Below are 65,620 nucleotides of genomic sequence, written 5' to 3'. Positions count from 1 at the left end.
TCAACAGCTGGGACGACATCAAATTAAAGAGCTTCTGCACAGCAAAAGAGACAATAACAAAAACAAAGAGAAACCCCACCAACTGGGAGAACATTTTTGCACCCAACACTAATGATAAAGGACTGATCACAAAAATCTGCAAAGAGCTGATGAGACTCAGCAACAACAAAGAAAATAATCCAGTCAAAAAATGGGCAGAAGAGCTAAAAAGAAACTTCTCTGAAGAGGAAATGCAAATGGCCAACAGACATATGAAAAAATGTTCAACATCACTTGTAATCAGGGAAATGCAAATCAAAACTACCATGAGATACCATCTCACACCAGTGAGAATAGCACATATTAAAAAAACTAGCAACAACAAATGTTGGCGAGGGTGTGGAGAAAAAGGAACTCTTCGGCACTGTTGGTGGGAGTGCAAACTGGTCCAACCACTATGGAGAGCTGTGTGGAGATTTCTGGACCTACTAAACATAGAGCTTCCATAGGATCCAGCAATTCCACTCCTAGGTATTTACCCAAAGGACACAGAAACATCCATTCCAAAGAGCACCTGCACCCCTATGTTTATAGCAGCACTGTTTACAATAGCTAAGCTTTGGAAACAACCCAAATGCCCAAAAATAGATGACTGGATCAAGAAGATGTGGTACATATATACCATGGAATATTACTCAGCATTCAAAAAACATAAACACATGCAATTTGCAGCAACATGGATGGCGCTGGAAGGGATCATGCTCAGCGAAATAAGCCAAAAAGAAAAAGAAAAATACCGGATGGTCTCACTCATAGCAGGAATCTAGAAAACTTAAATAAGGGACCAGGAAAATGAATATAAGAAAGTGAAAATCAAAATCAACAAAAAACTATGAACCAGAGACACTTTTTGGGGGGTGGGGGGCGGGAGGGGAAGGATTGGGGTCAGAATGGGGCATTTGCAATTGTATGGGGGAATATAAAAATAAAATTTAATATTAAAAAAAATAAAATAAAATAAATTAAGATGGGGAAGTAAAAAAAAGCAATATTGTCTACAGTATTACTGTAGTCTTTAAATAAAGTTGACCTTTGATTTTGAAAAAAAAATAAAATAAAAATAAGTGTTTATATCTCATTCAAAAAAAAAAAAAAAGAAACTTCTCTGAAGAGGAAATGCAAATGGCAAACAGGCATATGAAAAATGTTCAACATCACTTGTCATCAGGGAAATGCAAATCAAAACTACCATGAGATACCATCTCACACCAGCGAGAATGGCGCATATTAAAAAAACAGCAACAACAAATGTTGGCGAGGGTGTGGAGAAAAAGGAACTCTTCGGCACTGTTGGTGGGAGTGCAAACTGGTCCAGCCATTATGGAGAGCTGTGTGGAGATTTCTGGACCTACTAAACATAGAGCTTCCATAGGATCCAGCAATTCCACTCCTAGGTATTTACCCAAAGGACACAGAAACATCCATTCCAAAGAGCACCTGCATCCCTATGTTTATAGCAGCACTGTTTACAATAGCTAAGCTTTGGAAACAGCCCAAATGCCCAAAAATAGATGACTGGATCAAGAAGATGTGGTACATTTATACCATGGAATATTACTCAGCATTCAAAAAAGACAAACACATGCAATTTGCAGCAACATGGATGGCGCTGGAAGGGATCATGCTCAGAGAAATAAGCCAGAAAGAAAAAGAAAAATACCGGATAGTCTCACTCATAGCAGGAATCTAGAAAACTTAAATAAGGGACCAGGAAAATGAATAACTATAAGAAAGTGAAAATCAAAATCAACAAACAACTACGAACCAGAGACTCTCTATGGATGGGGCCGGGGGCGGGGAGGGGAGGGATTGGGGTCAAAATAAGGGGTTTGCAATTGTATGGGGAATATAAAAATAAAATTTATTATAAAAAAAGGATTCTAGGACTTATATTTGAATGGATATTTCTACAAATATATCTGAAAATCTCAAAAAAAAAAATCATCAACCAGTTCAGTAAAGTAGCAGGATATAAAGTCAACACACAAAAATCGGTAGCCATCCTTTACACAATCAATTGGAAGAAGAAGAAATCAAGGACGTCAATCAAGCTTTCAGGAAAGTTTTCAGAATATGACAATGTAAGGTTCCCTGGTACCCAATGTAAATCCACAATGGCGATGGTGTTTGTTTTGAATGGATAGTACAGGTTTTTAGTAGCACCACTCTCTAACCAACTGAGCTAACCAGCCTGCCCTTAGTACAGGTTTTTATATTCTTTTGCAGCCGATGTCACCATCAGTGTAGACGTGGTTATTAATATGACATGGAAAATATACTTTTATTCGTATGTAATTTTTTATATATGGCAATTTTCAAAGAGTATGGTTCAGAGGGAGGAGAGCCATGTCATCTTGAAAATTTTGTCTTTAAAAATTTAGATAGATTCCAAAACTACCGTTGTAAAAATATAATGATTTATTTTAAAACAGATAGATTTTATAAATTTTGAAATTTTCTCTTAAAATAGTATACTCTTAAAAATACTAGCTATAATTCACTGACCTGGAATTTTGAATGAAAATTTATTTCTCTATTAAATATATTAATACCATTTGTAACATTTTGGGTTTTCATACTAATAATTAATATGCAATAATAGTTTGGTTTTCGAGTACAACACAGTGATTTGCCTGTGAACTGCTCATTCACACTTCGTTACCCCACACACCACAGAGGCAACTGTGAGGGTTCATCCTCTTGCCTCACTTCAGACGCCACCCACACCCCACGCCCACTTTCATCTGGTAGCCACCTTTCATTAGTGATCATCTATTCTCTCAACTGTGGGGACACCAGGAGCCTCCCAGTCAAGTGTCAGGTCTGGCCACCAGGGTGCACCTGCCACCGATCACCCACACCCCCACAACAGCCCAGGGGCCGCCCCCCCCTCCCCCGTACCCACCCTTGGATGCTCAGCTCGGCAGTCAGGCTTCTACCATTAGTTTTTAAGTTGGTCTTTCTCTGACTCTCAGTTTGGCATCTCTAGATTCTGCACATTACTGGCCCATCTGGTATCTGCCCTTCCCATCTGATGTATTTCGCGTAGCATCATCCCTCTGCTCTGCGTGTCGTTCACCCTCTCTAGTGGGTGAAGCTTAGTGTTTCTAAACGATGCCTTCAATACAACCTCACGCTCGTTCACATTATGACAAATCGTGAAAACCTAAACTGCTGATAACTTTATAAACCTGACAGACACACTCTGACACCATCACTGGCATGAATTCTACAAGTTTCTTCAGCGAGACTCGTCGGTGTAACTGCCCGTCCTAAAAGTTGTCTTTCATCGCTCCCCACGGCTGCTCCGCCTCCTTCTCCCTAGCGGGGTCTCACTCTTGGACTGTCGTAGACGGAAAAATACGAACATCGTTCAGGGCAAACAGGGAAATGCAGGATCGTGTTTCTTCGGAGAGAATTGAAATCGATGCCCACTTTGTGACTTAAACCCAAGCACTAGGAACTGTCAATCCTGCGCCCATTTCTGGGACTGAAGAGGCACCGCCCGTGCTCTGTGGCATATTGAACGCGTCGCCTTGCTCTGGAAGCACCAACTGTGGAGGCTCCGAAACAGGCCGCTTGTCTCTCACTGTAAACTGCGAGTATTCACCTGAGACACTACCGGCTACGCGCCTCGGGGGCCGCCCCTCTTCGGAGGTGCTTCCCCGCCACGCGCACGCGGGACCCGCCCCCGCCGCCTGCCCCCGCCCGACCTGCACCTCGGCGCACAGGGTTGGTGTCTCCAGCTCCTGGGCCTCCTCCAGTCCCGAGCGTGGCCAGGCGGTGCCCCAGAGACCTCCCCTCCCGGAGGGGCGTCTGCGCACCCCCCGCACACCCCTGGGCCGACTGGGGCCTCGAGTGGGTCTCGCCCCTGGGCTGCTGGGTCGGGTTCCGGCCCTTCCTTCTCTGCCCCCGGGAGCGGGAGGACCCAGCTCCGTCCTCCTCCACTCTGTCCTTCCCCCGGGCCTCCGGCCCGTCCATGTCACCAGCGGCCTCGTCCCTCCTCGCGGGCAGCGCCTCCCGTCGCGGGCGGCCACACCCCGCGGTCCCTCCGGCTGTGCCCGGCTCGGCCGCGCTGACCGCCCCCCGGGAGGGCGCCGGGACGCGACCCTCCGAGCAGGTGCCTGGCCTCTCCCGGCGCCCGCCTCAGAGCACCGCGGCCACGCGGGGCCCGGGGTCCTGGGTGCGCCCCTCTGCGCTGCGCCGCGCCGGGCGCGAAGGGTGGCCGGGACGCCGCCAGGGAGCGAACCTTGGCCCTAAGGAGGCGTCCAGCTCCTCACCAGAGCGCGGTGCTGCCTGCGGGGGGTGTCTGGCCTGTCTCACACTGGGGTGGCCCCTTCCCCCTCGCGCCAAGCATCCTCACCACAGATGCGCCTTGCGTCTCGCCAGAGCCGCCTCTGCGCCCGCCAAGGGGTGAGAAGGTTTCTGTCGCTCCTCTCCGAGGAGGGGTCAGTCCCCTGCGTGATCTGAGCTGTGGCCCGAGCCTGCCCCACAAAAAACCCACCGGAGGGTGGCCACGACCCTTGACGCAGTTTGCCACGGCTTCGTGGAGGGTTTATCACCTCTGTCTCCCCAGGGAAGGCCCAGAGTCCTCCTTGGGACGTCCTTGTCCGCTTCTGGTCTCCGAGTAATGTGGGCCTCACAGAACGGGTCTGGGGGCGCTCGCTCCTCCTCGGTTTTCAAAATGTGTGAGAAACATGTTCAGTGACCTCACAACTGAGAGCCCAGAAATAAACCCACAGGGGAAGGAAAACTAACTGATGACCAGAGAGTCAAAAGCAAACAAGGGAGCGAAGAAGTCTCTTCAAAAACGGTCTGGGAAGGGCCTCCCTGGTGGCGCAACGGTTGAGCGCTGGGCTGTGAAGCTGCCGCAGCCTCTGCAGCATCGGTTCCATCCCCGGCCACTGGGCAAGGGTCCCGCATGGCGCGCAGACCTCTCCTGTCTTGCCCGCTGCTCCCCTCAACAGTGTACCTTGTTCTGTCTGCCTGTTCTGCTCCCCGCTCTGTCTCTGGTGAATTCTCTCACCCTCCCGCACTTCTGACTGTGCCCAGTGCTTGTATAAATAAATAAATAAATCTTAAATAAAAATGGCTCTGGGAAAAGGCACAGCGACATGCAAAATCACGACACGGCCCAGACAGCTACCTAACACACAGACACGAATTCAAAATGGACTAAAGATTGCTGGAAGACGAAAAACCAAAAACTGCCTCGATGATGTCCTCTTTGTCACAGGACTTGGTGATGTGTTTCGGGCTCAAATCCAAATGGCAGGGCATCAAAAGCCAAAATTAAAAAGGGATCACATCTACTAAAGTGCTTCCGGACAGGAGAAGAAAAGAAACTATGGATAAAATGAAAGGCCCCCTACCAAGTGGGAAAAAGGATTTCCACACCACATCTGACAGGGGGCTCACATCCCGCTCTATGAAGAGCTCCCGCAACCACACGAAGAGAAGACAAGTCAATCAAGACAAGAAGAGAGATAAGAGCCTCTCAGGGGAGACGCGCAGGCAGACCACAGGCACAGACAGCAGTGCTGGAATATTCAGCTGTCAGGTGAAGGCTAATCACACATGGAAGTATTACCTCAAGGAAGACACTTTGTCATGAGCTGAGGCTACACTACATAGTTGTGATTGCTCCATTTCATTAGGATTTATCTCTTACTCACTTATAAAGTATTAATTTGTAAAGTGATATTAACAGCCATGCATGTGTACAAGAAAACACAGTCTGTGTAGCTTTGGTGCCATCTGCGTGTCAGGCACCCCCTGGTGTACAACAGTGGATAAGGGGGTACAGATTCAAACAGACGAGAAACACGTGTTGGCAAAATGTGAAGAGAAGGGCCCGGCCCGGCACTGAGACTGGGAATGCAGAGACTACAAAGCCTATGGAGGCCCCTCAACACTGAGGAAACCCACGACGTACCAGCATTTCCACCTTTGGCATTGATCCGGCAGAGAGAAAGCACCCATTCATAAAGCCATGAGGACACCCATCCCCACACACAGAGAAGCACACAGGGCAGGCACGTGGGACAGCCCAGAAGGGCCAGAATCGCCACCCACCTGCCCGGCGTCCCAAAAAGGGAGCCGCCAAAGAGCCCAAAATGACAAAACCTAGGGCAAGAGCAACACACACCCAGCAACAGGGGCCTGTGGGCTAGAGCCGATCAAGGGCAGTGTCCATGAGAGCACGGGCCACCGTGGTTCTCACCTGTGACACGATTCCAAGAGACCTCAGGCTCTGAGAACCATCACCACAGGGTTTCTCTTACAAACTTGGGAACAAAGAACTCGCTGTGTCCACAGTAGCACTTTCTCCCAAAGACAGCACCTTCCAGAAGTACAGGCAGAGTTTCAGGTACATAGAATCAGAGCTGGACCACACTGGTCAACAGGGATGGTCACCGGGGCCAGAACCGCCATCCACCAGCCCGGCGCCCTGACAAGGGAGCCGCCAAAGAGCCCAAAAACAGAAAATGAAGAGCAAGAGCAACACACAGCCAGCAAAGGGCCTGTGGGCTACAGCCGATCAACAGGAAGGATGGGCAGCACTGGCCAGTAGTGAGGTCACTACTGTCCCAGAGGCAGTGTCAGAGACACCCAGTGTCCACAGTTCTCCGTGAGAGCTTGGACGACGCCAACGACAAACAGCTCATTGACACACCAGCCCCGCCAGGGCCTCTGGTGCTCCCTTCAGGCCTTGGAACACAGGCCCGAGGCCCCGTCTCTGCAAAGGTCTTCGGCTTCTCTTCCCTCCTCTGAGGTCCCTGCTGGATTCTTCTCTTTCTCCTCTGCAGCTTCTGGTCCTCCTTTCCTCAGCCTAGAACCATCACACTACAGCCCCCGCCAACTCTGCTTCTCTCCTCTCTCAGGGGGCACCACCCACAAGTCTGATTGGACCATTTTTCGATCCTGTGGCTACTGGACCATTTTGCACCAGTCAGTTCACAGCTCACACCTGACTGGCCCACCCCACAAGCCAGGAAATACCCACAAAAGGGTGATTGCTGGGCCCTGAGGAGCCACGGCCAGGACTGGCTTGTGCTGGAGCAGCAGGAGGAGAGACCAGCCCCACTGCTGTGCTCCTGCCACTGAGGTGGGAATCAATGACACCATCACTACACGGAGACTGACTAAGATTCCAGGGATGCATGAATGGACAGGGGACGGGGTGTGTGTGTGTGTGTGTGTGTGTGTGTGCACGTTTGTGCGCACGCGTGTAGGTAGAACGATGGCAATATAGTGGAAAACCTTCAAACATTTTATTAAAAAAGCTGAGTGTCATCATATGTGACAGCACGGGTGAGCCTGGAAAGAAAAATGCCAAGGAAATGGGTAAGCAGGAGAAGACAAATACCCATGAGTTCATTTAAAGGAAATTGACAAAGAAAACAAAAGTAGACAGAGAGAAAATGGGGGGTGACCAGATGGAAGTGGGGGTTGAAGAGTGTGAAACAGATGAGGTCAAGAGGCTACATCCTAACAGTTAAGTCTGCATGGGTGGGATGGTGACTGCACTGTGGTCGTTTCAACATGTAGTTGAGTGTCTACATGTCACATCCTTAAGTCATTCGATATTTTGTGTCAGTTTATTGCTCGAAGAGTTTAGGTCTGGAAAATAAACATTCCAGACACAGAACAATGTACACCAACACATATAATAGAGCAACAGTTTCACTCTAAATTTCCAAGCCAGGTTTGAGACAAAGCATCGTTTGGGGAAATGTCTATAAATCTAGAAAGAATAAATACTTCGAATATCCATCACTGTGACGATACATCTACACGCAAAGTACAGGCAACTGCTTACAGGCATCACGGTTCATGTTTCTGAACACACGCATTTTGAAAATACAATAAATAAGACAATTACAAAGAAGAAATATATTGTAACTGCCAAAGAGTAATGAAGATTCCAATATATGTCATCATTGACTACAGAAGGTAGACATGATAAATGTTTTTAAATGATATTACATTTTATTCAGTACACAATTACATGATTTTGTCCTCAATTTCTCAACATAATTGTCTTCTACAGCTCAATGTAAATGAGTATAAATACATCTTCGAGTCACATTGAAAGCAAATGGCAACGCTATTATGGGTTTACAGTAGACACAGCAAACTCCAGTTGCTCACACTCTGAAAACCTTCCTAAAAGCTCTAGTGACGTCCTTGTTCTGCAGGCTGTAGATGAGGGGGTTGAGCATGGGTGTTATGATGGTGTAGATCACAGAGACCACTTCTTCTTGCTCGGGGGAGTGGTAGGACTTTGGGACAATATACTTGGTAATAGCAGCCCCATAGAAGAGCAACACCACAGTCATGTGAGAAGAGTAAGTAGCCAAGGTTTTCCTGAGTCCCTGGCCTGATGCAAGACCCAGAACAGTGAACAGTATCCTTCCATAGGAGCCCAGAATGGCTGAGATAGGAAGGATGAAAAAAATTACAGCACTGACATAAATGCCCTTTTCATACTGTGAAGTTTCAGCACAGACCACTTTCAGGAGCGCTGGGATCTCACAGAAGAAATGATGGATTTCCCTGGAGGCACAGAAGGGGAGTGTCAGTGTATAGACCACATGGATCAAGGCATTCACCAGAGCACACAGGCAGGTCACAAGCACGAGGAGCACACAGACCCTGGGGCGCATGAGGATGGGGTAGCGCAAAGGCTGGCATGAAAAATGACACAGCAAAGTGAAACTAGCAAGAGTTAAACAACAACTATGAAAAGAATATTTAATATGCCGGGGCAGGGGTGGGGGTGAGGATGTGAAGCAGGAACTTACAAAAGTATCCCATCATGCTTACATTAGACTTCTCAGCAGAAACCGACTGGCAAGGGGAAAATGGGATGATGTATTCAAACTACTCAATGATTAAAAACTTACAGCCAGGAATATTATACCCTGCAATACTCTCTTTCAGATACATGGGAGAAATAAATACCTCTAAGATAAACAAAAGCTGAAGGAATTTGCAAACAACGGAGTTCCCCTACAAGCAATGTTTCAGGGAGCACGAATATCTAAATCTATGTGATGAAAATACACAAAAACTAAGTAAGGATACAAACGGCAAGAATCAGAAAACCAAACATAAAATGGCAGTAGCAAATGCTCACATACCAACAATCACACTACATGGAGAGACAGAACATGCCAATCAAAAGTTACAGCACAGAAGTTTGGATCAGGAAAAAAAATCTGTTTTCTCCAGTAGATCAATCTGTGCTCCAAAGATAAATATAGATTGAAACAGAATGATTAGAAAACAACCATAGAAGAAAAAGGGACCCAAAAGAAGGCAGTGACAGTTGTAAAAAGTGATCAAAAGATGGGGTGGACATTATGTAATAATCAAAGAATCAATATATAAGGACAACATAAAACACATCTAAATCTCTATGGATGGACACCAAAGAAGGAGTACTGAAGCATATAAGTCAGCTGTTAACAAACTTCAAAACAGAAATTGGTCACAACACAACAGAGGTAGGGGAATTCCACACCCCACTTACAGTAGTGAACAGATAAATCAGACAAAAAACATCAGCAAGGAAATAGTAGCCTAACGTAAGTAATTAGACCAGATGAGCCTATTAGACATATATAGCATCAAAAAAAATCTGAGCATACCTCCTTCAAATGTGCACGTGGAACCTTCCCCAGGACAGAACACATATTGAATCACAAAATAAATGTCAATGAAGTCATGAAGCTTGAAATCATATCAATTGAAATCACACCTTTGATCACAATAGTATCAAACTGTGTGGAGATTCCTCCACCTGCTAAAGATGGAGCTTCCATATGATCCAGCAATTCCACTCCTAGGTATTTACCCAAAGGACACAGAATCATTAACTCCAAAGGGCACCTGCACCCCTGTATTTATAGCAGCACTATTTACAATAGCTAAGCTATGGAAACAACCCAAATGCCCAAAAATAGATGACTGGATGAAGAAGATGTGGTATATATACACAATGGGATATTACTCAGCAATCAAAACAGATAAACACATGCAGTTTCAGCAACATGGATGGAGCTGGAAGGGATCATGCCCAGCGAAATAAGCCAGAAAGAAAAAGAAAAATACTATTTGACACTTAGGTTTTGCCATAATGTGGCTATTGTAAATAGTGCTGCAATGATCATAGAAGTGTATACAGCCCTTCAAATTAGTGTTTGTGTATTCCTTGAGTAGATACCTGAGAATGCAAGTGTGGTGCACTTATGGTGTATGTGTTTTTAATGACTGGAGCAACCTCCATACTTTTTCCATGGGGACTGAGTCAGTCTTCATTCCCACCTACAGTGTATGTAAATTAGGACTGCCACTATTGTGTTGAACAGCAGAGGTGACATGGCCATCCTTGTCATGTACCAGGTCTTACAGGAAAAACTTTTAGTGTCATACCATTGAGTATGGTGCTAACTGTGCATTTGAATACATGGCCCTTATTATAGTGAGGTTGTTCTTTCTATCCCCTTTGTACTAAGAGTTTTTATCATAAAAGTTGTTGGATCTTGCCAAATGCCTCCGCGTCTGATGAAATGATCACATGTATTTTTGTCTTTCCTTTTGTCGATATCTGCTGTTCATTAGAGTAATAGCAAGATATTTCCATTTCATTGTGTTAATATCTCACTGCATCTTATTTATAAGTTAATCTTTAACATAGCTATGTATGTTTAGGAAAATATGGCTTATATAGGTTTGGTACAATCTGAGCTCCAAGCACCAACAGGGCATACTAGGATGACTGTTCTGCAGAGAAGGGGGAGAGCACTAAAATGAAAAAAAAAAAAAAGAAAGAAATATCAAGTGCTGGCAAAAAAAAAAAAATGTGTAGGAAAGGTGACACCCCTGCACTGTTGCTGGAAATGCATAGAAACACTAATGGAGTTCCCACTAAAACTAAAGCTACCATATGACCCAGCAACTCCACTTCTGCATATTTATCCAAAGGAAAAGAAAACACTGATTCTCCTATATTTATCACACCAGCACACACAATGGGAACAAACTAAGGGTCCAACGATAGATGGGTGGACAACAGAGGAGGGGGGTGTGTCTGTCTGTGTGTGTGTGGGTGTGTGTATAATGGAAAACCCTCAAACAATTTTTGACAAGATGGAAGGTCGTCATATGTGAAAAGATGGAAGGTCATCCATATGGATGGATGTGTAGGGAATAATGCCAAGGAAAATAAGCCAAACCGAAAAACACAAATACCCTATCAGTTTACTCACATAGAAATCTGAAAGCAAATGAGACACAGAAAAAGAAAGACAGTCACAGGAGGAGTGGGTGTGGGGTTGTGGTAAGAAACATGAGGGGTCAGGAGGCAACATCCTAAAAGTTAACTTGCTCTGATGCACTGTAATCACTTCACAAGAGATATGAATGTACATCATTAAGTTGTATTCCTGAAATACAAATAATACTTTGTAATTTATTACTTAAACCAGAAATTCAACAACATTAAATACTGTACATTAACACATATCATGTAGAAATAAATTTTCACTCCAAAGTTCTGGGTCAATTTTTACAGCAAGCATTGTTTTGGGAAATATCTTAAAGCTAAGAACAATTAAGTACTTAAATTAAGTACTTTAAAACACACATTATAATCACTTACAATGACAGATTTTAAATACATGTAGTCCTTATGCAGACATTTGCTTAAGGGCATCACAGTTCCTCTTTCTAAAGATGTGCATTTTGAAAATACAGTAAATATGATAATCACTTATGAAAAGTATTTTATCTATTAAATGAATTTTCTAATACCTGGAGTATTTCTGACTGCAATAGTTTACATGATAAATGTAAACGAATAACATGGTATATTTCATCATTAGGTACACAGCTATATGTTTTTGTCCTCTATTTTTCAACATATCTATTTTCTACAGTTAAATGTAAATGAATGTATAAATACATTTCTGTTCTATTCAATTTCAAAGTAAATGGCAACATATTATGGGTTTACATTAGATACAAGAAAACTCCACGTTTCTCACACTCTGAAAACCTTCCTAAACGCTCTAGTGACATCCTTGTTCCGCAGGCTGTAGATGAGGGGGTTGAGCATGGGTGTTATGATGGTGTAGAACACAGAGACCACTTCTTCCTGCTCGGGGGAGTGGTAGGACTTTGGCAGAAGGTACTTAGTGATGGCAGCCCCATAGAAGAGCAACACCACAATCATGTGAGAAGAGCACGTAGCCAAGGTTTTCCTGAGTCCCTGGCCTGATCCCATGCCCAGAACAGTAGACAGTATCCTTCCATAGGAGCACAGAATGGCTGAGAAGGGAGGTAGGAGAAAAATTACAGGACTCACATAAATACCCTTTTCGTATTGGGAAGTGTCAGCACAGACCACTTTCAGGAGTGCTGGGATCTCACAGAAGAAATGATGGATTTCCCTGGAAGCACAGAAGGGGAGTGTCAGAGTATAGACCACATGGATCAAGGCGTTCAGCAGAGAACACAGCCAGCTCACAAGCACCAGGAGCACACAGACCCTGGGGCGCATGAGGATGGGGTAGCGCAGAGGCTGGCAGATGGCCACGTAGCGGTCATAAGCCATGACCGCCAGCAGCAGGCACTCTGCACCAACAAGGGCATAGAAGAGGAACATCTGGAAGCCACACCCAACGAAGGAGATGCGGTGGTCCCCAGACAGAAAGACCAGGGCCATTTTGGGGACAAACGTGCAGCTATAGAGGAGATCCATGAGGGACAGCTGGCTGAGCAGAAAGTACATGGGGGTGTGGAGAACAGGGTCAGCCCAGATGAGAATGATTATTATGGTGTTGCCCAACAGGGCCACCAGGAGATCCAGCACAGTGAGTGTGAACAGGACCCAGGGCAAGCGGGAGCCGTGGAACAGATCCAAGAGGACGAAATCACTGCCTGAGGTCTGATTGCTCAGCCATGCCATGCTCGTGCTCCTATTTGGCAATTTGTGAATTTTTCTCCAAAAACATATTCTTCACAGTCTATAATAAAATTTACCAAATAAAATCATACACTGATTTCTGATAGCTCAAATCCATTTATTTCCAAACTTATCATCTTGTTCTTTCCGGAAAATAATACATGTGTCTTTCACTAACTGTCTTAGAGACCTCACAAGACTCTTCCACACACAAAACAGGTCCTGTGTGCTATTTTTGGATCAGCTGTTTAGTCCTCTGTCTTATCCATCATATGGAGCATGTACCGACAAAGGGGATGAGACTCCAGGGTCAGAATAAAGGCAAACAATTATCTATTACTTCTTTTCCACGAGGACTTCAAATTAAATCTAGATATGTCACATGTTAGAAAAAGGAAATATTTTTTTCTCTGAAGATTCATTTTACAAACATGTAATTAAATAGGACTTTTCCGTGAAGCTGCACAGTTTTATTGAGTCTTACAGATCTCGTCAAAAAGCAACAGGCCTGGGGAGGAGAATATGGAAGACTAAAGCATGCAGACCTGGACACAGTGACCCTGGAGAGGAAGGAGGCCCAATGATCAGCAGTTGGCACAAAGACATGCCTGGTGGGAGCAGACAGCTTGGGAAATGCGCTTCTGCGCAGGAAGCAAAGTAGACTCACTGCCCTACAGATGGGGGAGCAGCAGCAACGAAAGGATAGAAGATCCCCAGGGATTTCCGTTCCCCTTTATTTTCTTTCCTTCATATCTTACTCCAACATGAACTTAAAGCAACTTCTGAAGTGACCAGGACAGGAGAAAGCAGTGTCCTGGGGCCAATTTTGGGCTTCAATTCTGTGCTGAATGAAAATATTCAGGTTGCAATGCTGACTAACTACTTTTTCTCCTAGAAAGATGTAAAATAAAGAACTTTCATGTATTGTAAGTTATAATGAGAACACAAAAAATCTTAACATTAAAAGAACATCATTGTATTAATCAGTGCTGAAAGCAGCTATTACAAGTGGAGTCAGTGCTGTTCAAAAACATCCAAAGCCCCTTGTGAGGTGCCACGTAACTGAATATACAAAACTCTAGCACTCAGGACAGTAATGACACCTGCTGTCCCTGCCCACATACGCAGCGCCCACAGAGAGATGAAATGGAGGTCAGTGAGACCTGGCGTGCAATCATGTGGACTGTGTGGGGGAATCTACACATGAACAATCCACAATCCCCACGCTGAATTTGGTAGATTTAATATTATTATACATACAGCAGCACGTATTTCATTGAAATAAATAAAGGTACGCATGGCATTTTAAAAATAAAATATCTTTTAGAACATCAAATATACCAGACAAAGTGGGGGGTGTTCCAAGGTCCTTCATTACCACACCATATACAAAATTCACCTCTTTCCTCAACCTTTAAATTCCCAGGGAAATGAACAGCATACAGTGAGAATTAAAAGAGAAACGTATAGTCTGCCAACCCACAAAGACATTCATGGAGCCTGAAATTTTCCTTATTTCAAAGAACACAGGGCAGTCACTAGCTTCTCAGCTTCCAGAGAGAGCTAAGGAATGATTCCATTTGATAAATTAATTTTGTACTGATGTATTAAAATGAACTTTATAAGGAACTTAACATGCCGCTTTTTCTAAATACACTTCATTGGCCTCCAAAATAACCAATAAATTATTTCCAAAAGAGGTTCCTGACAGTTCATGCAATGTTTGTATTTTGATGTTTACTTAAATTATGCTCCACATTAAAAAAAAACATACACATGTAGATATAGATGCATCTATATATGTGTGCTTGTGTACAGAGTCCCATGAAATACTACCAATGAGAAAAATTAACTGGGAGTCCACTCAATTACATCTGAAAATGATCTCTTTTAATTCAGGATATGCCTAGCAATGAAACCAACACGTAGCTTCTGTTAAGAGAAAATCACCGGGTAAGCACATATAATTCTATGCAATTACAACATGTTCAGTCCCATGAGTTTTTAAAATGTCTTTCAGGTAAGACTATGAACTTGGAGAGAGACAGCTGGTATTACACATTATGTGTCTTTCTTACATAAAATTGGCCACTCCCTGAAACCTGGAGATAGCAAATTGTGCCATTTGACAATAAAATGAAACAGATTAACAACTCTTCAATCAGAAATTGCCTTCTTATACAATATTAACAAATAATGGTTTTAATTACACTAAACTGCTTATTTTGAGGACATAAAATGTGAATATTTGTTAGATGTGTAAATAATTTTAATAGATAGGATTTTCGAGATTTTCCATGAAGGATAGGCATTATATATTAATCAGCTTGGAAGGGGAACACACCTCTTCACACATTTCCAGAGAAAAACACTCCTACTTACTCACAAGAACAAAATCAATGCTGCTCATGAACTGTTGTTGATACATTTCAAACTTCTTCCAGGATCAGAATCACAAAGCCTGCCCAAACGAGAGGATAAACACCTTGAAGCCAATGCTTCAAAAGTCCAGGGTCAATGTGTTGTTGCACACTCAGCCATCAGATATACCGTCTCCAACTTCACTCGGTCCCTGAGGCAAATGTGTAGCAATTATCGTACGGTCCTTCATGACCCTGAAGTATTGGTTATGGCTACCTCATAACTGTTCAGCCTCTCCCTCGGGGAATACATTTTCCAAAAATGATGTGTGCTCAAAAAATTGAACAAATATCAATTTTAAAACAAACACACATAAACTTGTTGCTATTTCAAAAAGTAAACTATAAAAAATTTTACACTTTTTAACTTGTTATTCTGTAAAAAATACTATTATAGATTTTTGGCCATTCACACAAGCTGAGGTGGAAATGCTGCAAGGTGAAGGTGGGCCAACTGAAAGGGAAAAGCCCTGAGACTGCAGTCTTTGCAAGGAAGGTGCGTGGCTGGTGGGGGGAACCTCATTCATTTGGACAGGGTCCAGGAGCCACACCAGGTCCTCAAGATGAAGAGGGATGAAAGGTTCCCTCCTGCCTGTGTGAAATAGCACAGAGCGTTCTCTTTGAAGCAAAGGCAAACACTTTGGGAGAAACACTCAGGTGAAGACTTTCACCTGAGCCTTAGCCCAGATGACAGAAGGATGTTTCCCCAACAACAACTCAGTACACTTTGCTCATTCACCTGAGGAATGGGAAGACTACGACACACTTTTGAAGGTCACACTTGGAGACACAACGCCTATGAATGCCTAAGATTATAGGCATTATATGCCTAAGATTATACCTAAGATTATAGGCTCAACTCCACACACATACCACATCACTATAGCTACAGAACTCTAGTATTATAATAGTGTATCATACAAAAAATGTGGAAGATACAATATATATATAAGGAGGAGTTCTTATAGAAACATGCAGACACATGTGTGGGCACTATATGTGTTTGAATGTGGGGGAACCAAGAACTATGGAAACTTTAAACTCAGCTCAACTTCATGCAGATTACACAAAATATCACAATCAAGGCCTTAGCTCAGTCTCTATTACCCACAACATCATCTCTCTCATTTAACAGAATATTACAAAGGTGGCCATAGCATTAGAAGCAGAGCCAGAGAGCATACAGATTTCAACTATCACAGAAGGAATTAAAGCAACTATGAATAATATGCTCATGAAACAATTAGATGAATTATACAATGAAAATGTTATCTTTGCAAGTGAACATGGAAATTGTAAGAAAGAACAAACATGAAGTCCACACTTGAAAAAATGCTTCAATTTAAAAATATAATACAAATAAAAAGCCTTAGATGGAAACACAGTCAACTCATAAACTGAGAAAAAAATCCACCAGCTTGAACTTATATCATACAAGATTTCACAAAGAGCAAAAAATAAATAAAAATTGGGAAAATCATAACAACCAAGAAGCATGGCATGACTTCAAATGTATAGCACATGCACCACTGCAATTTCACAATGAGAAAGAATAAATGAAAATGAATAAATACTTGGGGAAAAAAAGCCAAGATGTCCTGAAATAAACACCAAAACACAGTCGAGAAAGCTCTAAGGACTCATAGGAGGAAACATAGCAAAACATTGCAATCTAAGAATATAATGTTCAAAAAAACATTGAAAGACAATGAAGATAATGTCTTCAAAGGAACTAAGCAAGTATATAGCCTCAGTACAGTGACAAGGAAAAGACATACAGGTTTCTAATTAAAAACCATGCAGGGTCTTCACTGGAGGCTTAGGAGTTAAGTCTCCAGGCTAACACCACTACAGCCTGAGTCCTATCCCCAGCCAGGGAGCTAACCCACATATGGCACAGCAGATCGCTTTTGTTTTGCCAGCTGCTACCCTTAGCAATGTATTTCAGGAAATCTGCCATCTCTGCTCCCCAATCTCTCGCTAGTGAAACAACTAAACAAACAAACAAACAAACCATGCAGTAAGAAAGCAGTGAGGTGAAATATTTAAAATGGTAAAATTATTAACTAATCAGTTTCTCTAGAACTTTATATGCTTCATTATCAATCATAATTATGGGAAAAGGTAAAACATGCAGACAAACAAGGGGTATGAAACAGATCTGAGTTTGCTACAAATAGTCTGCATTTACACATGAAGTGCTCTATTATGTTTTTAATAATAACGTATATAGGGCCTCCCTGGTGGCACAAGAGGTTAAGCGTCAGCACTATGAAGCAATCCTCAGCTGCAGCAGGAGTTTGATCCCAGACCAGGGAGGTGACCCACATGTGCAGCACAACTTTCCTATCATGCCCACTGTTCTACTCAGCAGTGTATTTCAACCTGTTGTGCTCCCCACTCTGTCTCTGGTGAATCCTCTCAGCCCACGCACCTCTGGCCTCTACCCCAGTTTTTGTATGCATAAATCAATAAATAGTTTTAAATAAAATAATAATAATAATGTATGTAGCTTAGGACAATTTAGTTTCCTATTAATTGGAGTAAAATTACATACAATTTCTAAGGCACCATTAGAAAAATATATAAAGTTCAATATACTTGTTAAGGAGGAGATTATAAAAATGAATCCATACACCAAATTCATTGCACCTGACATATAAATAACACAAATATTAACTGATGGTTAGGGAAAATAACACAGAATATAACAGTAGAGAACTGCAATGTTGCACATTCAACAAAGGATAGAAAATCCAGAAAGAAAATCACAAAGAAAACATTACACATAGACTACATTACACAAGACAGCCAATCAAATATTGAGTAGACACATTCTTCCCACTTACACAAGAACATTCCCCATTGCTGATTACATATCAGCCCAGAAGACATTTCATAGAAAATATGTAAAGACAAATATATTCACACATCTTTCCCCCAAAAAAATATGAACTAGAAATCAATTACTAGATCAATACTTAAAATTCACAAATATGTGGGCCTCCCGGTGGCGCAGCGGTTGAGCGCTGGGTTGCGAAGCTGCCCGCAGCCTCTGCGGCGCCAGTTCGATCCCCGCTACTCCCTGGCCAGCGGAGGAGGGTCCCACATGGCGCGCAGACCTCTCCTGCCGCCCGCTGCTCCCCTCAGCAGTGTCCTTCGGTCCTTCTGCCTGCTCTGCTCCCCGCTCTTGCTCTGGTGAATTCTCTCACCCTCCCGCGCTTCTGACTGCATACAGTGCTTATATAAATAAATAATAAATCTTTTAAAAAAAAACAAAACAGTATAGAGGTTGCTCAAGTTTTTAAAAACATATATACCACAAGACCCCACAATTGCATTCCTAGGTATCTACCCATGGAATACAAAAATATAAAAACATTTGAAAGGCTATATGCACTCCTATGAAAACTGCAGCATTATTTACAATAACCACATTATGGCAAAACCTAAGTGTTAAATGACAGAGGAGTGGATTAAAAGATGCACTGTATATAAACAATAGAATATTATACATCTATAAAAAAAGATAAACTCGTACCATTTGCGACAACACGAATGTGACTGGAGGGGATGATTCTAAGTGAAATAAGTCAAAAGGAAAAAGACAAATGCCGGATGAATTCATACATGTGCAATATAGAGAAACAAAACAAAGGAACTGATAGTATATCCCAATAAAGGGTTGGGATGTATCTATTAAGTTTTAATTTTTTATAAAAATGAACTTCTTTAGATTTGGTCAAAATACATTTTTAATTGAGTACAGTAGCTTTACAGTCTTGTTCATGATGTTTTGGGTAGTATAGCATCTCTCTCTTCAGGTATAAACAGCATAGTAAGTTTTTACATAGCAAAGTAGTTTCAAGCTTTTCTAAGATTTATAATAATTTAAATTTTGAGAATTTTATTGAGAGAAAATGCTATTGCAATCTATGAAGCTTCAAGAACAAGAGAAAATTTTAAAATAGAAATCTTTCAAGTTGAATCTTCCAAGCTGACACAAACTACATTGTATACATTGACATTTTATTAAATTTTACAGTGAAAAAATAGAGGATCCAAATAGACCTTTTTCCAAGGAAGGCATAAAGATGGCCAACAGCTGCATGAAAAGATGCTTGTATCCCAAATATCAGGGAATGTAAATCGAAACCACAAGCTGCCCCATCAGACCTGTTAGAAAAACTGTGTAGCCCCTCATCTGTGACTTCACCTTCCGTGCAGTGGCATGGAAATATACTGAGAATATCATATCCACTATCATTATAGTAATAGTATGATCTTTCCATTTTATTGTGTTGTTTAACCTCTTAATTCATCTTATTTATAATATTTATTTATTATAAATTTATTATAAATTATAAATTTATTATAAATTTATTATAAATTATTAAATCTTATTTATAATATTTAATATAGCTATATATGTTTAGGGAAAATATGGTTTACATACGTTACTTACAATCTGAGTTCTAGGTGTCAACAGGGCATACTAGGATGTCTCTCCTGCAGAGAAGGGGGAGAGCACTAAAATGAAAAAACAAGAGACACATCTAGTGCTGGCACAAAAAAATGTGGAGAAAAGGGGACACCCCTGCACTGTGGTTGGAAATGTGTATAACCACTAATGGAGGTCCCACAAAAATTAAAATAAGCTGCCATATGACACAGCAATTGCACTCCTCGTTATTTATCCAAAGAAAAAGAAAACACTGATTCAGAAGTATATGTTCACCTATGCTCATCACACCTCACACACAATGGGAATATACTAAGGTTCAAATGATGGATGGGTGGATACTAGAAATAGGGTGTGTGTCTGTGTGTGTGTGTTTGTATAACGGAAAACCCTCAAACAATTTTTAAAAGATGAAAGACAACATGGATGGACGTGTAGGGAATAATACCGGGGAAAATAAGCCAAACATAAAAAGACAAACAACCTATGAGTTCACTCACATAGAAATCTAAAGGCAAATAAGACACAGTGAAAGAAAGATGGTCACAGGGGGGAGTGATCCTGGGGTTGTGGTGAGATGCGTGAGGGCTCAGGAGGCTACACCCTAACAGTAAACTTGCTGTGATTCAGTGATCACTTGACAAGAATATGAATGTACATCACTAGGGTGTATTCCTGAAATACAAATAATACTTCATGTCATTTATTACTCAATATAAAAATTGCAAAACATTGTATATTAACACACATAATACACATAATGTAGAAATAAATTTTTGCTCAAAAATTCCAGGTCAGGTTATTAGAGGAAGCATTGTTTTGGGAAATGTCTTAAAATTTGGAAGAGTTAAGTACTTTAAAACACACATTGTAGGGCCTCCCCGGTGGCGCAGCAGTTGAGCGCTGGGTTGAGAAGCTGCCCGCGGCCTCTGAGGGCCGGTTCGATCCCCGGCTGCTCCCCGGCCACCGGAGGAGGGTCCCACATGGCGCGCAGACCTCTCCTGCCGCCCGCTGCTCCCCTCAGCAGTGTCCTTCGGTGCTTCTGCCTGCTCTGCTCCCTGCTCTGGCTCTGGGGAATTCTCTCACCCTCCCGCGCTTCTGACTGTACCCAGTGCAGAAGGAAGGAAGGAAGGAAGGAAGGAAGGAAGGAAGGAAGGAAGGAAGGAAGGAAGGAAGGAAGGAAGGAAGGAAGGAAGGAAGGAAGGAAGGAAGGAAGGAAGGAAGGAAGGAAACATGCCTCTATAAAAAAAAAAACACATTGTATCACTTACAATGATAGATTTTGAATACATGTAAGTCCTAGTGCAGAAGATTGCTTAAGGGCATCACAGTTCCCCTTTCTAAAGATGTGCATTTTGAAAATACATGATAAATGTTAAAAAATTATTATGTTATACTTTATCATAAGGTATGTGATTACATATATTTTCCCTTTATTTCTCAACATAACTTTTTACTAAGATGAATGTATAAACACATGCTCTATTCCATTTCAAAGCAAATGGCAACGTATTATGGGTTTACATTACATACAAGAAAACTCCACATTCATCACACTCTGAAAACCTTCCTAAATGCTCTAGTGACATCCTTGTTCCGCAGGCTGTAGATGAGGGGGTTGAGCATGGGTGTTATGATGGTGTAGATCACAGAGACCACTTCTTCCTCTACAGGGGATTGGTAGGACTTTGGCAGAAGGTACTTGATGGTGGCAGCCCCATAGAAGAGCAACACCACAGTCATGTGAGAGGAGCAAGTAGCCAAGGTTTTCCTGAGAGCCTGGCCTGATCCCATGCCCAGAACAGTGGATAGTATGCTTCCATAGGAGCCCAGAATGGCTGAGAAGGGAGGTAGGAGAAAAATTACAGCAGTGACATAAATACCCTTTTCGTACTGGGAAGTGTCAGCACAGACCACTTTCAGGAGTGCTGGGATCTCACAGAAGAAATGATGGATTTCCCTGGAGGCACAGAAAGGGAGTGTCAGAGTATACACCACATGGATCAAGGCATTGAAGAATGCACCCAGCCATGTCACAAGCACCAAGAGCACACAGATCTTGGGACGCATGAGGATGGGGTAACGCAGAGGTGGCAGATGGCCACATAGCGGTCATAAGCCATGACCGCCAGCAGAAGGAACTCTGAGCCACCAAGGGTGGTGAAGAGGAACATCTGGAAGTTACACCCAATGAAGGAGATGTGGTGGTTCCCAGATAGAAAGTCCACCGCCATTTTGGGGACAAACGTGCAGATGTAGCTGGCTGAGCAGAAAGTACATGGGGGTGTGGAGAAGAGGGTCAGCCCAGATGAGGATGATTATTATGGTGTTCCCCAACAGGGCCACCAGGAGATCCAGCACAGTGAGTGTGAACAGTACCCAGGGCACCGGGGTGCCGTGGAACAGACCCAAGAGGATGAAATCACTGCCTGAGGTCTGGTTGCTCAGCCATGCCATGCTCGTGCTCCTATTTGGAAATTTGCAAATTTTTTTAAAAACATACTTCACAGTCTATAATAAAATTTACCAAATAAAATCATACACTGCTTTCTGATATCTCAAATTCATTTATTTCCAAACTTATCATCTTGTTCTTTCAGGAAAACAATATATGTGCCTTTCACTAACAGTCTGAGAGACCACACAAGACTCTACCACACACAGAGAAGCTCTTGTGTGCTATGTTTGGGTCAGGTGCTTAGTCCTCTTTCTTATCGATAGGATGGAGCATGTACGGACAAGGTGCACAAACTTCAAAGTGAGAATAAAGGCAACCTATTATCAGTTACTTCTTTTCCACAATGACTTCCAATTAACTCCAGAAATCTCACGTCTTGGAAAAGGGAAATAATTTTTTTCTCTGTAGATTCATTTTACAAACACATAATTAAATAGGACTTTTGCTTGAAGCTGCACAGTTACAGTGCGTTTTACAGATCCAGTCCAAGAAGCAAGCTGCCTGGGGAGGAGAGTACAGAGGACTCAGGCGTGCAGACCTGGACACAGTGACTCTGGAAAGGAAGAGGGTCCGAGGGCAGCAGCTGACATAGAGACATGCCTGGCGGGAGCAGCCTGCACGTGGGAAATGCGCTTCTTCAGAAAGCAGAGTGGACTCACTGCTCTGCTATGGGAGCGCAGCAGCAACTACAGGGCTAGAAATCTCCAGGGATTTCCCCTCTCCTTTCTTTTCTTTCCTGCTTGGATTTGTTCCAACTTGAGCCTAAAGCAACTTCTGAAGAGACAAGGACAGGGGAAAGCGCTTTCCTGAGAGTATCTTGGGCTTCAATTCTGTGTGAATGAAAATATTCAGGTTGTTATAGTGACAAGCTACTTTTTTTCCTAGAAAGGATGTAAAATAAAGAATTTTCATATATTTTAAGTCATAATGAGAAAACAAAAAAGCTTCATATTAAGATCATATCATTGTATCACTGAGTGCTGAAAGCCGCTATTGCAGGTGGCATCAGTGCTGTTCAACAACATCCAAAGCCCCTCGTGAGGTGCCACATAACTGAATTCACAAAACTCTAACACACAGGACAGGAATGACACCTGCTGTCCCTGCCCACATACGCAGCACCCACAGAGAGATGAAATGGAGGTAGCGGTGTGCAATCGTGTGGACTAAGTTGGGGAATCTATACATGAACAACCCACAATCCCCACACAGAATTTGGTAAATTTGACATTATTTTACATAAAATAGCATGTATTCTATTTCAATAAATAAGGGTATGCAAGGTATTTTAAAAATTAAATACCTTTTAGAGATTAAATAAACCAGACAAAGAGGGGGGTGTTCCAAGGTCCTTCATTACCACACCATATACAAAATTCACCTCTTTCCTCAACCTTTACATTCCCAGGGAAATGAACAGCATACAGTGAGAATTAAAAGAGAACCGTATAGTCTGCCACCCCACAAAGACATTCATGGAGCCTGAAATTTTCCTTATTTCTAAGAACACAGGGCAGTCACTAGCTTCTCAGCCTCCAGAGAGAGCTAAGGAATGATTCTTTTTGATCAATTAATTTTGTACCGATGTATTAAAATGACCTTTATAAGGAACTTAACATGCCACTTTTTCTAAATACACTTTATTGGCCTCCAAAACACCAACAGATTATTTCCAAAAGAGGTTCCTGATTAATGTATATGAGGCCCATCAATGCAAAGTGGTAAAATACGTCATGCAAGTTTGTATTTTGATGTTTACTTAAAATACGGTTCACATGGGCCTCCCTGGTGGCGCAGCGGGTTTAGCGCAGCCCTGTGAAGCTGTCCACAGCCTCTGCCGCGTGGGTTCGATTCCTGGCCAGCCAGGGAGATGCCCACATGGCACGGCAGACCTCTCCTGCCTCTCGCCTGCTGCTCCCCTCAGCAGTGCTTTCAGTCCTTCTGCCTGTTCTGCTCCCCGCTCTGTCTCTGGTGAATACGCTCACCCTCCCGTGCCTCTGGCCTGTACCCCAGCTCTTGTATAAAAATAAATAAATCTTTAACAAAAAAATGGTACACATTAAAAGAGGAACACACAGAGGCAGATATAGATGCATCTATGTATGTGTGCATGTGTACAGAGTCCCATGAAATACTACTAATGAGAAAAATTAATTGGTAGTGAACTCAATTACATCCTGAAAATGATCTCTTTTAACTGAAGCAGGTGAGTAACAATTCAATCAAAAAATAGTGTGTGTTTAGAGAATATCATGGGTAAAGCTCATATAATTTTTTTAAGTAAATTTTATTTGTATATTCCCCATAAAATTGCAATCCCTTTATTTGACCCCAATCCCTCCCCTCTTGCCCCCCACCCCCCATAGAGTGTCTCTGTTTCATAGTTGTTTGTTGATTTTGATTTTCACTTTCTTATAGTTATTCATTTTCCTGGTCCATTATTTAAGTTTTCTAGATTCCTGCTATGAGTGAGACCATCCGGTATTTTTCTTTTTCTTTCTGGCTTATTTCGCTGAGCATGATCCCTTCCAGCGCCATCCATGTTGCTGCAAATTGCATGTGTTTATCTTTTTTGAATGCTGAGTAATATTCCATGGTGTATATGGACCACATCTTCTTGATCCAGGCATCTATTTTTGGGCATTTGACTTGTTTCCAAAGCTTAGCTATTGTAAACAGTGCTGCTATAAACATAGGGGTGCAGGTGTTCTTTGGAATTGATGTTTCTGTGTCCTTTGGGTAAATACCTAGGAGTGAAATTGCTGGATCCTATGGAAGCTCTATGTTTAGTAGGTCCAGAAATCTCCACACAGCTCTCCATAGTGGTTGGACCAGTTTGCACTCCCACCAGCAGTGCAGGAGAGTTCCTTTCTCTCCATATCCTCACCAACATTTGTTGTTGCTAGTTTTTTTAATATGTGCCATTCTCACTGGTGTGAGATGGTATCTCATGGTAGTTTTGATTTGCATTTCCCTGATGACAAGTGATGTTGAACATTTTTTCATATTCCTGTTGGCCATTTGCATTTCCTCTTCAGAGAAGTTTCTTTTTAGCTCTTCTGCCCATTTTTTGACTGGATTATTTTCTTTGCGTTGAGTCTCATCAGCTCTTTGCAGATTTTTGTGATCAGTCCTTTATCATTAGTGTTGTGTACAAAAATGTTCTCCCAGTCGGTGGGGTTTCTCTTTGTTTTGGTTATTGTCTCTTTTGCAGTGCAGAAGCCCTTTAATTTGATGAAGTCCCAGCTGTTGATCTTTGCCTTCACTATCACTGCTTTGGGTGATGTGTCTGTAAAGATGTCTTTGATGTGCATGTCATGTAGTGTTTTGCCTATATTTCCTTCTATGTATTTTATGGTTTCTGGTCTTATGTCTAGTTCTTTAATCCATTTTGAGTTAATTTTTGTGTTTGGTGTGAGGTAGTGGTCAAGCTTCATTCTTTTGCATGTAGCGACCCAGTTTTCCCAGCACCATTTATTGAACAAACTTTCTTTGCTCCAATGCATAGTCTTTGCTCCTTTGTCAAAGATTAGTTGACCATAAATCTGTGGGTTTATTTCTGGATTTTCTATACAATTCCATTGGTCTGTGTGTCTGTTCTTGTTCCAATACCATGCAGTTTTGATGATGATGACTTCATAGTATAGTTTGAAGTCTGGGAGTGTGATGCCTCCATTCCCTTCTTTATTTTTTCAGGAGAGCTTTGGCTATTTGGGTTTTTGGTGATTCCATATGAATTTCATCAATAATTGTTCTATTTCTTGAAGAATGACATTGAAATTTTGATTGAAGTAGCACTGAATCTGTATATTGCTTATGGTAGGATGGCCAGTTTAATAATGTTTATTCTTCCAATCCATGAGCAGGGGATGTCTTTACATTTCTTTGTGTCTTCTATTTCTTTTAACAATGTTTTATAGTTTTCTTTGTATAGGACCTTTATCTCTTTTGCTAGATTTATTCCCAAGTATTTGATTTTTTTTGTTTCGATAATAAAAGGGATGGTTTTTTTCATTTCTTCTTCAGATTTATTGTTTATGTATAGGAAGGCTACTGACTTTTGCGTGTTGATTTTGTATCCTACCACTTTACTGAATTGATTGATGAGTTGAATAAGTTTTTCTGTGGAGTTTTTGGGGTTCTCTAGTATATTATCATATCATCTGCAAATAGTGATAATTTGACTTCTTCTTTTCCTATTTGGATTCCTTGGATGTCTTTCTCTTGTCTTATTGCTCTGGCTAGGACTCCCAGTATTATATTGAAGAACAGTAGTGAGAGTGGATATCCTTGTCTTGTTCCAGATCTTAATGGAAATGCTTTCAGCTTTTCACCATTGAGAATGATACTGGCTGTTGGCTTGTCATAGATGGCCTTTATGATGTTGAGGTGTGTTCATTGTATACCAAGAATTTCAAGGGCTTTATCATGAATGGGTGTTGCACTTTGTCGAAAGCTTTCTCAGCATCTATGGATATTATCATATGGTTTTTATATTTCTTTTTGTTGAAGTGTTGGATAACGTTGATTGATTTTCAGATGTTGAACCATCCTTGTGTCCCTGGCATGAATCCCAGCTCCCCTCTGGCTCCTCCGGGAGCCTTCTGCTGGTTTCAGGCAGTCATTACTGGAGAAATGTCCCTGTTCTAAAATGGTGATGCGAGACGCACTCCCCTGGTGCCCGGTCTCGGGCACACTCTTCTGCGCTCCCGGTCTGCCCCGTCCGTGGGTGCCCGCTCCCCCTCTGGGCTTGGACTGCTGGTCAGAAGGGGCCTGGCGTGGGCAAACTTCCCAGCTCACTACTGGCTCCTCCAGGAGCCTTCTGCCAGTTTCAAGCAGTCTTTTCTGAAGAAAGGTCCCTGTTCTAAGGGGCGTAGGTGATATTATTTTCTGGTCGCTAGGTGGCGCCAGAGATCTCTCCTAGTGTCCTTGGGGAGCTGTTTGTTTCACCCCGTGGAACGGGGAACACAGTGGGAGTGGTGGGAAAAACCTCAACGGATTTGGGCTGCTGTGTCTGCCTTGTGCCCCACCATAGTGGGGAATCCACACCCTGAATTTCGTGCCCCGGGTCTCAGTCCAAAGCCCTCAGGTCCAGGATGCGGCCTGTTGCCCAGTTCAGTGTCCGCAGAAATGTCGCCTTTTGCACCCAGCTCCGGTGTCCAGGCGCCTGATTTCTGATTACTCAGGAAGGGACATTCACCTCAGTGAGGGCACCCCCACATCTCCCTGCAAGCCTAGGTCACAGGCGCAGGGACCTGTGCAGCCGCGATCCGCATTTGCTTTTCAAGTGTGCACCTTTTCCCGCACAAGCTTATCGGCTGGCCTGGGGCTGTGTGTAGGTCTCCGGGAGACTTTGTTTTTCTCTAATGGCAGCTCATATAATTTTACTTAAGTGCAACATGTCAAGTTCCTCCAGTGTTCAAAATGTCTTTCAGGTTAAGACTGAACTATGGAGAGAGACAGCTGATATGAACAGGTTCATGTCTTTCTTACATAAAATTGACTGCTTCCCTAAACCCTGGAGTTAGCATATTGTACCTCTTTGAAAATAAAATGACACCAGATTATCAACCTTCAATCAGAAATTCCCTTTTAAAAATACCATTTTAAATAAACAAAACTGCTTATTCTGAAGGAATAAAATGTGAATAATCTACAGATGTGCAAATAATTTTAATAGATGGGCGTTTCTGAGGTTTCCCATTATATACACTAGGAGGGAGCATCCTATATTAATCAGCTTGGAAGGGGAACACACCTCTTCACACATTTCCAGAGAAAAACACCCCTACTTACTCACAAGAACAAAATCAATGCTGCTCATGAAGTGTTGTTGATACATTTCAAACTTCTTCCAGGATCAGAATCACAAAGCCGGCCCAAACGAGAGGATAAATACCTTGAAGCCAATGCTTCAAAAGTCCGGGGTCAATGTGCTGTTGCACACTCAGCCATCAGAGACACTGTCCCCAAACGCACTCGATCCCTGAGGCAAATGTGTAGCAATTATCTCCCCATCCTTCATGACCCCAAAGCACTGATTACAGCTCTCTCCCATGTATGTGCAGCCTCTGCCTCAGGGAATACACGTGGGTAAGTGATGTGTGCTCAACTGGAGCAAATATCAATTTCAAACCAAAAATACATCAACGTGTCGCTAGCTGTTTCAAAATAAACTATCTATAAAAAAATGTTACACATTTTAATTTGTAATGTTGTAGAAATACTTTTACAGGTTTTTGGCCATTCACACAAGCTGGGGTGGAAATGCTGCAAGGTGAAGGTGGGCCCACGGAAAGGGAAAAGCCCTGAGACTGCAGTCTTTGCAAGGAAGGTGTGTGGCTGGTGGAGGGAACCTCATTCATTTGGACAGGGGCCAGGAGCCACACCAGGTCCTCAAGATGAAGAGGGATGAAAGGTCCCTCCTGCCTGTGTGAAATAGTACAGACCATTCTCTTTGAAGCAAAGGCAAACACTCTGGGAGAATAATCTTCACCTGAGCCTTAGCCCAGAAGGATGTTTCCCCAACAACAGCTCAACACACTTTGCTCACTCACCTCAGGAACGGGAAGGCTAAAACGTAATTTGGAAGGTCACTCTCGGGGACACACAGCCTATGAATGCCTGAAATTTATTCCTAAGATAATAGGCTCAAGACCACACAATTACAAAGGCCCAATAAAGGCCTTCGCTCTCATGTAACAGAAAATTACAAAGGCAGTCATTAGCATTAGAAGCAGAGTCAGACAGTATACAGATCTGCAATCATCACAGAAGGAATTGAAGCAAGTATGAACAATATGCTCATGAATCAAATGGATAAATCACACAACAAAGACATGGTATCACGGCAAGTAAACAATGGCAGCTGTAAGAAAGAATCAACATGAAGTCCACGTTGGAAAAAATGCTTCAAGGTAAAAATATTATAATATACAAAGGAACAAAGATGAAATAATTTGTTGTCTCTGGTAAGAGGCATAAATTGTACACTATGAAGAGAAGAAAAATAAAATTTTTAATTTTTAAAAAGTTTAAGAGAAATAAGGAAGCCTTCGATGGGACAGTCAGTCAAACCATCAGCTGAGAAAATAATCAGGCAGCTTCAATATTTGTCCATACAAGATTTCCCAAAGAGAGAAAAAAGGGGGGGGGAGGTTGGGGGGCAGAAGACCCAAGAGGTTTGGGGTGATAGCAAAGGCAATTAGGCAAGAGAGAGCCATCAAAGGCACCCAAGCAGGAAAGAAGTGAAACTAGCATCCTATTCAGGTGACAGGACACTATGCAGAGTCTTTGAAAAATCCACAGAAAACTAAAACAATGCACGTGTTTAGTGAAGTTCCACATCACAAAATCCATACCCAAAATCAGCAGCCTTACTATATGCAAACAAATCAATGTTCAGAGAGAGAGATCAGGAAAACCATTCCATGTGCAAATGGACACTCGCAAATTAAGTGCCTGGAAATGAGCCTAACAAAGGGGGTGCAAGATCGCGCCAAGGAAAACTACAAAACACCGAGAAGGGAAGACCGAGAACTGCAAAGGTCCTCTCTGCTCAGGGATGGAAGAACCAACACCAGAAAATGGGCTCCGACCAAAGCAAGGTACAGATTCCGCGCAGCTCCCGGGCACGTCTCATGACAGTCTTCACAGAAATGGGCCAACACTGTGAAGCTCACGTGGACAACCACCGCCTGCACAGCAGGAGGCCTCAGACTCCCGGGGGAGGCGCGAGGCGCTGACTCCCGACTTCCGAGGCCACCCCAGAGCGACTGCAGGACAAACCCGGCTCCCAGATCCACGGGGCGCGAGCAAGGGAGCCCCCGAAGACGACGGCCAGGGAGGAAAGGCGCAGGTCCCTGGGGAATCGGGAGGGAAGATGACCGAGGGCGGCGCGAGCCGGCTGCCCCGGGAAGCCGCGGGGACCGTCCCGGCGACAGGGAAGCTCGGAACCCGCCCTGCGCGCCCTCCGGCCCACAGCAAGGGGAGACGCAAAAACAAAGCCCAGAGCGAGCTGGAGATCCGGGGGCGGGAAGGCCCCGCTGCAGGCCCGGCACCCCGGCACCCTGGCCCGGTGCTTCCGAGGCCCGCGGACCCTCCCGGAGCCCTCAGAGGAGAGAAGGGCTCCCCGAGACCCCGGGCGCCCAGGCCGGCGCGAGCCCTGCGGAGAAGCGGGCGCCCGGCAGCACGCGGGCCTGGGCCGCCCAGTCCCCGCACCCGCGACCTGGGGCTGCGGCAGCCACGGGGGCGACACGAGGGGAAGGACCCTCGCCGGATCATCGGAACCAGTACCCGGGCGCAGGAGCGGGTGCAAAGGCGCCACTTCGCGGACACTGAACTGGGCCACGGCCCCCGTCCTGGACCTGGGGGCTTGGAACTGAGCCCGCGGGCAGGAAACTCGGGGCTGGGATCCCCGTGACAACAGGGTAGGGGCAGACACAGCACCCCAAGCCACTGAGGCATGCAGCCACCCCCCCTCTCCTCCCCGGAGACCCCAGGGGAGGAAGCACAGTTGGGGGGACACGAGGAAAGCTCTCCGGCGCCACCTGCTGGTCAGAACAAAATCACCGACTTCGGGACAGGTGGCAGCCAGGGGTTCCAAAACACCCTCAGGCTCTGCGAGGGGGTGGGCCGCGCAACATTGGGGTTCACGGAAACGAGGTGTGGCGCGAGACACCATTCCGGAACTGCGAGGCGGGCGTGGGGTCCAGGGCAAGGACACGCCGTGACGGTGGGCACGGCGCAGGGGACAGGCAGCGGCTTGGGTCTGAGCACTAGAGCCAGAACTCAGAGCGCGGGACCCACAGCTGCAGGCGCGGCCCGCGGTGAACACGGGGTGCACACAGCGCGCAGCGCGAGGACGGGCCTGGGTTGAGGTCGCCCCTCCGGCCCTCGAGAACCACAGGGAAAAGCACAGGTTGCGAGGAGCGGTCTCTGGCGCCTCCTCGTGGCCGGAGCAAAATCGCCAACTAGCTACTTCCCTAGGAGAGCAGGGCGAACAGGGAGGGGGGGCTGTGAGAGACAATGCCCAGCAGCACAGCCGGGGCATCAACACCCTGGTGGTGTTTTGGCCGAACAGGGCTGGACCTGAACTGGTAAACAGAGTCCAACAGCCCTGAAGGCGCAATCCAGAGAGAGGCACCCCAACTCCAGTGGCACGACGTCCCGACACGTAGAACTCATTAGAAAGCAAACAGCAAGAAGAAGGAAAAATAGAAACAACCAAGCATGCCCGCAGGGGAAGGACACACCGCAAAAAGAAAATCAGTCACCTGCCTTCTTTGTTGGTCTATTGTTTTCCAACCTTCTACTTTCAGTCTATGTTTATCTTTTGTGGTTAAATGTGTTTCCTGGCGACAGCAGGTTGGATTTTCTTTTTTAATCCAGCCTGCTACTCTGTGTATTTTTATTGATGAGTTTAACCCATTTACATTTAGTGTTAATATTGATATGCTGGCATCTCTCTTTGCCATTTTGTTTGCCTTTTTTTGTGATTTTATTCCTTGCTTTATTCCTCTGTTGGTTTTGGCTTTAGGACTTCTTGTAGAATTTTTTGCAGTGGGGGTTTAGTTGTGATGAATTTCTAGAGTTTCTGTTTGTCTGGGAAGGTCCATATTTTTTCTTCGTAGAGGAAGGAGAGCTTTGCAGGGTAAAGTAATCTTGGTTGACATTTGCTGTCTTGAAATGTGCTGAAGATGTTACTCCATTCTCTTCTTGCCCGTAATGTTAATTCGGAGAAGTCTGAAGTTAACCTGATTGGCTTTCCCTTATATGTTATCTGTTTCGTCCCCCTTGCCAGTTTCATTATTTTTTCCTTGTCTTGGACTCTTGCAAGCTTTACTATTAGGTGTCTTGTTTTCTTTTCACTGTGGTTACTGAGAGTTCTTCTCACTTCTTGTATGTCTATATTCGTCTCCTTTTTCATGCTTGTTGTTTTCATGTTATCTCCTTGAATAACGTCTGTTTCTTTGTCTCTCTCCTCACCTTATGGAATGCCTATAACTCTTACATTTCCTCTCTTCATGGAGTCTGATAATTGTCTAAGAGTCTCCTCATACTGCTTCATTTGCACTTCCGTCTTCTTTTCTCTTTTGGCTCTTTTTATTTCTGTATCTTCAATAGTACTGATCCGTTCTTCCATTTCATCGATTCTGTTTTCATTGCTTTTCCCAGAGTTCTTCATCTCCTCTAGCAATCTTTTCATCTACTGCGTTTCTTTTCTTTCTTAAGGTCTCAATTTCATTCTTCAGTTCAGTGGTTATTTGTCTCAAATCATTTTTTCCTTTTCATTTTCTTTCTGCTTTTTAATCATGATCATCACTAATTCTCTATCTGATAGGCCGAGAAGTTCTTCCATGTCATTGTTGAGTTCTGGTGGCTGTATTTCTGTTAGTGGTGTGTCCTCCTGTGGGATTCCTTCATTATTTATAATTTTTCTTCTCCCTGTTGTTTGCTTTCTAATTAGTTCTATGTGTTGGGATGCTGTGCCACTGATGTTGGCGGGCGTCTCTTTGGAGTGCTCCTTTAGGTGTGTCAGAAACTGTTTACCAGACTGAGATCAGCACTGGTAGGCAAAAACTCCAGCAGGGTGTTGATGCTGTGTTGCTGGGCACTGTCCCTTACAGTTCCCTCCCTCTGTATTTACTCAGTTCCAACAGGAAATCTGCTAGTTGGTGGTTTTGTTCTGGTTGTGAAGTGGTGCCAGAGACCCGTACTTGCTGACCTGTGCTTTTTCCCAGTGGCTCTCTGAGAAACAGAGGGGGGGCAGAGAGGAGCACCTCAAAACAGGGGCTCTTATTCCATCTGGGTGCTGTGTCTGCCCCATGTTCACCCAGTACTGTGCCCGCAGCTCTATGGATCCCGTGCCCTGAATTCTCCTCTCTAGTTTTCAGTAACAAGGCTATCAGATCCAAAACACTGGCTGTCACCCTGTGCAGTGCCCACTGCTATGGCGCATCCCATGCCCTGGATCCTGCACCTGGCTCTCAGTTCCAGGATGGGGTCTTGCTCCACGCTTTATTTTCCTCCTTATCCCCATTTGCGTGGCCCACCCTCTCTCAGAGCCTAAGGGTGCTTTGGGGATCCCTGGTTTCCAACTATCAGGATGTTGGTGATTTTTTTCTGGTCACTAGGCAGTGCCAGAGATCTTTCCTAGTGTCCTTCCAGAGCTATTTTTTTCCCATGGGTCCAGGGGAATAGAGTGGGAGTGGCGTGGAGTGTGCAGGTGCTGTGTCTGCCCTGTGTCTGCCCTGTGCCCCACTGTCATGGGGATCCCACACCCCGAATTTCATGCCCTGGGTCTCAGTTCTGAAGCCCTCCGATCCAGGATGTAGGCTGTAGCCCAGTTCAGTGTCTGCAGAAATGGCGCCTTTTGCACCCCGCTCCCATGTCCGGGCACCTGGTTTCTGATTAGTCAATGAGGGACATTCACCTCAATGAGGGCCCCCATGCATCTCCCGGCAAGCCTAGGTCGCGGGCACTGGGACCTGGGCAGCCACGATTCCCAATCTGCGTATGCTTTTTGAGCACCACTTTTCCACAAAAGCTTACCGGCTGGCCTTGGGCTATCTGTAGGTCTGCATGGAGTCCTTGTTTTCCTCTAATGGCACCTGGAGCCATTCGCTCACCTCCGTAGCAATTACTGCACCGTTCTCCACAGTTTCAGTTCACAGGGTGCAGTGCCTGAAATAGTTCCTTTCCACTCACAGTCCCGCTTGATGTGCAGTTTGTTCTTGTTGGTTGGGTTTTTTTTCCTCCTTTCTGTTGCTGACTTTGTGGGTGGGGGAGGGTAGCAGGGTTCTGAGATTTCCTCCCTTCTCCTCCTCTTTTATGGCAACTTTCTTCTTTGGGCAGTTTGCCAGAGTCGCCTGTTTATCTTCCATGTCCCAGTTCTCACAGGGACCTCCCTGTCAACTTTTTCTTTTTATGGGAGGACTTACTCACAGCCTTTCCACACCACCATGTTGATCACTCCCCCTCAATATTAATTCTAAATTTAAATGGATTAAACTCATCAATAGAAAGACAAAGAGTAGCAGGCTGGATTAAAAACGAAAAGTCAACCTTCTGCTATCTCCAAGAAACACATTTAACTACAAAAGATAAGCATAGAATGAAAGTAAAGGATTGGAAAACAATGCTACAAGCAAATGGACCAAAAGAGAAGGCAGGAACAGCTATATTTATACCAGGTGAAATAGACTTCAAATTTAAAAAGGTAAAAAGAGACATAGACAGACACTACATTATGATCAAGGGGACAATACATCAGGAAGATATAACACTCATCAACATATACTCACCAAATGAACAAGCACCAAAATATATTAGATGATTATTGTCAGCTCTGAAAACAAATATTAAAGAAAATGCATATATGGTAGGAGACTTCAACACCCCACTCTCACCAGCGAACAGATCAATGAGACAAAAAATAAACAAACACACTAGAGCCCGAAATAAAGACATAGAACTCACGGACTTAACAGACATCTATAGGACACTGCACCCAAAAAAAATCTGAGTACACATTTTTTCTCAAGGGTGCATGGATCATTCTCCAGAATCAATCACATACTGGGCCACAAGACAAACAGCAACAGATACATGAAGATCAAAATCATTCCAACTATCTTCTCCGATCATAAAGGCATCAAGTTAGAAATAAATCATGAAAAGAAAACAAGGAACCCTCCCATGTCATGGAGATTGAAATCCACACTACTGGAAGACCACTGGACTAATGAGGAGCTCAAAGAAGAAATTAAAAAATACTTTGAGTTGAATGACAAGGAGGACACCACTTTCCAGAATGTATGGGATGCAGCGAAAGCAGTAATTAAGAGGAAAATATATAGCAATACAGGCTCACATCAACAAACAAGAAAGAACTCAAAGAAACAACCTAATCTCACATCTCAAAGCCAGTAGAAGAAAGGAAATAATAAAAATCAAAGCGAAATAAACACACTGGAAATTAAAAAAAAACAATCCAAAGATCAATGCAACCAAAAGTTGGTTCCTTGAAAAAAATTAAAATAGACAAACCTCTAACCAGGCTCACAAAGAAAAAAAGGGAGAAAACACATATAAATAGGATTACCAATGAGAGAGGAGAAATCACAACAGACTCAGTAGAAATCAAAAGAATAATCAGAGATTACTATGAACACTTATATGCAAACAAATTCAACAACCTAGAAGAAATGGACAAATTCCTAGAATAATATAATCATCCAAAGCTGGACAAAGAAGAAATAGAACAACTAAATAGACCAATTGAGGCAGTAATCAAAGCACTCCCCAAAAACAAAAGCCCAGGCCCAGACAGCTTCACAAATGAATTCTACTAAACGTTCAGCAGTGAATTAGTGTCTATCCTACACACTCTTTCAAAAAATTGAAAAAGAAACATGTTCCACATAGCCAACATTACACTAATACCAAAACCCAACAAAGACAGCACAAAAAAAGAAAATCACAGGCCAATCTCCCTAATGAACACTGATGCAAAAATCCTCAATAAAATCCTTGCCAACAGAATCCAACAATGCATCAAAGGGATAGTACACCATTATCAAGTGGGATTCATCCCAGGGGCACAAGGATGGTTCAACATACAAAAACCAATACGTGTAATCCAACACATCAACAAAAAGAAAAAGAAAAACCATACGATCACATCAATAGATGCTGAGAAAGCATTCTACAAAGTCCAATATCCATTTAGATGAAGGCCCTTGAAATTCTTGGGACAGAAGGAACATACCTTAACATGATAAAGCCATATACAACAAACCCACTGCCAACATTATTCTCAATGGCAAAAGCTGAAGGCCTTTCCTTTAAGATCAGGAACAAAACAAGGAATGTCCTCTCTCACCACTGCAATATACTGGAGGTCCTAGCCAGGGCAATAAGAGAAGAGAAGGACATACAAGGAATCCAAATAGGGAAAGTAGAAGTGAAACTATCACTATTTGCAAATGATATGATAATATACATGGAGAACCCTAAAAACTCCACAGAAAAACTACTCAAAATAATCAACCAGTTCAGTAAAGTAGCAGGATATAAAGTCAACACACAAAAATCGGTAGCCTTCCTATACACAAACAATCAATCGGAAGAAGAAGAAATCAAGAAAACCATCCCTTTTATAATTGAAACAAAAAATAAAATACTTAGGAATAAATCTAAAAAAGAGGTGAAAGACCTATACAAAGAAAATTATAAAACACTGTCAAAAGAAATTGAAGAAGACACAAAGAAATGGAAAGACATCCCATGCTCATGGATTGGAAGAATCAGCATTATTAAAATGGCCATCCTATCAAAAGCAATATACAGATTCAGCGCTATTCCAATAAAAAACTCAATGACATTCTTCAAAGAAATAGAACAAATACTGTTGAAATTCATATGGAACCACAAAAAACCACAAATACCCAAAGACCTACTGATGAAAACAAAGGAGAAAGGAGGTATCACACTTCCAAACTTCAAGCTATACTACTGAGTCATAATAATTAAAACAGTTTGGTATTGGAACAAAAACAGACACACAGACCAATGGAATCAAAGAGAGAGCCCCAAAATAAAGCCACACCTTTATGGACAACTAATCTTTGACAAAGGAGCAAAGAACATGCAATGGAACATGGACAGTTTGTTCAATAAACGGTGCTGGTAAAACTGGACCTCCACAGGCAAAAAAAAAATGAAACTAGACCACACCTCTCACCGTGCACAAAAATCAACTCAAAACAGATAAAAGAACTGGACATAAGACCTGAAACCATAAAACAAATAGAAGAAAATACAGATAAAACACTGCAAGACATACATCTCAGAAACATCTTTAAAGACTTTACCATCTTTAAACATCTTTAAAGACTTTTAACTTCTTTATCACCCAAAGCAGCGAGAGTGAAGGCAAAGATAAACACCTGGGATTACATCAAACTGAAAAGCTTCTGTACAGCCAAAGAGACATTAGACAAAACAGAGAGACACCCCACTCGTTGGGAAAAAATCTTTGCACTCCATTCAACTGATAAGGGACTGGTCACAAAGATATACAAAGAACTCACACAAATCAACAAAAACAAAGTAAAGAATCCAGTCAAGAAATAGGCAGAAGAACTCAAAAGACATTTCTCTAAAGAGGAAATGCAAATGGCCAACAGACACATGAAAAAATGTTCAACATCCCTTATAATCAGGGAAATGCAAATCAAAACCACACTGAGACACCACCTTATACCAGTAAGAATGGCACATATCAAAAAAACAAGCAACAACAAATGTTGGCGAGGATGTGGTGAAAAAGGAACTCTCCTACATTGCTGGTGGGAGCGCAAACTGGTCCAACCACTGTGGAAAGCTGCCTGGAGCTTCCTCAGTCTACTAAAAATGGAGCTACCATATGACCTGGCAATTCCACTCCCAGGGATCTTCCCAAAGGACACAAAAACATTCATTCAAAAGAGCACCTGTTCCCCTATGTTTACTGCAGCACTATTTACAATAGGTAAAACCTGGAACAACCCAAATACCCAAAAATAGATGGCTGGGTCAAGAAGATGTGGTACATATACACAATGGAATATTATTCAGCAATCAAAAAAGATAAATTCATGCCACTCACAGCAATGTGGATGGAGCTAGAAGGAATTATGCTCAGTGAAATAAGCCAGAAGGAAAAAGAAACTTATCACATGGTTTCACTTATAGGAGGAATATAGGGGAACCACATAAGACATGAGTGTCAAAAAATAATAACAGTACAAAACACAAATAAACAAAAACAGACAATCATAAGTCAGAGACATCCTGCAGGGGAGGAAGAGGAAGAGGGATCAGAGGGAGGGAGGAAGGAGCACAGGGGACTGAGGTGATGGTGCATGGGTGCACTGGTGAAAGAAATTCTATGGGGACTACACTTGAGGGTGGGGAAGCAAATATTGTTTAAAAATGAACAATATAATGTAAAAAAATATAAATTGAAAAAAACAGCATGGTATTTGATCAAAAAAAGATTCACAGACCAATGGAATTGAATTGAAAGCCCAGAAATAAAACCACACATATGTGGTCAAGTAATCAGTCACAAAGGAGCAAAGAATATACACTGAGCAAGGAACGCCTCTTCAATGAATGGTGTTGGGAAAACCGGACTGCAACATGCAGTAAAAAAAAAGAAAGAAAGAAACTAACCTACTATCTCACGCCATATACAAAAATCAACTCAATGTGGATAAAAGACTTGAAAATAAGACCTGACAACATAAAATATATAGAAGAAAACATAGGCAAACACTCCATGACACAGAACTCAGGAACACCTTTGAGGAGTCTTCTTCAGAAACAAGAAAAACAAAGCAGAAGATAAACAGCTGGGACTACAAACTAAAAAGCTTCTGTATAGCAAAATAGACAATAATCAAATCAAAGACACATCCTACTGAACGAGAGAAAATATTTGCACTTCATACTACAGATAAGGGACTGATATCAAAGATCCATAAAGAACTTACACAACAAAACCAAAGCAAACAACCTAGTCAAAAAATGGGCAAAAGAACCAAAAAGACACTTCTCCAAAGAAGAAAGGCAAATGGTCAACAGACATATGAAAGAATTTCCAACATCACTAGTTATCAGGGAAATGCAAATCAAAACTACATTGAGACACCACTCACACCAGAGAGAATGCCCCACATTAAAAAAAAAATGGAAACAAAAAATGCCGAGAGGACGTGGATATAAAGCAACCCTCTTACTCAGCTGGTGGGAATGTAAACTGGTACAGTCACTTGGAAACCAGGTGGAGGTTCCTCAGAATACTACAAAATGGATCTACCATATGATCCAGTGATTCTTCTCCTAGGACTCTACCCAAAGGACATAAAAAACACTAATTCAAAAGGAAACCTGCACTCCTGTGTTTATTGCAGCACTATATACAACACCAAGATATGAAAACAATGCAAATGCCCCAAAATACATGAATGGATCAAAAAGTTGTGGTATATTTACACAATGGAATGTTACTCAGCAATCAAAAAAGACAAACTCATGCCATTTTCAGCAACACAGATGAAGCAGGAAAGGATCACGCTAGCCGAAATTAGTCAGAAGGAAAAAAATAAATACCGATGGTCTTACTTGTAAGTGGCATATAGGGAAACCAAACAAAAGGGCAAGAAAAAGTCAAAACTAGCAAGCTGACCATGGAACTGAAACATGCAGTTAAGGAGGGTGTAGGTGGAGGGGGGCAAAACAGGAGAGAGATGAACACGAGTGAATATGGTGATGGGTCACACGTGATATGGTGATGTGGGAACTTTGGAGACTACAGTGATGTAAGGGAACAAATGTAATTAATAAAAAAAAGAAGAATTACCATGTCACCCCTCTGATAATGGCCTATATCAAAAAGAGTGGAAACACCAAGTGTCAGTGAGGATGTGGAGAAGGAACACTCATTGCTATTGCTGGGAATGTAATTGGGTACGGCCACAAGGAAGATGGTGTGGAGATACCACTGAAAAATTAACATCATCCAGCAATACCATTATTAGGTATTTACCTAAAGAAAATGAACACACTAATTCAGAATTGACACAGTCCTCTGTTTATACCAGCATTATCCACAAAAGCCAAGTTATGGAACCAACCTAAGGGTACAATGACAGATAAGTGGATGGAAAAATGTGTGAATTTCAAGGTTTTCTCTCTTAATTGACTTCTAATTTCCTATTGCTTTGTTGCAAAGTGGCCAAATTTTATTTTAATCTCCTTAGATTTCTTGACATTTGCTTTCTGGACTAAATAAAGCATTTTATATTGTGAACAATGTTACATGTGCACTCGAAAATAAGGTGCATTGGACAGATATTGTGTGGAATGTTCTGTATAAGTCCTTTAGATCCTCCAACTCCAACATACCATTTATGTCTGTTAACCTTACTGCTAATCTTCCTGCAAGTCCATCTAAGTCGGGGTATTAAATTCCCCTGCTATTATTGTGTCCCTGTTCAATTCTCCATTAAGTGTGGTTAACATTTACTTCATAATGATTGAAGTGTTGTGATATATGATTTCACCTTTTATCTCTTCACTTACATAAGTCATAAATCTAAAAATATTTAATAATTGATTCTTAGAATTTTTAATTTAAATCCATTAAGTAGCAAACTACTTAATGGATTTAGCAAACTAAATCATGCAAAACTATTTAAATAACACTATATCCCTCCAAATGTAATGCAGGCTACTTACAACACTATTCCAAATTCTTTCCCACTCATTTATCACAATTGTGAGGGGACTGAGGAAGACCAGAATGGGTTTCTGTTTGGAAATGACTTCCCCCTGGCTGTGTTAAGGATTTGTAAAAGGGGATGGGGGGGAAGGGTTGGGGGAACCAGTTGCCCTGAAGCACAGGGCTTAGCAATAGTGGGCAGCTCCAACAGAATATTCCCACTTTACTGCTCCAGAAGCTTCGCCTGACACAAGTGGATGGCTGCTCTGATGCTGCTTATTTGCCCAGATATAGAGCTTGAGTTTGACTTGACAACCAAATTCTCCTACAGTTTAAAGAAAAAACTAATTTGGACGTTACACAGTAATTTTTATCTTCTAAAGACTGAGATGACCACACCCAAGACTTCTCCATGTGGGAGTTAAAAATAAAATTATTTTCAAATAATTGAATACAATTAATGTACATATAAAATTAATATTCATTCAGACACACCCTTTCACCCAGGACACAGACCTGAGCTTTTATCCAGCCCCAGAAACTCCCTCCAGTCCCCAAGACAGAGGTGCTCTTTTGAGAGAAGATTTTCTGGCTAAGTTTCTGTACCCAGCTCAACTATCCCTCAAGGTCTGAGAGTAGAAGGAAGGAATTTGTAGTCATGCATGGCCTGAAAACATACATTCAAATCACATTCTGTCAAGACCTTGTTGAAGGATATACTGCACTAAAGCAAAGGGGAGACTAGAAAAAGGGGAGTGCAAAGGAACATAGTAAAAACAAAAAATTCAATGCAGAAGAGAGATGAAGGTGTATCCTGAGAAGAGAAATAAAGGAATTGCACGTGGAGACTCATGCAACAGACCTGCACACAATCCCACCACATTCAAGGAGACAGAGGTCTTCAGGAAAATGAAGATGTGTAGGAAGGAAAATGAAAAGTCCCAAGTGAAGAGAAGCATCTTGGCTTACTTCTTGAATCAGCTGTGAATACTTTTTACTTTGTCATAATACTCTACTCATGTCTCTTCATCTAACCTTACTTGGGATACAATTATTTGGAAGGAATGGGGAAGAAGAAGTTGTGAAAGATGGGTCAGGGCTGCAAAATAGCTCCAGAACCTTCCACAGGAGAAAAATCAGTACAGATCTCTAAGGTGAACAACCAAGACAAACAGCAATTGTACAAATGTTAATTAGTACAGTGGAGGAGGTAGCCCCCAACCTGACAACTTGACTACAGGAAATGAAAACCAGGGGATAAAGGTCTTGGGGAACCACTTTTTCATGGTAACCCTTGAAGGACTACCTGCCTCTTAAAGACAATATATACAACATAGTTCCAAGCTTTGATTAGGTAAATATGGCACATTCTCATGATGCTACTGAAAAGCATGAAATTGTCTGTATTCTGTTTATAAATATGTAAAACATGGATGGTCAAGGAATGAAATGGAAAAATAAAAATAGTAGCAGCGGGGAAAAAAATCAGTCTTCACTCAAATATTTGAAGGCGGACCACTTGACAAGCAGTATCCCTGAGTTGAGGCTGCATGTCCTTGTGAGATAGCTGTAACCATTTCTTCTGGGTCATGGAGGATGGGGAGGTAATTGCTGCACACTTTGCCCCAGGGACTGGGTGCAGTTGGGGACAGTCCCTCTGAGGGCTGCCAGTGGAACAGTAAATTGGTCTTGGATTATGGAGGCAATGGCGTCAAGGTATTTAACCTCTTCAGGTGGACTGAGTGCTTCTGAGGCTGGAAGAACTAAGCAATGTATTGATAACACTCTAGAAGCAGCACTGATTCTGTTCTTACAAGTAAGTCAGAGTGTTGTTTTCGGGATACATGTCAAAGTATGTTATAATTTCTTAACCTAAAATTTCTTAAGTGTGTTACAATTTCTTAAGCCTAATATATAATGCTCTGACCTTGTAGATATAATAGACAATCTCAAAAATCCCCTCTATTTAAGATATACATCATAGAATATTAATACATTTAAATACTGAAAATAATTAGATGTGTGTGTGTGTGTGTGTGTTGACTCAGATAAGCTGTTTAGTTGGACTGGAACTGGCATGTGCGCTAACATTGCATAACAAGGCAATACATCATGTCAGGACTGAAGGTCTCGTTTCATGAAATTCTCAATGAGGTGCCACTTCCTAATTTGGGGTTGGGGTCAGCGGTTAGTTTTATGGAAGAAAGATGTTCAGTGTTCAACATCTCTACAGTGTCAATGCCCTTCCTGAAGGACTATTCGAGGGCTGAGGGCAGGAGGATTGTTGAAAATATATAATAAATGCATTTTTTTAATGGGAAGGAACTTTAATACAACTAGGAAACAATACAGGAAAGGCAAAGAGTCTAGTTTCTAAATCAAGCACCCAAAGTGACCCGTCCCCTCGTGGGTAAAAGTCCATCCAAATGGGATTGGCCCAGAGCAAGGCAATAAATGCATTTTTAAGAGACATGAGCAGTGACTTAAGTAAAATCATAAGACATTTACCCAGGATCTACTCTCAACACACGCTGTTGGTTGATTTCCTTCTAATTCATGTCAATGAGGTAAAAGAGAGATGTTTTAGGTTAAAATTGAAGAAAATTGACTTCCAATTCATTTTTTTCTCACCATCATATTTTGGGTAGTTTTATATATATTAAATACATATATTACATACATATGTAAGATATATGCTCGATTTCATGTCTTCTGGGAGTCTCGTAGGACCATGAATTAAGTAAATCTCCAAATACAAACATCTGCTTATCAAATTACATTGGACTATTTTGGATTGAGGCCATTCATATATGTTACCTAGTAAATATTTAGGAAAATATCTATTAGGCAATTTTGGAAACCATCAAAGGTATTCAGAGAGTAGAATGTCAAATTACCTAGGAAAAAAATGTATTTCAATGAAAAAGTAACTATTTACTGTACCACACTATTTCTTTCACTGGCTCTCTGGAAGCTGGGAAATAAGTGAATTTTATGTCCTCCCAGACCTGAGGACTTTTGTAAATCAAATGATTAGACGGGGAGATTCTCCTTTTAGCATATAACGCCACTCTGTTATGTTTGCTAGAGTTTAAGGGTCGATCTAACCAGGGGAGTTTTATATAGGGAGGGTAGTGGAAGAAACTAGCAGACCCATACTTTTTTGGCATATTTGATGTTTTAAAAGTCAATGTTTCAGACTTAACATGCTTTTATATGTATGACGATGTTCAGCACCAAATTCAGTGTAGGGATTGGAGAGTGTTCGCGTCTAGATTTCCCCGTATGACCAACCCTCCATTCCACAAGTTCTACAAACGCCCGTGTCATCCCTCTGTGGTACGAGGTGGTGAGGACAGGGGCAGCTGACACTCCTGTCACCGGGGCAGACAGCTGGGAACTCAGTGCCCAGCCACCTCACAGGGACTTCCGCTGGTACTGGAAAAACTGTGTCTACCCCAGCTGCCGTAACTGCGCACTTACCCAATGACATTTATTAAACACGTTTGTAATTTAAGTCTCATGACCACTTAAAAAAGTCCATGAAATTTCTTTATTATACATCCTCCCCAAGAGAAAGTGCTGCAAGTCAAAACACAAGTGCCAGCTGTTCACATTCAACACAAAACTGATGCTCGAAGTAATGTCATGAAGCGAGAGTCCTACTCCCTCCATCAATTCACAAAAGACCTTAAGTTCACTTTGCAACAGAATAAAGACAATAAGACAGAAGGAAATCCCTGGGGATTTTCGAGCCCTGAGGTTGCTGCTGTGCCCCCACCTGTAGGGCAGTGAGTCCACTTGGCTTCCCCTGCAGAAGCGCATTTCCCACGCAGTCTGCTCCTGCCAGGCAGGTCTTTATGCCACCTGCTGCCCACTGGACCCTCGTCCTGTCCAGAGTCGCTGTGGCCATGTGAAACAGGAGCTCCACAAGCTAAGAGACTCCACAGTTCTGCAGTGAGCGCGCTTATTTGACTGGGTATTGAAACACAAATATGCACACGAAGCTCACAAACAGCACCTCCCTAAAGACATGTTCATAAACAGCTCCTTAGAGAAGAAAGGTATTTCCATTGGGCAACAGGTGAGATTTCTGGAATTGACTGGAAGTCATTGTGGAAAAGAACGAAAGGCTGCCTTGACCCAGACCCTGCAGCTCTGTCCACACAGCACATATACCCCTGAACTACTGATACTCCACATTATTGATGTGCATAATATTAATGCAAGTGTTCATTAATTAATGCACTTTATGTATGTATGCTGCTTAAAGCATAACTTAATAACAATTACTTGAGGGATACAATTTCTAGAAAACTTTAATAACAAAAGTGTTTCAAAATAACATTTTAAAGCTAGCCAATATTGCCTTTTCTCAGTGTGGCAAGATCCTAGATGGTAACTTAAGATACCTTAGTAAAGTCCAGTGAAAGGGAAATATATTTCTTAGCTAATAAAGCTGAAGGGTGAAGCACAGGGAGTAAAATAGACTTACAATGTTCAAAGTGGCACATGACTTTATTTGGAAAATCTTGTAGGGACAATGAACATTATGCTTGTGAAAAACTCTCCAAAGTTGCAAATACAAAACACGAGCATGGCATGGCTGAGCAACCAGACCTCAGGCAGTGATTTCGTCCTCTTGGATCTGTTCCACAGCACCCCAGTGCCCTGGGTCCTCTTCACACTCACCCTGCTCGATTTCCTGGTGGCCCTGTACGGCAACACCATAATAATCATCCTCATCTGGGCCGACCCTCTTCTCCACACCCCCATGTACTTTCTGCTCAGCCAGCTGTCCCTCATGGATCTCCTCTACATCTGCACGTTTGTCCCCAAAATGGCCCTGGTCTTTCTGTCTGGGGACCACCGCATCTCCTTCATTGGGTGTAGCTTCCAGATGTTCCTCTTCACCACACTTGCTGGCTCAGAGTACCTTCTGCTGGCGGTCATGGCTTATGACCGCTACGTGGCCATCTGCCAGCCTCTGCGCTACCCCATCCTCATGCGCCCCAAGGTCTGTGTGCTCCTGGTGCTTGTGACATGGCTGGGTGCCCTGCTCAATTCCTTGATCCATGTGGTCTATACTCTGACTCTCCCTTACTGCGCCTCCAGGGAAATCCACCATTTCTTCTGTGAGATCCCAGCCCTCCTCAAAGTGGCCTGTGCTGACACTTCCCAATACGAAAAGGGGATTTATTTTAGTGCTGTGATTTTTTTCATCCCTCCCATCTCAGCCATTCTGTGCTCCTATGGAAGCATACTGTCTACTGTTCTGGGCATGGGATCAGGCCAGGCACTCCGGAAAACCTTGGCTACTTGCTCTTCTCACATGACTGTGGTGTTGCTCTTCTACGGGGCTGCCATCTTCAAGTACCTTCTGCCAAAGTCCTACCATTCTCCCGAGCAGGACGAAGTGGTCTCTGTGATCTACACCATCATATCACCCATGCTCAACCCCCTCATCTACAGCCTGCGGAACAAGGACGTCAATCAAGCTTTTAGGAAAGTTTTCAGAATATGACAATATAAGGTTTCCTGGTACCCAATGTAAATCCACAATGGCAATGGTGTTCGCATTGAATGGATAGTACAGGTCTTTATATTCTTTTGCAGCCGATGTCACTGTCAGTGTAGACGTGGTTATTAATATGACATGGAAAATATATTTTTATTCCTATGTAATTTTCCATATATGTCAATTTTCAGAGTATGTTCAGAGGGAGAAGAGCCATGTCATCGTGAAAATTTTGTCTTTAAAAATTTAGATAGATTCCAAAACTACTGTTGTAAAAATATAATGATTTATTTTAAAACATAGATAGTTTTTATAAATTTCGAAATTTTCTCTTAAAATAGTATACTCTTAAAAATACTAGCTATAATTCACTGACCTGGAATTTTGAATGAAAATTTATTTCTCCATTAAATATATTAATACCATTTTTAACATTTTGGGTTTTCATACTAATAATTAATATGCAATAATAGTTTGGTTTTCGAGTACAACACAGTGATTTGCCTGTGAACTGCTCATTCACACTTCGTTACCCCACACACCACAGAGGCAACTGTGAGGGTTCATCCTCTTGCCTCACTTCAGACGCCACCCACACCCCACGCCCACTTTCATCTGGTAGCCACCTTTCATTAGTGATCATCTATTCTCTCAACTGTGGGGACACCAGGAGCCTCCCAGTCAAGTGTCAGGTCTGGCCACCAGGGTGCACCTGCCACCGATCACCCACACCCCCACAACAGCCCAGGGGCCGCCCCCCCTCCCCCGTACCCACCCTTGGATGCTCAGCTCGGCAGTCAGGCTTCTACCATTGGTTTTTAAGTTGGTCTTTCTCTGACTCTCAGTTTGGCATCTCTAGATTCTGCACATTACTGGCCCATCTGGTATCTGCCCTTCCCATCTGATGTATTTCGCGTAGCATCATCCCTCTGCTCTGCGTGTCGTTCACCCTCTCTAGTGGGTGAAGCTTAGTGTTTCTAAACGATGCCTTCAATACAACCTCACGCTCGTTCACATTATGACAAATCGTGAAAACCTAAACTGCTGATAACTTTATAAACCTGACAGACACACTCTGACACCATCACTGGCATGAATTCTACAAGTTTCTTCAGCGAGACTCGTCGGTGTAACTGCCCGTCCTAAAAGTTGTCTTTCATCGCTCCCCACGGCTGCTCCGCCTCCTTCTCCCTAGCGGGGTCTCACTCTTGGACTGTCGTAGACGGAAAAATACGAACATCGTTCAGGGCAAACAGGGAAATGCAGGATCGTGTTTCTTCGGAGAGAATTGAAATCGATGCCCACTTTGTGACTTAAACCCAAGCACTAGGAACTGTCAATCCTGCGCCCATTTCTGGGACTGAAGAGGCACCGCCCGTGCTCTGTGGCATATTGAACGCGTCGCCTTGCTCTGGAAGCACCAACTGTGGAGGCTCCGAAACAGGCCGCTTGTCTCTCACTGTAAACTGCGAGTATTCACCTGAGACACTACCGGCTACGCGCCTCGGGGGCCGCCCCTCTTCGGAGGTGCTTCCCCGCCACGCGCACGCGGGACCCGCCCCCGCCGCCTGCCCCCGCCCGACCTGCACCTCGGCGCACAGGGTTGGTGTCTCCAGCTCCTGGGCCTCCTCCAGTCCCGAGCGTGGCCAGGCGGTGCCCCAGAGACCTCCCCTCCCGGAGGGGCGTCTGCGCACCCCCCGCACACCCCTGGGCCGACTGGGGCCTCGAGTGGGTCTCGCCCCTGGGCTGCTGGGTCGGGTTCCGGCCCTTCCTTCTCTGCCCCCGGGAGCGGGAGGACCCAGCTCCGTCCTCCTCCACTCTGTCCTTCCCCCGGGCCTCCGGCCCGTCCATGTCACCAGCGGCCTCGTCCCTCCTCGCGGGCAGCGCCTCCCGTCGCGGGCGGCCACACCCCGCGGTCCCTCCGGCTGTGCCCGGCTCGGCCGCGCTGACCGCCCCCCGGGAGGGCGCCGGGACGCGACCCTCCGAGCAGGTGCCTGGCCTCTCCCGGCGCCCGCCTCAGAGCACCGCGGCCACGCGGGGCCCGGGGTCCTGGGTGCGCCCCTCTGCGCAGCGCTGCGCCAGGCGCGAGGGGTGGCCGGGACGCCGCCAGGGAGCGAACCTTGGCCCTAAGGAGGCGTCCAGCTCCTCACCAGAGCGCGGTGCTGCCTGCGGGGGGTGTCTGGCCTGTCTCACACTGGGGTGGCCCCTTCCCTCCTCGCGCCAAGCATCCTCACCACAAGTGCACCTTGCGTCTCGCCAGAGCCGCCTCTGCGCCCGCCAAGGGGTGAGAAGGTTTCTGTCGCTCCTCTCCGGGAAGGGGTCAGTCCCCTGCGTGATCTGAGCTGTGGCCCGAGCCTGCCCCACAAAAAACCCACCGGAGGGTGGCCACGACCCTTGACGCAGTTTGCCACGGCTTCGTGGAGGGTTTATCACATCTGTCTCCCCAGGGAAGGCCCAGAGTCCTCCTTGGGACGTCCTTGTCCGCTTCTGGTCTCCGAGTAATGTGGGCCTCACAGAACGGGTCTGGGGGCGCTCGCTCCTCCTCAGTTTTCAAAATGTGTGAGAAACATGTTCAGTGACCTCACAACTGAGAGCCCAGAAATAAACCCACAGGGGAAGGAAAACTAACTGGTGACCAGAGAGTCAAAAGCAAACAAGGGAGCGAAGAAGTCTCTTCAAAAACGGTCTGGGAAGGGTCTCTCAGGTGGCGCAGCGGTTGAGCGCTGGGCTGTGAAGAGGCCGCGGCCTCTGCAGAGCCTGTTCGATCCCCTGCCGCCAGGCAAGGGTCCCACATGGTGCGCAGACCTCTCCTGTCTTGCCCGCTGCTCCCCTCAGCAGTGCATTTTGTTAGTCTGCCTGTTCTGCTCCCCGCTCTGGCTCTGGTGAAATTTCTCACCCTCCCGAGCTTCTGACTGTGCCCAGTGCTTGTATAAATAAATAAATAAATCTTAAATAAAAATGGCTCTGGGAAGAGGCAAAGCCACACGCAAAATCACGACACGGCCCAGACAGCTACCTAACACACAGACACGAATTCAAAATGGACTAAAGATTGCTGGAAGACGAAAAACCAAAAACTGCCTCGATGATGTGCTCTTTGTCACAGGACTTGGAGATGTGTTTCGGGCTCAAATCCAAATGGCAGGGCATCAAAAGCCAAAATTAAAAAGGGATCACATCTACTAAAGTGCTTCCGGACAGAAGAAAGGAAACTATGGATAAAATGAAAGGCCCCCTACCAAGTGGGAAAAAGGATTTCCACACCACATCTGACAGGGGGCTCACATCCCGCTCTATGAAGAGCTCCCGCAACCACACGAAGAGAAGACAAGTCAATCAAGACAAGAAGAGAGATAAGAGCCTCTCAGGGGAGACGCGCAGGCAGACCACAGGCACAGACAGCAGTGCTGGAATATTCAGCTGTCAGGTGAAGGCTAATCACACATGGAAGTATTACCTCGAGGAAGACACTTTGTCATGAGCTGAGGCTACACTACATAGTGGTGATTGCTCGATTTCATCAGGATTTAACTCTTACTCACTTATAAAGTATTAATTTGTAAAGTGATATTAACACCCAAGAAAACAAGAAAACACAGTCTGTACAAGAAAACACAGTCTGTGTAGCTTTGGTGCCATCTGCGTGTCAGGCACCCCCTGGTGCTCCTGGGGTGTACAACAGTGGATAAGGGGGTACAGATTCAAACAGACGAGAAACACGTGTTGGCAAGATGTGAAGAGAAGGGCCCTGCTCGGCACTGAGACTGGGAATGCAGAGACTACAAAGCCTATGGAGGTCCCTCAACACTGAGGAAACCTACGACGTATCAGCATTTCCACCTTTGGGCGTTTATCCGGCAGAGAGAAAGCACCCATTCATAAAGCCATGAGTCACCCAACCCCACACACACAGGGGCACACAGGGCAGGCGCATGGGACAGTCCAGAAGGGCCAGAACTGCCACCCACCCGCCCGGCGACCCGACAAGGGAGCCCCAAAGAGCCCAAAAACGCCAAAACCAAGGGCAAGAGCAACACACACCCAGCAACAGGGGCCTGTGGGCTAGAGCCGATCAAGGGCAGTGTCCATGAGAGCACGGGCCACCGTGGTTCTCACCTGTGGCACGATTCCAAGAGACCTCAGGCTTGTGAACCATCACCACAGGGTTTCTCTTACAAACAGGGGAACAAAGAGCTCACTGTGTCCACAGTAGCGCCTTCTCCCAAGAACAGCACCTTCCAGAAGTACAGGCAGAGTTTCAGGTACATGGAAACAGAGCTGGACCACACTGGTCAACAGGGATAGTCACCAGGGCCAGAACCGCCATCCACCAGCCCAGCGTCCCGACAAGGGAGCCACCAAAGAGCCCCAAAATGGAAAACCAAAGGCAGGAGCAACACATACCCAGGAACAGGGGCCTGTGGGCTACAGCCGATCAACAGGAGGGATGGGCAGCGCTGGCCAGTAGTGATGGTCACTACTGTCCCAGAGGCGGTATCAGAGAACCCAATGTCCACAGTTCTCTGTGAGAGCTTGGACGAAGCCAACGACAAGCAGCTTATTGACACACCAGCCCCACCAGGGCCTTTGGTGCTCCCTTCAGGCCTTGGAACACAGGCCCGAGGCCCCGTCTCTGCAAAGGTCTTCGGCTTCTCTTCCCTCCTCCAGGGTCCCAGCTGGATTCTTCTCTTCTCTCCTCTGAAGCTTCTGGTCCTCCTTTCCTCAAGCTAGAACCATCACACTACAGCCCCCACCAACCCTGCTTCTGTCCTCTCTCAGGGGGCACCACCCACAAGTCTGATTGGACCATTTTTCACTCCTGTGGCTACTCGACCATTTAGCACCAATCAGCTCACAGCTCACACCTGACTGGCCCACCCCACAAGCCAGGAAATACCCACAAAAGGGTGGTTGCTGGCCCCTGGAGCCACGGCCAGGACTGGCTTGTGCTGGAGCAGCAGGAGGAGAGACCAGCCCCACTGCTGTGCTCCTGCCACTGAGGTGGCTGGTTCCAGATTCAATGACACCATCACCACATGGGGACTGACTAAGATTCCAGTGATGCATGAATGGACAGGGGACGGGGTGGGTGAGTGTGTGTGTGTGTGTGTGTGCACGCGTGTAGGTAGGATGATGGCATACAGTGGAAAACCTTCAAACATTTTATTAAAAAAGCTGAGTGTCATCATATGTGACAGCACGGGTGAGCCTGGAAAGAAAAATGCCAAGGAAATGGGTAAGCAGGAAAAGACAAATACCCATGAGTTCATTTAAAGGAAATTGACAAAGAAAACAAAAGTAGACAGAGAGAAAAACGGGGGTGACCAGATGGAAGTGGGGGTTGAAGAGTGTGAAACAGATGAGGTCAAGAGGCTACATCCTAACAGTTAAGTCTGCATGGGTAGCAAATGCCCAAAAATAGATGACTGGATCAAGAAGATATGGTCCATATACACCATGGAATATTACTCAGCATTCAAAAAAGATAAACACATGCAGTTTGCAGCAACATGGATGGCGCTGGAAGGGATCATGCTCAGCGAAATAAGCCAGAAAGAAAATGAAAAATACCGGATGGTCTCACTCATAGCAGGAATCTAGAAAACTTAAATAAGGGACAGGGAAAATGAATAACTATAAGAAAGTGATAATCAAAATAAACAAAAAACTATGAACCAGAGACACTCTATGGGGGGTGGGGTGCAGGAGGGAAGGGATTGGGGTCAAAATAAGGGATTGTAATTGAATGGGGAATATAAAAATAAAATTTATTTTAAAAAAAAAAGTCTGCTGGGTGGGATGGTGACTGCACTGTGGTCTTTTCAACACGTAGTTGAGTATCTACATGTCACATCCTAAAGTCTTTCAATATTTTGTGTCAGTTTATTGCTCGAAGAGTTTAGATCTGGAAAATAAACATTCCAGACATTAAACAATGTACACCAACACATATAATAAAGCAACAGTTTCACTCTAAATTTCCAAGCCAGGTTTGAGAGAAAGCATCATTTGGGGAAATGTCTATAAATCTAGAAAGAATAAATATTTTAGAATATCCATGATTCTGACGATACATCTACATGCTCAGTACAGGCAACTGCTTACATGCATCACGGTTCATGTTTCTGAACCCACACATTTTGAAAATACAATAAATAAGACAATTACAAAGAAGAAATATATTGTAACTGCCAATGAGTAATGAAGATTCCAATATATGTCATCATTGACTACAGAAGGTAGACATGATAAATGTTTTTAAATGATATTACATTTTATTCAGTACACAATTACATGATTTTGTCCTCAATTTCTCAACATAATTGTTTTCTACAGCTCAATGTAAAGAGTATAAATACATCTTCTAGTCCCTTGGAAAGCAAATGGCAACGCTATTATGGGTTTACAGTAGACACAGCAAACTCCAGTACTTCACACTCTGAAAACCTTCCTAAAAGCTCTAGTGACGTCCTTGTTCCGCAGGCTGTAGATGAGGGGGTTGAGCATGGGTGTTATGATGGTGTAGATCACAGAGACCACTTCTTCTTGCTCGGGGGAGCGGTAGGACTTTGGCACAATATACTTGGTAATGGCAGCCCATAAAAGAGCAACACCACAGTCATGCGAGAAGATCAAGTAGCCAATGTTCTCCTAAGTCCCTGGCCTGATGCAAGGCCCAGAACAGTGGACAGTATCATTCCATAGGTGCCCAGAATGGCTGAGATGGGAAGGATGAAAAAAATTACAGCACTGACATAAATGCCCTTTTCATACTGTGAAGTGTCAGCACAGACCACTTTCAGGAGCCCTGGGATCTCACAGAAGAAACGATGGATTTCCCTGGAGGCACAGAAGGGGAGTGTCACAGTATAGACCAAATGGATCAAAGCGTTCAGCAGAGCACACAGCCAGGTCATAAGCACTAGGAGCACACAGACCTTGGGGCTCATGAAGATGGGGAAGCGCAAAGGCTGGCATGAAAAATGACACAGCGAAGTGAAACTAGCAAGAGTTAAGCAATAACTATGAAAAGAATATTTAATATGCCGGGGCAGGGGTGAGGGTGAGGATGTGAAGCAGGAACTTACAAAAGTATCCCATCATGCTTACATTAGACTTCTCAGCAGAAACCTACTGACAAGGGAAAAATGGGATGATGTATTCAAACTACTCAATGATTAAAAACTTATAGCCAGGAATATTATACCCTGCAATACTCTCTTTCAGATTCATGGGAGAAATAAATACCTCTAAGATAAACAAAAGCTGAAGGAATTTGCAAACAATGTATTTCCCCTACAAGCAATGTTTCAGGGAGCACGAATATCTAAATCTATGTGATGAAAATACACAAAAACTAAGTAAGGATACAAAAGGCAAGAATCAGAAAACCAAACATAAAATGGCAGTAGCAAATGCTCACATACCAACAATCACACTACATGGAGAGATAGAACATGCCAATCAAAAGTTACAGCACAAAAGTTTGGATCAGGAAAAAAATCTGTTTTCTCCAGTAGATCAATCTGTGCTCCAAAGACAAATATAGATTTAAACAGAATGATTAGAAAACAACCATAGAAGAAAATGGGACCCAAAAGAAGGCAGTGACAGTTGTAAAAAGTGATCAAAAGATGGGGTGGACATTATGTAATAATCAAAGAATCAATATATAAGGATAGACAATATATATGGATAGACACCAAAGAAGGAGTACTGAAGTATGTAAGTCAGCTGTTAACAAACTTCAAAACAGAAATTGGTCACAGCACAACAGAGGTAGGGGAATTCCACACCCCACTTACAGTAGTGAACAGATAAATCAGACAAAAAACATCAGCAAGGAAATAATAGCCTAACGTAAGTAATTAGACCAGATGAGCCTATTAGACATATATAGCATCAAAAAAAATCTGAGTATACCTCCTTCAAATGTGCACGTGGAACCTTCTCCAGGACAGAAGACGTATCGAATCACAAAATAAATGTCAATGAAGTCATGAAGCTTGAAATCATATCAATTGAAATCACACCTTTGATCACAATAGTATCAAACTGTGTGGAGATTCCTCAACCTGCTAAAGATAGAGCTTCCATATGATCCAGCAATTCCACTCCTAGCTATTTTCCCAAAGGACACAGAATCATTAACTCCAAGGGGCACCTGCACCCCTATGTTTATAGCAGCACTATTTACAATAGCTAAGCTATGGAAACAACCCAAATGCCCAAAAATAGATGACTGGATCAAGAAGATGTGGTATATATACACAATGGGATATTACTCAGCAATCAAAACAGATAAACACATGCAGTTTGCAGCAACATGGATGGAGCTGGAAGGGATCGTGCCCAGCAAAATAAGCCAGAAAGAAAAGGAAAAATACCATTTGACACTTAGGTTTTGCCATACTGTGGCTATTGTAAATAGTGCTGCAATGATCATAGAAGTGTATATAGCCCTTCAAATTAGTGTTTGTGTATTCCTTGTGTATTCCTTACCTGAGAATGCAAGTGTGGTGCACTTACGGTGTATGTGTTTTTAATAACTGGTGCAACCTCCATACTGTTTCCATAGGGACTCAGTCAGTCTTCATTCCCACCTACAGTGTATGTAAATTAGGACTGCCACTATTGTGTTGAACAGCAGAGGTGACATGGCCATCCTTGTCATGTACCAGGTCTTACAGGAAAAACTTTTAGTGTCCACCATTGAGTATGGTGCTAACTGTGCATTTGAATACAAGGCCTTGATTATAGTGAGGCATGTTCTTTCTATCCCCTTTGTACTAAGAGTTTTTATCTTAAAAGATGTTGGATCTTGCTAAATGCCGCCCCATCTGTTGAAATGATCATATGTATTTTGTCTTTCCTTTTGTCGATATCCGCTATTCACTATAGTAATAGCAAGATATTTCCATGTCATTCTGTTAATATCTCACTGCATCTTATTTATAAGTTAATCTTTAACATAGCTATGTATGTTTAGGAAAATATGGCTTATATAGGTTTGGTATAATCTGAGCTCCAGGCACCAACAGGGCATACTAGGATGACTCTTCTGCAGAGAAGGGGTGAGCACTAAAATGAAAAAAAAAAAAAACAAAAGAAATATCAAGTGCTGGCAACAAAAAAAAATGTGTAGAAAAGATGACAACCCTGCACTGTTGCTGGAAATGCATAGAAACACTAATGGAGTTCCCACAAATTTAAAGCTACCATATGACCCAGCAACTCCACTTCTGCATATTTATCCAAAGGAAAAGAAAACACTGATTCACCTATGTTCATCACACCAGCACACACAATGGTAACAAACTAAGGGTCCAATGATAGATGGGTGGACAACAGAGGAGGGGGGGTGTGTCTGTCTCTGTGTGTGTGTGTGTGTGTGTTTGTATAATGGAAAACCCTCAAACAATTTTTGACAAGATGGAAGGTCGTCATATGTGAAAAGATGGAAGGTCATCCATATGGATGGATGTGTAGAGAATAATGCCAAGGAAAATAAGCCAAACCGAAAAACACAAATACCTTATCAGTTTACGCACATAGAAATGTGAAAGCAAATAAGACACAGAGAAAGAAAGACAGTCACAGGAGGAGTGGGTGTGGGGTTGTGGTAAGAAACAAGAGTGGTCAGGAGGCAACACCCTAAAAGTTAACTTGCTCTGATGCACTGTAATCACTTCACAAGGGATATGAATGTACATCATTAAGTTGTATTCCTGAAATACAAATAATACTTTGTAATTTATTACTTAAGCTAGAAATTCAACAACATTAAATATTGTACATTAACACAAATCATGTAGAAATAAATTTTCACTCCAAAGTTCTGGGTCAATTTTTACAGCAAGCATTGTTTTGGGAAATATCTTAAAATTAAGAACAATTAAGTACTTTAAAACACACATTATATCACTTACAATGACAGATTTCAAATAGATGTAGTCCTTATGCAGACATTTGCTAAAGGGCATCACAGTTCCTCTTTCTAAAGATGTGCATTTTGAAAATACAGTAAATATGATAATTACTTATGAAAAGCATTTTATCTATTAAATTAATTTTCTAATATCTGGAATTACTGACTGCAATAGTTTACATGATAAATGTAAACGAATAACATGTTATATTTCATCATTAGGTACACAGCTATATGTTTTTGTCCTCTATTTTTCAACATATCTATTTTCTACAGTTAAATGTAAATGAATGTATAAATACATTTTCTGTTCTATTCAATTTCAAAGTAAATGGCAACATATTATGGGTTTACATTAGATACAAGAAAACTCCACCTTTGTCACACTCTGAAAACTTTCCTAAACGCTCTAGTGACGTCCTTGTTCCGCAGGCTGTAGATGAGGGGGTTGAGCATGGGTGTTACGATGGTGTAGATCACAGAGACCACTTCGTCCTGCTCGGGGGAGTGGTAGGACTTTGGCAGAAGGTACTTGATGGTGGCAGCTCCGTAGAAGAGCAACACCACAGTCATGTGAGATGAGCAAGTAGCCAAGGTTTTCCTGAGTCCTTGGCCTGATCCCATGCCCAGAACAGTGGATAGTATGCTTCCATATGAGCCCAGAATGGCTGAGATGGGAGGCAGGAGAAAAATTACAGCAGTGACATAAACACCCTTTTCGTACTGGGAAGTGTCAGCACAGACCACTTTTAGGAGTGCTGGGATCTCACAGAAGAAATGATGGATTTCCCTGGAGGCACAGAAGGGGAGTGTCAGAGTATAGACCGCATGGATCGAGGCATTCAGCAGAGCACACAACCAGGTCACCAGCACCAGGAGCACACAGACCCTGGGGCGCATGAGGATGGGGTAGCGCAGAGGCTGGCAGATGGCCACATAGCGGTCATAAGCCATGACCGCCAGCAGCAGGTACTCTGCACCAACAAGGGCATAGAAGAGGAACATCTGGAAGCCACACCCAACGAAGGAGATGCGGTGGTCCCCAGACAGAAAGTCCACCACCATTTTGGGGACAAACGTGCAGATGTAGAGGATATCCATGAGGGACAGCTGGCTGAGCAGAAAGTACATGGGGGTGTGGAGAAGAGGGTCCGCCCAGATGAGGATGATTATTATGGTGTTGCCCAACAGGGCCACCAGGAGATCCAGCACTGTGAGTGTGAACAGGACCCAAGGCACCCGGGTGCCGTGGAACAGATCCAAGAGGACGAAATCACTGCCTGAGGTCTGGTTGCTCAGCCATGCCATGCTCGTGCTCCTATTTGGCAATTTGTGAATTTTTCTCCAAAAACATATTCCTCAATGTCTATAATAAAATTTACCAAATAAAATCATACACTGCTTTCTGATAGCTCAAATCTACTGATTTCCAAACTTATCATCTTGTTCTTTCAGGAAAATAATATATGTGTCTTTCACTAACTGTCTTAGAGACCACACAAGACTCTTCCACACAGGTCCTGTGTGCTATTTTTGGATCAGCTGTTTAGTCCTCTGTCTTATCCATCATATGGAGCATGTACCGACAAAGTGGATGAGACTCCAGGGTCAGAATAAAGGCAAACAATTATCTATTATTTCTTTTCCACAATGACTTCAAATTAAATCTAGATATTTCACATGTTGGAAAAAGGAAATTATTTTTTTCTCTGAAGATTCATTTTACAAACATGTAATTAAATAGGACTTTTCCGTGAAGCTGCACAGTTATATTGAGTCTTACAGATCTCGTCAAAAAGCAAGAGGCCTGGGGAGGAGAATATGGAAGACTAAAGCATGCAGACCTGGACACAGTAACTCTGGAGAGGAAGGAGGCCCAATGATCAGCAGTTGGCACAAAGACATGCTTGGCGGGAGTAGACTGAGCGTGGGAAATGCGCTTCTGCGCAGGAAGCAAAGTGGACTCACTGCCCTACAGATGGGGGAGCAGCAGCAAAAGGATAGAAGATCCCCAGGGATTTCCTTTCTCCTTTATTTTCTTTCCTTCATGTCTTACTCCAACATGAACTTAAAGCAACTTCTGAAGTGACCAGGACAGGAGAGCTTATTGTGGGCTTCAATTCTGAGCTGAATGAAAATATCAGGTTGTAATGCTGACTAACTACTTTTTCTCCTAGAAAGATGCAAAATAAAAAACTTTCATGTATTGTAAGTTATAATGAGAACAAAAAATCTTAACATTAAAAGAACATCATTGTATTAATCAGAGCTGAAAGCAGCTACTACAAGCGGAGTCAGTGCTGTTCAAAAACATCCAAAGCCCCTTGTGAGGTGCCACGTAACTGAATATACAAAACTCTAACACACAGAACAGGAATGACACCTGCTGTCCCTGCCCACATACGCAGCACCCACAGAGAGATGAAATGGAGGTCAGTGAGACCTGGTGTGCAATCATGTGGACTATGTGGGGGAATCTATACATGAACAATCCACAATCCCCACACTGAATTTGGTAGATTTAATATTATTATACATACAGTAGCACGTATTTCATTTAAATAAAGGTACGCATGGCATTTTAAAAATTAAATACCTTTTACAACATCAAATACACCAGACAAAGTGGGGGGTGTTCCAAGGTCCTTCATTACCACACCATATACAAAATTCACCTCTTTCCTCAACCTTTAAATTCCCAGGGAAATGAACAGCATACAGTGAGAATTAAAAGAGAAACGTATAGTCTGCCAACCCACAAAGACATTCATGGAGCCTGAAATTTTCCTTATTTCTAAGAAAATAGGGCAGTCACTAGCTTATCAGCTTCCAGAGAGAGCTAAAGAATGATTCCATTTTATAACTTAATTTTGTACTGATATATTAAAATGAACTTTATAAGGAACTTAACATGCCACTTTTTCTAAATACACTTCATTGGCCTGCAAAAACACCGATAAATTATTTCCAAAAGAGGTTCCTGACAGTTCATGCAATGTTTGTATTTTGATGTTTACTTAAATTATGCTACACATTCAAAAAGGAACATATACATGTAGATATAGATGCATCTATGTATGTGTGCTTGTGTACAGAGTCCCATGAAACACTACCAATGAGAAAATTAACTGGTAGTGAACTCAATTACATCCTGACAATGATCTCTTTTAATTCAGGATATGGCTAGCAATGAAACCAACAAGTAGCTTCTGTTTAGAGAAAATCACGGGGTAAGCACATATAATTCTATGCAACTACAACATGTTCAGTCCCATGAGTTTTGAAAATGTCTTTCAGGTAAGACTGACTATGAACTTGGAGAGAGACAGCTGGTATTACACATTATTTGTCTTTCTTACATAAAATTGGCCACTCCCTGAAACTTGGAGTTAACAAATTGTGCCATTTGACAATAAAATGAAATAGATTAATGACTCTTCAATCAGAAATTGCCTTCTTATATAATATTTAACAAATAATGGTTTTAATTATACAAAACTGCTTATTTTGAGGACATAAAACGTGAATATTTGTTAGATGTGTAAATAATTTTAATAGATAGGATTTTCGAGATTTCCCATGAAGGATAGGCATTATATATTAATCAGCTTGGAAGGGGAACACACCTCTTCACACATTTCCAGAGAAAAACACTCCTACTTACTCACAAGAACAAAATCAATGCTGCTCATGAAGTATTGTTGATACATTTCAAACTTCTTCCAGGATCAGAATCACAAAGCCTGCCCAAACGAGAGGATAAACACCTTGAAGCCAATGCTTCAAAAGTCCAGGGTCAATGTGTCGTTGCACACTCAGCCATCAGATATACCATGCCCAACTTCACTCGGTCCCTGAGGCAAATGTGTAGCAATTATCGTACCGTCCTTCATGACCCTGAAGTACTGGTTATGGCTACCTCATAACTGTTCAGCCTCTCCCTCAGGGAATACACTTTCCAAAAATGATGTGTGCTCAAAAAATTGAACAAATATCAATTTTAAAACAAAGATACATAAAATTGTTGCTATTTCAAAAATTAAACTATAAAAAATTTTACACTTTTTAACTTGTTATTCTGTAAAAATACTTTTATAGATTTTTGGCCTTTCACACAAGCTGGGGTGGAAATGCTGCAAGGTGAAGGTGAACCAATGGAAAGGGAAAAGCCCTGAGACTGCAGTCTTTGCAAGGAAGGTGCGTGGCTGGTGGAGGGAACCTCATTCATTTGGACAGGGGCCAGGAGCCACACCAGGTCCTCAAGATGAAGAGGGATGAAAGGTTCCCTCCTGCCTGTGTGAAATAGCACAGAGCGTTCTCTTTGAAGCAAAGGCAAACACTTTGGGAGAAACACTCAGGTGAAGACTTTCACCTGAGCCTTAGCCCAGACGACAGAAGGATGTTTCCCCAACAACAACTCAGTACACTTTGCTCATTCACCTCAGGAATGGGAAGACTACGACACACTTTTGAAGGTCACACTTGGAGACACACCGCCTATGAATGCCTAACATTATACCTAAGATTATAGGCTCAACTCCACACACGTACCACATCACTATAGCTACAGAACTCTAGTATTATAATAGTGTATCATACAAAAAATGTGGAATATACAATATATATATAAGGAGGAGTTCTTATAGAAACATGCAGACACATGTGTGGGCACTATATGTGTTTGAATGTGGGGGAACCAAGAACTATGGAAACTTTAAACTCAGCTCAACTTCATGCAGATTACACAAAATATCACAATCAAGGCCTTAGCTCAGTCTCTATTACCCACAACATCATCTCTCTCATTTAACAGAATATTACAAAGGTGGCCATAGCATTAGAAGCAGAGCCAGAGAGCATACAGATTTCAACTATCACAGAAGGAATTAAAGCAACTATGAATAATATGCTCATGAATCAAATGGATGAATTATACAATGAAAATGTTATCTTTGCAAGTGAACATGGAAATTGTAAGAAAGAACAAACATGAAGTCCACACTTGAAAAAATGCTTCAATTTAAAAATATCATAATACAAATAAAAAGCCTTAGATGGAAACACAGTCAACTCATAAACTGAGAAAACAATCAACCAGCTTGAACTTATATCATACAAGATTTCACAAAGAGCAAAAAATAAATAAAAATTGGGAAAATCTCTTTTGTTAGATTTATTCCCAAATATTTGATTTTTTTTGTTTCGATAATAAAAGGGATGGTTTTTTTGATTTCTTCTTCTTCAGATTTATTGTTTGTGTATAGGAAGGCTACTGACTTTTGTATGTTGATTTTGTATCCTGCCCCTTTAGTGAACTGATTGATGAGTTGAATTAGTTTTTCTGTGGAGCTTTTGGGGTTCTCTGTGTATATTATCATATCATCTGCAAATAGTGACAGTTTGACTTCTTCTTTTCCTATTTGGATTCCTTGTATGTCTTTCTCTTGTCTTACTGCTCTGGCTAGGACTTCCAGTATTATATTGAAAAGCAAAGGTGAGAGTGGACATCCTTGTCTTGTTCCAGATCTTAATGGAATTGCTTTCAGGTTTTCCCCATTGAGAATGATACTGGCTGTTGGCTTGTCATATATGGCCTTTATGATCTTGAGGTATGTTCCTTGTATCCCAAGAATTTCAAGGGCTTTTATCATGAATGGGTGTTGCACTTTGTCGAAAGCTTTCTTAGCATATATGGATATTATCATATGGTTTTTATATTGCTTTTTGTTGATGTGTTCGATTACGTTGATTGATTTTTGGATGTTGAACCATCCTTGTGTCCCTGCATGAATCCTACTTGGTCGTGGTGAATTATCTTATGGATACATTGTTGGATTCTGATAGCTAAAATTTTATTGAGGATTTTTGCATCAGTGTTCATTAGGGAGATTGGCCTGTAGTTTTCCTTTTTTGTGTTGTCCTTGTTCAGTCTCGGTATTAGTGTAATGTTGGCTTCATAGAACGTGTTTGGTATTGTCCCTTCCTTCTCAATTTTTTGGAAGAGTTTGTGAAGGATAGGCACTAATTCGTCTCTGAATGTTTGGTAGAATTCATTTGTAAATCCATCAGGTCCTGGGCCTTTGTTTTTGGGGAGGTTTATGATTACCATTTCAATTTCACTGCTTGTAATTGGTCTGTTTAGGTGTTCTATTTCTTCTTTATCTAGCTTTGGGTGATTGTAGAGTTGTAGGAATTTGTCCATCTCCTCTAGATTGTTGAACTTGTTTCCACATAACTGTTCATAGTAGTTACTGATTATTCTTTTGATTTCCAATGTGTCCGTTGTGATTTCTCCTCTTTCATTAATGATCCTGTTTATTTGTGCTTTCTCCCTTTTTTCCTTTGTGAGCCTGGCTAGGGGTTTGTCTATTTTATTGATTTTTTCGAAGAACCACCTCTTGGTTTCATTGATCTTTTGGATTTTTTTTTTAGTTTCAATTTCATTTATTTCTGCTTTGGTTTTTATTATTTCTTTTCTTCTACTGGATTTGGGGTTTTTTGTTCTTCTTTTTCTAGATCTTTGAGCTTCGAGATTAGGTTGTTTCTTTGAGTTCTTTCTTGTTTCTTGATGTGAGCTTCTATTGCTATATATTTTCCTCTTATTACTGCTTTTGCTGTATCCCATACATTTAGGAAATTGGTGTCCTCATTGTCATTCAATTCAAAGAATTTTTTTTTAATTTTATAGAGGCATGTTTATTCATTTATTTATTTGTTTGTTTATACATGCACTGGGACAGTCAGAAGCAAGGGAGGGTGAGAGAATTCACCACAGCCAGAGAGGGGAGCAGAGCAGGCAGAAGGACCAAAGGACACTGCTGAGGGGAGCAGCGAGCCGTAGGAGAGGTCTGCGTGCCATGTGGGACCCTCCTCTGGTGGCTGGGGAGCAGCCGGGGATCAAACCGGCACCGCAGAGGCTGCGGGCAGGTTCGCAACCCAGCGCTCAACCGCTGCGACACTGGGGAGGCCCCCAAAGAATTTTTTAATTTCTTCTTTGAGCTCCTCATTAGTCCAGTGGTCTTCCAGCAGTGTGGTTTTCAATCTCCATGAGGTAGGAGAGTTCCTTGCCTTCTTTTTATGGTTTATTTCTAGTTTGATGCCTTCATGGTCAGAAAAGATGGTTGGTAGGATTTTAATCTTGGTGTATCTGTTGATGTTTGTCTTGTGTCCCAGTATGTGATCGATCCTGGAGAATGATCCGTGTGCACTTGAGAAAAATGTGTACTCCGTTTTTGGGGGGTTTAGTGTTCTATAGATGTCTGTTAAGCCCAAACGCTCTAGTTCCTTATGTAGAGCTTTAGTGTCTTTACTTATTTTTTGTCTCGTTGATCTATCCATTGTTTATAGTGGTGTGTTGAAGTCTCCCACTACGTATGTGTTTTCTCTGGTGTCTGTTTTCAGAGATGACAACAGTTGTCTGATATATTTTGGTGCTCCTTCGTTTGGTGAGTATATGTTACTGAGTGTTATTTCGTCTTGAAGTATTGTCCCCTTGATCATAATGTAGTGACCATTGGGGTCTGTCTTTATCTTTTTGAGTTTGAAATCTGTTTTATCTGATATAAGGATAGCTGTTCCTGCTATCTTTTTTGGTCCATTTGCGTGTAGGATTGTTTTCCATCCTTTAACTTTGAGTGTCTTTTCATCTTTTGCAGCTAAATGTGTTTCCTGGAGACAGCAAAAGGTTGGATTTTGTTTCTTAATCCAGCCTGCGATCTGAGTCTTTTTATTGAAGAGTTTAGTCCATTTACATTTAGAGTTACTATTGATATGTTAGCATCAGTATTTGCATTATGTTTGTCTTTCCTTTGATTTTATTTATTTATTCTTTAAATAACTTTTTTTTTTGGCCTTCTTTTGTTGTTATTCATCCCTCTGAGGTTCTGGCTTTAGGACTCCTTGTAGTATTTGTTGGAGTGGGGGTTTTAGTCGTAATGAAATTCAGAGTTTCTGATTGGCTGGGAAGGTCCTTATTCTTTCTTCATAGAGGAAGGAGAGCTTTGCGGGATAGAGTATTCTTGGTTGGCATCTGTTTTCTTGGAGTCTGTTGACTACGTCCCTCCACTCTCTCCTTGCCCGTAGTGTTTCTTCAGAGAAGTCTGATGTCAGCCTGATTGGTTTTCCTTTGACTGTTATCTGTTTCTTCCCTCTTGTCAGCTTCATTATTTTTTCCTTGTCCTGGAATCTTGGGAGCTTTACTATTATGTGTCTTGCCATATTTTTCCTTTCGTCGTGGAAGTTTGGTGGTGTTCTTGCTTCTTGTATATCAATTTTCAGCTCCTTCTTCACGTTTGGGAAGTTCTCTTCAATTATCTCCTTGAATATTTTTTCTGTTCCTACATCTCTCTCCTCTCCTTCTGGTATTCCTATAACTCTTATATTTCCTTTCCTCATGGAGTCAGATAGTTCCCGAAGTCTTTCTTCGGTCTTTTTCCTTCTTACTTCTCTTTCCTTTTCTCTTTTGGTTCTTTTTATTTCTGTGTCTTCAAGAGTACTTATTCGTTCTTCCATTTCATCTATTCTGCTTTCATTGCTTTTCCCAGAGTTCTTTAGTGCCTCCATTAATTCTTTGATCTCCTGCATTTCTTTTACTTCCCTCTTTAGGGACTCAATTTCATTCTTCTGATCGTTGATTATTTTTCCCTTATCATTGTTTTCCTTTATGAGTTCTGTCATTTTTTTAATCATGGCAATTTTAAATTCTCTTTCTGGAAGGCTCAGAAGTTCTTCCAAGTTACTGTCATTGCAGTCTAGGGGACGGTTTTCTTTTTGTGCTGTGCTTTTTTCCTGAGGAATTGCTAGGTTGCGTGTGGTTCTTCTACTCCCTACTGTCTGTTTTCTAATTTGCCATATGCATTGGGACACTCTGTTGCTGGGACTGGCCAGCATCTTGGGTGAACTTCTCCGCTCCCCTCTGGCTCCTCCGGGAGCCATCTGTCGGTTTCAAGCAGTCTTTACTGAAGAAAGGTCCCTATTCTATGGGGTGTGGGTGATTTTTTTTCTGGTCACTAGGTGGCGCCAGAGATCTCTCCTAGTGTCCTTGGGGAGCTGTTTTTTTCACCCCATGGGATGGGGAACAGAGTGGGTGTGGTGGGGAAAGCCCCAACGGCTTTGGGGTGCTGTGTCTGCCTTTGCCCCACCGTCGTGGGGAATCCACGCCCCGAATTTCATGCCCTGGATCTTAGTTCCAAAGCCCTCAGGTCCAGGACACAGGCTGTAGCCCAGTTCAGTGTTCGCAGAAATGGCGCCTTTTGCACCCTGCTCCCATGTCCGGGTGCCCGGTATCTGATTACTCAGTGAGGGATATTCACCTCAGTGAGGGCCCCCGCATATCTCCCCACAAGCCTAGGTTGCCGGCGCAGTGACCTGGGCAGCAGTGATCCCCATTTGCTTTTCAAGCAAGCCGCTTTCCCGCACAAGCTTACCGGCTGGCCTGGGGCTGTGTGCAGGTCTCCGGGAGTCTTTGTTTTTCTCTAATGGTGGCTGGAGCCCTTTGCTCACCTCTGCTGCGAATCCTGCAGGGTTCTCCACAGCTCCAGGTCACCGGGTGT

General features: G+C 43.0%; 3 protein-coding genes and 1 pseudogene across 4 annotated transcripts; 1 reads left to right on the top strand and 3 right to left on the bottom strand.

The window, feature by feature from the left end:
- Positions 1-8,189: 8,189 nt before the first annotated feature.
- On the bottom strand, positions 8,190-13,015 carry LOC311176870 (olfactory receptor 2T27-like; the record flags this gene model as incomplete). The annotated part of the gene is made up of 2 exons (XM_084242509.1): positions 8,190-8,598; positions 12,093-13,015. 2 exons carry the CDS (start codon positions 13,013-13,015, stop codon positions 8,190-8,192), a joined length of 1,332 nt encoding a protein of 443 aa, XP_084098635.1.
- Positions 13,016-21,445: 8,430 nt separating this feature from the next.
- On the bottom strand, positions 21,446-22,351 carry LOC311176869 (olfactory receptor 2T27-like; annotated as a pseudogene). Its single transcript has one exon. The product of its transcript is annotated as an olfactory receptor 2T27-like (transcript).
- Positions 22,352-45,220: 22,869 nt separating this feature from the next.
- On the top strand, positions 45,221-46,147 carry LOC311176868 (olfactory receptor 2T27-like; the record flags this gene model as incomplete). Its single annotated transcript, XM_084242508.1, has 1 exon — positions 45,221-46,147. One exon carries the CDS (start codon positions 45,221-45,223, stop codon positions 46,145-46,147), a length of 927 nt encoding a protein of 308 aa, XP_084098634.1.
- A 10,303-nt stretch (positions 46,148-56,450) lies between these two features.
- On the bottom strand, positions 56,451-57,377 carry LOC311176867 (olfactory receptor 2T27-like; the record flags this gene model as incomplete). The annotated part of the gene is made up of 1 exon (XM_084242507.1): positions 56,451-57,377. The coding sequence occupies one exon, from the start codon at positions 57,375-57,377 to the stop codon at positions 56,451-56,453; it is 927 nt and encodes a 308-aa protein (XP_084098633.1).
- Positions 57,378-65,620: the final 8,243 nt, after the last annotated feature.

The sequence above is a fragment of the Talpa europaea genome (genome assembly GCF_964194135.1).
Source record: "Talpa europaea genome assembly, chromosome: 9".
Taxonomy (NCBI): domain Eukaryota; kingdom Metazoa; phylum Chordata; class Mammalia; order Eulipotyphla; family Talpidae; genus Talpa; species Talpa europaea.
The sequence above is the reverse complement of the archived record's forward strand: the minus strand, read 5'-3'. Positions and strand labels throughout refer to the sequence as shown.